The sequence below is a fragment of the Camelus bactrianus genome, chromosome 15 (genome assembly GCF_048773025.1).
Source record: "Camelus bactrianus isolate YW-2024 breed Bactrian camel chromosome 15, ASM4877302v1, whole genome shotgun sequence".
NCBI classification, from domain to species: domain Eukaryota; kingdom Metazoa; phylum Chordata; class Mammalia; order Artiodactyla; family Camelidae; genus Camelus; species Camelus bactrianus.
In genome coordinates, this window is record NC_133553.1 from 56875708 (window position 1) to 56947796 (window position 72089).

Consider the following 72089-nt stretch of genomic DNA (forward strand, 5'->3'; position numbering starts at 1 on the left):
GCTACAGCTGTTTATGAGCTTAAAATGCAAACATACCAACTCCTTTCTTCCGTAGGAAGAACTTGCATCCCCACTGACACCTACTGCTGTCTTACAGATGGGCCCAGCCCTGAGATTTCAAACATTCTGCAGGAAACACACTGACACACACCCTGCCCCACACTACCCAGACACTTTTTTAATTACTTTTCCAGTAGAATCCCAGGAAAGGTTCTGTTTAAATATCACCTGCACATGGCCAGGATATGACTGGTTTGACAATCTATAGCCTCTCTGGTCCTGCAGGGGTCCTCGTGGTAACTCTGCCCCCTGCCTACTTAATGACCCCTTATGGGCTTTAGATTGGGTGTTTGGTATCCTGAGTTTCCTGCGGCCAGCAGAGGCAGGAAGACCACACAGTATCAGACATAACATCCCACAAAATGCGGTATGGCACAACAGACCTACTCTACTGTGCTGGAAACTAGGGCTGGCCGGTGGGGGTATTGTTTAATGGCTTAGGAGTTCACCAGCCAGTGTGATTACTGCACGCCTCCCTCCTTGCCCCTGAGTAATGGAACTCCTGCAGGCAGGCCTGGCTCTTCCCCATAGCTCTCAAAGGTTTCCGAAGCCCGTTCTTCCCTTGCAAACTCTTTCGGCAATAGCCTGCCCTGCTCTCCCCATATTGTCAACAGTTCATGGCTGAAGCCTCGGCGGAATATCCCATCCAATTTCCTATTAAAGGGACATGAAAATAAACACACATATCGTATGTTGGTTTACATTTCCTGCACAGACCCAGCAGGGGCGACAGGAAAGACATTAAGGAAACTATTTCTAAAGCAATGGGCTACATTTTAGCAAGAATACTCTCACTGACCCTAAAAGGAAAGCCATTCAGATGGCTAAAATCCCATATAATTCTTTGAAAACGTTCTTGAACATTCCCATTTTAATTTCCAAAATCAATATGGCTTGCTGGTGTGCCATGCTCAATGACAACAATTCATATTGATGGGGAGGGAGGTATGAACATTTTTCTACTGAATGGAGAATTTGGTTATTTTTAAGGACATTATTCCAAGAGAGAAAAAGGTCTTAAGTCCACTGCACCTGACAGAATATTGTTTTGTTCCTAGAAGGCTGGTTTCTCTTGACATCTCTGCCCTCATTAAAAGAAAGCATATCACAGTTGTCACCTTTATGCTTTCAGTCATGCGGTTTCAAGACTCAAAACAGAATGTTGTCGTTTATTTTTCTTCCAAAGAAAAGGAAACTTGCTTGCATGCAAGCTCAATGCCAAAAATCTGAGACAACATTCCTGTCACACCTCTCCAGTTCAGAGCACCTGGCAAGTCTGAGTTAGTGAGGTGTCTGAATTAGAAAACAGTGAAGGTGATTTTATCTCTTTCAAGTGAACTCACTATTAATAATCACTGGCCATTAGCACACTGAAATCGTATGTAAGTGGTGCTACTAAAGTGCTAGAAAACAGTTTGTTCTCAGATAGATAACCAGTCCCTCCTGCAGTCTTGTTCACGCTGTTACTCTGCTCAGCAAATCCTCTCCTCGTGGATCGTGCAAACATGAGTGCCAGGTGCCCTGCCAGGAAAGCGCACACACAATCCAAAGCCACCTTGCGAGAACAATGCATCTTCAACAAGGGAGTCATTTTACCACACCTAAGAACTCAGAAAAACAAATTAAAAATAAAGGAGGCATGATTTGTAGTACCACTGCCTCTCTCAGCAGTGGTCTTCCTGTAGTGGGGGACAAAATGTTAGTTCCACACTCCAGCCATCAGGAGATACTTGACAGCTCCTTCCACTAAACTTCCCTCCACATCCTGCTCCACACTAGCCTGCCTTGCTGCCCTAATTCTTCCCCTTCTCGCACTCCCAGGCTTCTTGCTGTGATGAGAGAAGAGTGAAGAAGTGTGGAGTGACTGGGTCCGGGGCTCTTTCCGGTCTCATCTACTTATACTCCTCTCTCGTAGTACCCCTGTGCCACTGAACCTGGGCTCATTACCTTTGCGGGCATGTTTGATCAACTCTACTCTATCCTTAAAGAGAAATGTCCTCTTCTCTGGCTCTTCCTTGAAGACCTGTGTGTTTTCTCATCTCAAAAGGAAAAACTGAAAGACTGAGCTCAGAGTATGGGGCTACAGGACAAAAGAGATTACTAGACTGCTTTGGGGCCAGACCTTCAGCCACAAGGGCTAGAGGAGCGCTGTGACCCATGCTGGGCGCAGATTTCAGCAGAAACAGGCGTTCTTCATAAAAGCATGGGGCCAAAGCCCTGAGGAAATCAATAGGATGCCTTTGCGAAGCGTGCCCACTCTGAATATCTCCCTTGAGCCTGATCTAAAAGGTGATGTTTAGGATCTGGTTAAACAGCTTTCCAACTCATCATAACTAACTGAATGAGCAAATAAGTGGGAATTTGGAACATAGGAAGCTGAGATGACACACACAAATGTCAAGTCCCCAAATGACTGTGGGTCAACTATATGCACATCAAGACATTTTCATAAACCAAGAAGAGTTACAATTGACCAAAATCTTTTACCCTTTCTACACTTGCATATATCACAACTGCTAATATCTAGCACCATTATTAGGGGTGATTGAATTTGATGTTGTATGTACGATAAGATTCACGCTCCAAAGATATTAAGACCCACTGTCAGACAAATCCATCTTTCTCAGCTCTGATAAAAAGCTCAGTTGGGTGACTGGCTCAAGGGTCATGCAACTTCCCACCCCACCCCCAATACAAAAAAGAGTGAAATCACACTTCTGGGGGCCCTGAGATAGAGGATGGCATACAGAATTGCAAGCTAAAGTTTAAAGTTTTCTGATTTCATTTAAAATTAATGCAAATTTTGAATTCAAGTTTATAATGTAATAAGAATCGTTCCATGAATTACCTTTGCTTCAGAATTACTTCAGCAAAATAAAAACTACCACATTTATCCTACAGCCCCAAGGTTTGGCCAGCATACACCACCTCACCCCACAGACCCCAGCTTGAGAAGAAAAGCAACAAGGGAACTAAAGTACAATTCTGAATCTTTGAAAGAGAAGTGAAAACAATGCTTACCAAAGTAGGGGGAGACCAGAAAAAGGATACTGATTTTATTTTTTCCATAACCATTTTCCATAGCCACTGCTAGAAAATGATTAAAGTATTATGTTGGCTTGTCATGAGGTTTCACACTGAACTATGCTCATTTGGCACATGAAAAGTTTTCTTCCCTAGGGACCTTCAGGACTTGGCTTAGGAAGAGGCTCTGAGAACACCTTAAGAACTTCATATATATAAGCCAAACTCCTTAATCCCTTAATATACCTAAATTCTGATGAAGTCACTGAAGGTGTCAGAGCAAGACGTAAAATCCTCAAGAAACTATCATCAATTTAGCATTTCCAGTTCACATGGAGACATTAATTTCACTTATCAAAGAGAAGTACAGAAAGTCATTCATTATGAAAAGCAGAAACCCAAAATGAAGAATATTATGGGTTGGTCTCAGCTAGGTTTCCCTGAATTTATTACCTTATAAAGTTCAACACAGATCTAAGTCTTGCACCCAAGATGGTAGCTAGTGGGAAGTAGCATCTGGGAGCAAATCCACAAGGTCAAGGTGAATCACCAAGGACAAGGTGGCCTCTTCACTGAGTCCCAGATGTGAAAACCCCTCAACATGAAGGAAGAAAGAAGAATCATCTGGGGAAAGCATGTTAAGGAAATCATGTGTGTAGCTACAAGACCACTTTAGATTTTAATATTATTCTTAGATAATTTAATATATGATGGAATGAGACCAGGAGGGAAACAGGAAGTAAGGAGGTCAGGGAGAAGGAATCGGTACTAGTGGGAAGGATGCAAGCCCAGAAGACAGAGAACAGAAAACACAGGAAGAGGCGAGATGGTGAGGATAGAGAAGGGCAGCTACCAAAATCCTGTACTCAGGAGGCATGCTTGTGCCATTTGGAGGAATAACTTTAATTCGTTTTGTCTTTTTCTTACTGTTTCAGAACATCTGTGGCTTAAACAGACAAACTTCTCATTTGCAAGGAGGAAAAGAGATCTCACTTTCAACTCACATAACTTAAATTTGGCTCTGACTTTAAAAGTTAACCAATTTGGGGGAAAGTTAACCAATTTGGGGGAAAAAATAGCCTAAGCCTGGAGTTTCAGAAGACAGACCTTAAATTTGATCTGTAGTTCAATCTACCTTTCTTGCAATGAAACAGCAATTAATATATTTCCATCTTGTGCCATGATTAAATTTGGGGGAAGACTCTACAAAAGCAGGATTATACCTAGGGAAAGTTACTGATTACAGTCAATGGATTTACCTGATTAGAGTCAGGGACACTGTTTTCTCTCTCTCACCCCAAAGTCAGACATCAAAGGAACCTCTCTCTCTGTCTCTCTCTCCTTCTACACCTCTATTACACATACACACACACACACACACACACACACACACACACACGAGCACATATACACTCTACCTCACCCTCTCTCACTCCAAATGTATTCCCGCTGGTAGAGAATACCAAAATCTCTTTTATCCAAGCTCCACCATCTTTCTTCCTCATAATCTTAGAGCCAAGTGTGTGACACACCAATTCAATTCTCACTTGTTGGGTCAAGAACACGGCTAATACATAGATTTAATTTAAAGAGCTTCTGGGTTGTTAAAATTTCAGGATTCAAAAAACTGAACTTTACTTAGAGGGGTTTTTTTTTCCCTCCAACTTCTTGATAAAGATACAACAAAATGGCCAAAAGGTAGGTAGACAATGGAGAACAGGTACAGAAGGCTGGAAAATCCTCTGCTCTTGAATAATTGAAAACAGAGGCCCTTCTTTCTACGAACGCTCCACAATTAGAGAGTAGGTTGCCTGAAAAGATCTGAGTACTGGTCAGAGAACTCCAAATTCCAAGGGGGAGAAATCCCTTGAATAAAGAGCTCAACAAGAGATCCTCATTTACTTAAATTGTAAAGACACCAAAAACATGAAAATCTGCCTGCCAGTCCTGCTCTCATTCACTTGAGCCCACTGCATGAATGTGCTTGGATGCAGAAAATAAAAATGGCCCTGCAGTCCCTTGAAAAACTTTCCTTAATCTTGATGTTACTTTAAAGCCATCATAAATCACACAACCTGCCAATCTTGCCATGTTTTATAAACTGTGGGGAGAAGTAGAGCATTTCTGGCCCAACGATCTCCCAGTAACAAATGCCAGTTCTAAAGCTGCGGCATTTCCTCAATACTGCCTGATCTCTTAAACAAGGCTCTACAAATATATTAACTGTCATATTCTCAATTTCTTTTTTACAATGGGAAGTGATATCCTCTTAAGACTAGTACAATGGAGCCGTGGGCAGTGGCTGTCTGGGGACTGAAAAAAAAATACCCAATTGTGGTGGGCAAGGCTTTCCTGCCCACTAGTTACCACCCTTAATTAACTATGGGTTCCTATGGGTTCCCTGTTCCCTGTTCCCTAAAAGATCCCCCAAGGTCACACCCCACTAGCTCACCAGGTTCCCGCTCCATCCCAACCTGCCCCTGCAACTCGTTGCCATCCACATGGGTGCCAAAAGCAACCCCCACGGGGTAATACTCTGCATGGCCTTCAGTATCCATCGAAAAGGCTGAACCCAGGCAAGCCCAGGGCCTGGCTTGCCTTCAGGAAATTCCGGGCTGTCTGCAGCAGCTGTGGTTCGAGTAGTACAACAAATTCACTTACTGAATGACAACAGCTTTATTGGCAAGCCAATTCAATTAAAGCCCCTGCATCCAACAAAGTCTCCGGCAGCCCTCTCTGCATAAAGAACATGGAATCATGCCTGCGTTTCCCTGAGTGCCCTCAGCCCTCGCTGTCCCTCCACATTGGGGAGAGAGGGATGAATGAATTAGACACGGATGATGGTAATTAATGGCTGGCTGTCAGAGAGTCATTTTGGAGGCTCCGCCGTTGAAGGCTTCATATTAAAGACCGAATCCCAGCCCAGACTGACCTGGACGGGCTAGAAGTCTCTTTCTAAATGGTAGGAGTGTCACAGGCACCTGAGGCAGGAAGGGAGGGGGAGGCAGGGGAAGGTAAAAGAGAGTTGGAGGGAAAATAGAGAAGCAAACCATCAGGCTGCTTGCACTGATCAATGCTTCTTACACTATTGATATATAAATAATATGTTCATTTTTCATTTTTACAAAATACGTCCTTTAGGCTACCATTACGGCAAACTTACTTGGGAGCTCTGACACGAGCTTATTAGGAGGAGGAAAGGGAGGGCTGACTGCAGAGTTATAAACAAAACACATTTTCTTATAAAATATACATAGCAGATCATTTTTGCCCTCAGTAACAAAGATAAAAATCAGGTTTTCAGATCCCTAGCACAGTCTTGCCAACCAATCCTTCGACACTAGGAGAGAAGGGGGCAAGGGGAGGAAGAATATCAGAGAAGGCAGGAAGGGAAAGGAAAAAATGAACAAATCCGCTCCAACTGGCTCATTTACATGGAGATGGGCAGCTCTCACTTTGCCTGTCGCCAGTGCCACCAACAGAGCCAAGTCAGGTTAACCACCTAGCAGGAGATAACTTAGGTCAACTGGGCTTAATTATTCCTGATGGTAACAGGTTACTATATGCACTGTTTGGAGCAAAAACAAAAGACAGACATTGAGGGGCCAAACTGATTGTTCTCCAACAATGGCAGTCGGGTGAAAAACCAGGCTCCTGGTTTGTTACATCTGTCTAAATCCTAGTCTTAGAGGTCACAGGGCCTGAGTTGCCACCCACGAAATGTGGGAAATTCTGTAACTGCACCAGGATGAGTCTCTGGTCTCACTGTCAGAAAAAGAGGGGAGAGTTCCAGGTGGGAAATTTCATCTAGGGAATTTGTTTCTCTGCTCGTGGCAATCCTCCAGAATGTTTGCCTAGGACCTGACTTCAAAATTCCAAGTTCAGAGAAAATGCTGACTCCACCAGGAAGCCTCTCCAGATTCTCTCAGTAAGAATAAATTATTCTCTCTGCTACACTCCCATAGAACCCTGAATGTGCCTCCATCATGGTCTTTAATTCATTCTTCTTTATGACATAGTTTGCTGTCCCTGTGTGTGCCTTCCTCAATAGACAAGGGCTTCCTGAGGGTTAGGATCTGGGCTTTATATATAACTGGCACTCTGTAAATCTAAGTGGACTTGAATGAAAGGCCCTTAGGAAATGGATATGATTTGATAAAACCTCAGTCTTGAAGAATTATGTGGGGCCTTGTTATGACCCTACAGGCATCAAGATTTCACTGCTGTTTTCCTCACTAAGCCACCAAATTGGTTGCCCACTTTAATTAGAACAGAGGCCAGATGTCTGGCCAGCTCAGCTAGAGCCGGAAGAGCTAGCAAGCTGGTGGAGTGTCCCAGGTGGGGGCTTGAGAGGCTGGCTTCATGTGGTTGGGTCACCTTCCCTTGCATACTTCCTTCCCTCTTGCTTGACTCCCCTTACCCCCCCCCCTTCACCACCCCATCCTGAGGGCAGCTGTCCCTTTTATCAGCAAAAGCCCTTTCCTGACAACACATCTGTCCAGCACAATGTTTCACCCTGTCCAGTGATTCGGTTACCCGAGGCATATGCATCCTTGATCAGTGCAAGGGCATGAAACATTTGTGTCTGTAAAGAGCTGGCAGAGGCAGAATATCTCCTTTCAGAAGCCTACTATCCGCTATGAATGAAATCTAATATTTAAAGGGCGTGACACCCCGTTCATACTAGATTTCATTAATCAGTGTTTTCATGGAAAGGATAAATCCTTTATGCATGCCTTTTTCCTGATTTTTCCCCCATTTAAGAAATGCAATGCTTATTTTTCTTCCCAGCTATTAGCTCACAGAGACCCACTACCATGAACCCTGCTTCCCTGTCTTCCAAAACTCACCCTTTCACATTCACACTGAGGAGATGAAGTTCAGTCAAGAAAAGAGAGGTAGAAAGAGAGAAAAGTGTTCTAGTTCGTTTTAAGCATGTTTCATTAAATAAAACCACTGCAACCCTTGGGGAAAAAAAGAGAGAGAGACTGTCGCTGCAATTATAAGCCTGCACTTGGCATGTGAGTGACCAATACATTCAATGCCTCAGGAATATTAAGAAAGAGATCACAGCCTTCATTTGGACACTCACTAAGGACTATATACTGACATTGAACATGATAAGAATGGCATTGCTGTGAAAGCCAAAAAATCCACACCTTTAGGTGAAGTTCGGATAAACAGGAGTCTCTGGTATCCTCTCTGAGGGATGCTGACCAAAGAATATCCTAATTTTTTTTTTCACCCTTTCACATAGCCTCTTATGTATTTGCATATCTCATCAAAATTGCCATGCCAGCACCAACATATTTAATCACGTTGCTGAGAACAGAAGTCTAACAACAGCCCGGACCTCTGAATGAACCAGAGGTAATTTCAGGTGTCTAAACACCTATGATTGTGTTAATACCTTAATGCTGCATGTTCCTTTCAATTTATGGAGTAGTGAAGACCCAACAAATTGTTAAATAATGCCCCATTTCCCCATTAGCTTCAAATGTAATTCCCACTGTTGAGTAAATATCTTGGTTCCTGAATGACACTTTTTAAAAAATGCAACGAATCACACAAATATGGGAAAACAATATGCACAAAGATGCCCATCACATTATGCTTTATAACAGTGGGAAATTGGAAGCAGTCAAAATGGTAACAATAGGTAAATGGTTAAGTAAATTACAATGGACCATCATGCAGCCATTAGGAGGATAAAGACTATATAGTAACATGGAAAAATGCAAGTCACACATGCTAAGTGGGAAAGGGACTGGAAATTGTATTGCACTGTGGTCACAACTAGATAAAAGCACATGTATAAGAAAAGACTGGAAGGGAATAAACAAAAATAATAATTGTGTCAGGGATTATGAGTGATTATTTTCCCTTATCTTTAATTCTCAAACTATCAGTAATGCTATGCGTCTTTTATAATTTAAAAAAAAATGGAAAACCCAGCCACTTTTTAAGAACTATTATTTTTTAAAGTAGCTATAATTCTGAAACAAAGAACAGTAATAGGCAAAATATTCTAACTATATGAAACCTGAATTAAGATGCTCCATGTGGAAACAGCAGCCCTAGCAGGATAAATATCACCCTACACTGCTGCTCGCACCCCTAACACACATCTCAGGGAGCCTTCCCTTCTGTAGACTTTCCTACTGACTCAGATCGACAGGCCTCTTTATGGACATTTTCACTCCACCTGAACAGTTTATTTCAGTATAGTCATTGGCTGGGAGGAAGCAGCAGCAGCTGACACTGAGGGCTGTGATGTCAGAAGCCTGCTTAACCACAGATGCTGGCGCCCAGGTGGCTGGCTGTTGGGGTTGTCAGCTGCAATGAGGTTGCTCATGGGTGGACACTGAATGGCCACACAAGAGAGAAAAGAGTCTGGGAAGAGTGAGCCTAGCAGTTTAGAACAAACCTGAAGCTCCTCAGGTCTGTTGAATAAGATCCCAGGATACTGATACAACTTGCAGCTTTTGGCCTTGAATCTGCTGGGTGTGATCTTTGAAGAATTAAAAAGAATGAGACTAGAAGCATCAGAACGCTGGCAGGCACCAATTTTACTTCTTTGCTCTAAACAGCACCCCTTACAGTTCCAGTGGATTATGCCCACTTCTTGACCAGAATTCATTCCCAAACTACTGCCTTCCAGACCTCACGGAAAAGAGTATACCTAAAATTTATCTCATAGGCAGCTGGTAATAATCTTTAGGCATTAAGTAATAATACTAAACCTGTGCATTATACAAAGAGACCGTGGATAACCAAAAGCTCATCTAGCAAGGTGTCCTACTCACTTGGCAACACTTCTTGTACTTCACATTAGATCATACAGGTCACACGTCTCTGAATCAAAAACCTACCTTTTCCGTAGTCTTGGGTGAGTAGGACTTATGTTCCCATATGAGCTATTAATGCTAATCCTTTTTAGAGACAATGGCTTCCCTTTAGGATTTGGCCTCTTGCCACGACACTTTTGATAACGTTATCAACCCCAGTGTATTAAAATATCCAAATTCAAGCTTGTAAGCATCAACTGTCCAACACTGACTTGTCCGTAAGTCTAAACCCCAAAACTAGCTCGTTAGGCTGTTACAGCTACTTTTATATGCAATCTGAGTACAAGACGTATCACATTCAGTTTGGAAGCCAGATCTTACAAAGCATGAAATCTTTTAACACACCGTAGGAGTGCACAAAACAATTATAATAAGTATTGCACATATTTTAAAATACGATTCTTTTGCTGGCCTTCCTCCTCATCTCAGTGCTTTTGGTCTCACTTCTCTGGTCAATTTACTAAGTCATTTCAGCTGTGTTCTGCCCAAGGAAATGGAAGGAAGAATTTAGGTCTTCCTTTGGGTGCAAACCCTAGATATAGCACCTGAGTTAAGAGAGAGAGGCTGAGGCAAGCAACAGGCATCTCCCTAGAAGAGTGATGAGAGGTTTTAATGTGAGGCAAGACAGTTCCCATACATTTGCTTGGCATGAGCAGAATTTAAGCACTTACAGTAGTTTCTGAAACCAGCACAAAGGACATTTTCTCATACCACACATTGACCTGTACCACATGTTCAGTAACATTCCCCTTAGACTCTCAAGTTTTCACAAGTCTTTGCCTGAAACCTAAATCTACAGTTAAATCAAGTACCACCTTCTCCCTACAGGAACTTCACCACAAGTGAAGGGTCAAGGCAAAGGTTACTGCTGAAAGGACGCATGGAGTTGGAAGGATGCTTGGGGACTCTTTAGTCTAGTGGTGGCCATCAAATCACCAGAAGAGCCTGGAACCCAGCCAGTGGGACTGAAAGCCACCCAGACACAAACACACACACACACACACACACACACATACACACACATACACACATACACACGACTCTGTCACAAGTGGCCCAAGCATGGCACTTTAAGAAACAAGGATGTAGTTCAATATCCTCTGAGGCTCAGAGTAGTTTTCCAAGACACATAACCCATTGGCAGCCAAGTTGGGAGCAGTGTTCAGGTCTGTAGACTTTGCCACATCTTACTGCCCCAAGGAGCTAAAGGAAAAGCAATTGCAACTGAAGGCCAGGCAGGATAGGGAAGCACTACTCTCCCCAGTGGATACCAACATGTGCTGTGGAGTTTGGTACCTGGAGCAGGCTCTTTGTGCTAAGGGGTCTTAATGTCACCTTTAATGATGTCTGTGGCTAACCTTCCCCACAGAAGCCACAGCAACAAAACTTTTTTCCAGGCACCTGCATCTGAACTACTATCTAGACAGAACTGGTCATCTGGGGCTGGTTTAGCAGAATCAGAAAATCTAGTGGGCTTCACCAAGTGCCAGCCATGTATCCACGAGCAAGTCACTGCTCTCTCTCAGGGTTCCGTTTGCCTACCTAAAAATCAAGCCTAATGACTACCCTGCCTAGTTTTTGATTTGTTGTGAGAATCAAATGAGATCATGAGGTGTCCTCTGAAAATTAAAATTTTCTGGAAGCATAAGGTCCTATCTAGTATTCTCATACTCCTTATGGATCTTGTGCAAAAATAGAAGAAATAGACTCTCTTCTACAAGAATGGGATAGGACAGAGCTTCCCCCAAACCACCAGAATTGCTCATATTTTCTAGAAAGCCTGTGGGCTATAGCCATTCTACACAGTGTCAACACAGGTAGAAACGTTGAAGCCTTTAGAAGTTACTTGGGATGCATTCAGACTTGGACCCCATGGCTTTGTTGATGTCCTACAGCCAAGACCCACAGCCACAGAACTAGCATTTACCTGGTCCACTTAGCTTCAGTCAGAGCCAACAGTCCTAATGATTCTGGGGTCCTTCCATGGCTCTCCTCCCCAGTTATCTAAACACATGGTCCTGAAGGCACTTCCTGTGCCTACTACATCAGCACTCACAAACGCATTCCATGCAGGATTCCAACTAATCAATTTTCTGCCTACATTTGCATGTTTAAAATGAGGAAAATATTTTAGACCTCTGGTTTTTTAATTCCAGATGGATTCTGTTTGTAAAAACCCACAAGTCCCTTCAGGGGCCATTGAGAGGTGGAGGAAGGTGAGGGGTGGGGCTTCTGTGAAGTCTTTGGGGCCCCAACTTCCTCTTCAAGTAGAGCAGCTGCTCTTCTACCTAATTGGGCTTCCACAGAAGGCTTCCTTTTGTTCATTTTTTTAAAAAGTCATGAAAACTAGTCATCTAATCCAGTCCCCTGGTTTACAGGTGAGGAAATCACATTGGTGAAAGGTTAACTGATTTGCCAACTTCTTCCCTTTGCCACTTGCCCAGGCTGGAGAATGGTGGGAAATTCTGATTCCAGTGGAAGGGTTTCTTGCCAGGGTCTTCGAGACCTATGCAGGCTCCTACCTGTGGCAGCAGCTGGGAGTGGCTTCTCCTGTCTGTCCCCACATCTGGAAGCTTCCAGCAGCAGCCACCTCCAGTTCCATCTCATCAGTGCCTCCCTAGGGCCTCTCCTGGGGCACTCCAGTTAATACCCATGATGACATCCCCAGAGTTCATTGTCTTTTCCACCTGCTTGTCTGGCCCTCTGGTTTCTGGGTAGCACCACCTTTACAGAATCAGCTCTTCTCTAAGACCTCTGTCAAAGGACAGTTCTCAAAAAACAAAAACAAAAAAACTTATTAACGACTCTGTGAAGTGACTCCAGGAAAGCAAGTCCACATAGAGAACCCTGGTGTTACATTTAGTTGCCCTCTCAGGGACCAGGCCTGCTGGCTCTCCTTAGCGCAGGATATGTTCTCAGGTCTCCAAAGCTGTCCTCCCAAGGGTTGTAGAGGAAAACTTTCTGCTCTTTCTGGAAAATAGCCAAACTCATAGCTGAGGGCCTTGGCAAAGCTTCAAGTTGTTCTTCACGAGCTCCCACCATAATGCCCAGAGACACAGATGAAGACTGACTCCCTAGTTATCTAAATACATGGTACTGAAGCTGTAAGAGGTGACACTGGTTAGGACCTTAAACAATAGCTTGGCCATTGTGCATGGTGCTGGGGTGTTTAGATACAGGAAACTTTCAAAAACTCCTTCCTTATTTACTCCCGGCCAGCTCCCTGGTCTACTCTACCCTCACCTCACTCCGCCAGTTACAGAATGAATAGCCAAGAGAAGGTTAAGAGGTGTGCAGGCCAAGCTTTATTCCATGGAGCAAACTGCATCTAATACATGATGAAACATTCCCGGGTGTTGGCATCAGTGGCTTCCCTGGTACTCAAGTACCAAACCCAAGGACCTGACTCACAAAGGAGGGCATGGTGATCCAGATTCAACAGGATAATGTTCACCTTACAGAGTGTGATGTCTTAATACCCAGCAGGTGTTAATAGGTGTTTTCTTTTTGTAAGAGATCCCTGAACCAGGATTCTGGGGGTTGGGGGGATGACTGATTCTAGGTCTGAGGCCAAAAAGTACAGCGTGATTTTTTCCTTCTATATATGAATTTGTTCTTAGAATCTCCCTCCTTCCAAACTGTATGCATCGTTTCCCAAACATGTTGATCACACAAATACATACATACGTACATACATGAACATACAGACAAATATACGCAGCCTTTTTTTCAAAGTGACATCTTTTGGGTTTAGGGTTCCTCAGGACACATTTGGAAAACACTGCCTCAGAGCAAAGTTCCCCCTTTCTATTCACGTCTATTATGGTAGCTACACTGTAGCATTTGATTTCCAGGAAGACATTTATTTGAAAAGCTTATTTAAAGCAAATAAACCATATTTTTCATTGATCTAATATTTACATACAATCTGCTTTATACAGCCACATTCATTAACCCAGCCCATTAAGGCCCAAACAGCACTGTGAAGGAAGCAAGACAAGTAATAAAGAAGGATTTTCCCCAGGTCCCACTCTACAAACATCCACCCCCATCATTCCAGCCTCTGTCTGGCTACTTCAATGTCCACATTAGTAAACTGAGGCAAGGGGGCGCTGAGGGTAACTTTTCTTAGAACAACAAGGCATAGGATCTGGGCTTCCACTTTGTGGTTTACTGTTGAATTGGTAAATTATGTTAGCAGGCTCAATTTCTGCAGCCTGCTTGTTCTTTTACTTTCTGCATCCAGCGCAACCCAGGGGAGAGACACAGAAGACGAGGGCTCATGTAGGGGAGAAAGGGGAAGGAGCACGAGGGTTCACCCTTCTTCCCCCTCCCAAAGTGGAAACAATTCATCCTCACCCCCGTGGAAAAGGGTCAGCCTTTGACACCTCACATTATAGACAAGACCAAAGAGGTAGCCCTAAATGCTAAAAGAAACTTTCAGGAAGAAGGGCAGCTTGCAGTGGGCCCCTCCTCCTAACCATCCTGCCTCAGCAGACCACAGACCAGACACAGCTTTCTGGCCCATGAAGGAATTGAAGGGACAGAGCCCCATCTCAGTGTTCACCTTGCACTAACTTCTCCTGCTCTGACATGGAACTCCAGGGACAGGAAGGAGAGCCCCTCTGATAAGAGCTCCAGAGGTGATGCTCTGATCCAAAACCCAGTAAAAGCGACAATGACATCACCATCCTCATCAAATGGTAAAACAGCACCACTTATTAAGCATTTTCCCAGCCACACTAGACACTTTCCATGAATTATCTCACTCCTTATAGCAAACTAGCAAACATTTCCTCAAACACAGGTAGGAGGGTTCCATCAATTCATTGTGGTAAAGAATGCAGAGCATCGCTCTGCTATGACTCATGTCAATAAGTAGTAGAGGAAGTGGATCCCTACAGCTGGGAGTCATCCCCCCTGCCCCACCCTTCACCCCACCATGGTCCCTGCACTAAACACTCGAAGACCAGCAACATGAAGCCTCAACAGAACAAGAGGAAGGTGGGAGGGAAGAAGGAGGAGCAGGGCTGGGGCGGGGATGGTGAACTTGTGGGTTGTGCAATGGTCATGCCCAGATACTAAAGTTGACTAATAAGAAATAAGATAATTATACAGATGATACATTATGCATTTTCATATTAGTATTTAGACAGTATTGAAGTTTACACAGTTAAAATAGAAATTTACTCCTCACTTCCTCTCCTGCTACTGTTAGCAGCTCAGTGGGTGCCCTTCTGGATTTTCCATATATATGCATGTAAACAATATTGGCCTAGACAGGCTCAGAAGTCCTGCCTTCAAGATCGTGGTAGAAAAGAATGACTAGGGAACATTTCCAGAAAAGATAAAAAGGGTCAGAAATCAGTGTCACCACTTCATCCCTAATCATGGCTCCAAGGGATCTACCTCTGATCAGATTTCCTGGAAACAGACTCTACCAGAGATCTGGGTGCAGAGCAAACTGGGGCACACGCTTGGAAACAACACCTCGAAAAGAAAGGGAGGGAACAGAAATGGACAGGTGGGAGAGCTGAAGGGCTGAACAGTGTGATGCAGCTGTCACAAAGGCTTCAGCCAATCCCGTGGGGAGCTCGGGAGTTGAGATCCCTTCTGATCTGCCCCAAGTGAAAGCAAGGGAGCCAGGCTTTCCTGCTCTCAAGTAACTAATAACTGGATGCAGGGAGCCCCTGAGAGAGGGAGTAAGATTGGGCAAGGTAGCTTCCTTCCAACCAAGGGCTGGTGCCAGAGAGAGTACAGTTAGGAATCAGCAGTAGCCAACAGCCTCTTGGTCTTGAAGGTGGCAGGGGACTGGGGAGTCCACCACAGCATATGTTCTACGAGACCCTCAGATGTTCTAAAACATTCTCCTCTAGAAAGGATGGAGAGTAAGTAGGAAGGAAAAAAAACCTGTTGAGTGAATAGATAAGAGAATGCCACAGCCCAAATTTTGACACAGCTCCTGGATTTAAAATGCCAAGTCTCATGCCTAATGTTTCCACAATTTCCAAGAATACTGCACTATGCCATATGCTGGGCAACAACACACACCGGACCTCAACTACAGTTGCCAATAAGAAATGTCTAGGATGACATTTCCCTCCCTTTTGGCCCAGAGCACTGAATTCCACTGGACAAATTTCACCTATGTGTTTGGAAATGGGAAAAAAAAAAAAAGCCAAAAAAACCACACCTCTTTTCTTCATGAACAATAATTAAAAAAAAAAAAAACTCTAAAAGAGGAGATAGGGCAATGCAAGGCTTTCTTGGAAACCTCATTGCTGCACCAGAAGCAAATACCCTGGGACACAAATTCATAGTCATGTCCCACCCCTAGTAGCCCTTCGGCAACACATAAGCCTAGAGCTTCTGGTGATCCTGCTCATCTGGTCTGTTTTCATTCCTTCTAGGCTCAGCAAGGACACCCAAGCCCCCTGAGGGCAGGACCAGCTCCAGCACAAAGCTGGGACCCCAGGCACCTGAACAGTGTTTTGAGTCCAACTACATCAGCCTTGGTATTCTTTGGGTGATACTGTGTCAGAAGTGTCATCTTGATTACATTTTCCTGCAAACACTCATAATGAATAACAAATAGCCCTTCCTAAACCAGGTCTAGGCAGCATGCTTCCCTATGAAACCCTCCGAAGTTCCTTCAGGTGGGATTTCTACCCAGTAAGAAGTGTCCAAAACTGTCACAACTAGTGTCAAAATAACACAACTATTATCAGTATTCAAGGTAAAAATAGCAAGTAAATGTACCCCTGGGTCTCAGGCTCATGGTCTATAAAGTAGGTAAGCTGCTTGCCTGCGCTGAACTTGGAAGAACAGATCAGGGAATAGACAGCATCCCATTTGGCTCTTGGGAAGACAGACTCTACGAATAAAAGGTAGAACTAACTGATCGACTTTGTAGCATGACCTTATCCATCAGTTTTAGAACTTGAGAGATTTCAATTGTGATGACACAACCACCACTGAACAAATCATCGCATGCATTAATTCAGCTATAAAGGCTTCTTTCCCCATGAGTTCATATCAATACAAAACTGCTTTTCAGCCTTTAGGAAGAGATAGTCAAGGAAGGTTTAATATTTAGGGATTTATCTTTAAACATTTTTTATCCACTTTTTTACAAAGATTGGCAGAGCACCTGACCAACTCTCCCCTTAACCGTGATTCACAGGACAATACTAAAAAAAAAAAAAAAAATAGGGTGTCCCAGACACCCCTGACTGATTTCTCCTGCAGGAATCTTACCTTCAAAGGGGACAAGAGCAGGCTCTATTCTGTAGTAGCTAACACGTGCTAGGCACCCACTTGGGCTAGACACTGTCGGAAGCCATCTGGCATTAAATCCTCACAACAATCCCAACTTACTACTGTTACCCCAATTTTCAGATGAAAAATTGAAGCACAGAGAAGTTAAGTGACCTGGTAGTCAGTGCCAGAGCAATGATTCAGATGTCTGTGCACCTAAATTCAATGCTAGCTTGCCTCCAGAATGGAAGCATCTTCCAAGAAGTGCTTTTACCTTTCAACCCTTTGGTTGTCTTTACTTTCCAAATTCCCTTTGAGACAGGTGGAATCAAGACTACCTATTTCATGGAGACACCAGACCTACATGACTTAATTGAATCACAGAATTAATCAGTGATTGGACACAGACTGAAACTTAATCCAACACATAGCACAGATCTTTACAATTAACCAAGAAGACAAAAAACCCACAGGGTCAAGTCTGTTCCTGGTCAGTAGACACTTGGACCCACATGCTGGACAAGTGTGAGAGGTGATTGCTAAGCTCAGCCCTATCAGAGCTCCAAAGCACATTGCCTCCTCTGTCTAATTCATCTTAGGCAAAGCTTTGAACCCATCTGAGCATTGCTCCCTTCTAGGAGCAATGACATGAGTCAATATATTTCAAGGACAAAACAATAATAAACATTTTCACTATCCTTAATCATTTCCAAAACATCTCAAATGCATCATCTCCTTTAGTCTTCCTAACAACACTACGAAGGAAGGAAGTTTTGTAGTATTCATTTTAGAGATGGAGAAACTGAAGACCACAAAGTTTGTGATCTATCCAGTCCCATACATACATAGCTCAGTCTTGATGTCTCATCCTGAGCTTTCTCTGCTATGCTCTTTCAGTTGTGTTCTGCTTCAAGGTCCAGCAGTTGAAGGCCAAAGTCAAAGAGATGGCTGGGGAAATCTGGACCTGCCATCAAACCAGGGATCGTTCATCCCCAACACCTCAATGTATCACTGCCAAATAAAAAAGAATGTTGGTTTCCATTATTTAACCAAATAAGATCCATGCCATGAACATTTCAACTGTTACTCACAGTTGGTGAGTCACAAAAGGACATTGTCCACATTTTTAATCTGTTCTGCTGGACTCCCAGCCTACTGGTGAGAACTTTGAGGGACCCCAAGATGCCAGTAGTCAACTTGTGCAATTCAAATATTTTGTGATAAAAAACTGAACTACTCTAATAATGTCGTTGTCTGGTTTTTTTTTTTTTTTTTTATTAAAACACAACTGGCCGCCAAAACCTAATGGTTCTTTATATTATCAGGTCATTTATTCCTCCAGCAACCCTGTAAGGCACATACAATTGTTATCCCCATCTTACAAACAAGAAAACTGAGGCACAGAGAGACTGAGTAACCAGCTAGTCAGTGTTAGAGCTGTAATTCAGGACTCTGGTCTGGTGGACTCTGGAATGCTCAATTAGATAGAATTTCTTCAGTAGCAATTCTCTTCTAGGATTTGATTCGAGGATTTGGGGACAGAAGTGTTTTGCTTTGCTTTTTAAGTTTCACTGTTTATTGAGAGTTTATCAACATATCTTATCACTATAGTTTCACTCTTTTGGCTCATAAGGAGACCTCTCCTTATCCCAATTAAAATAGAAATCTTGGAAGGGGCAATGTCTAAAACCCTTATGAGTTGTCAAGTAGTAGAAAATAGGAGAAATAAGAAAAGATATAGCCTCTGGAGAGATTTGGCATGACAAAAGGAAGAGAAAGACTAGGTAGGAGAGTTGGAAGTTTTCCAAAAACAGACATCACCTCTATTCTCTCCCACAGCTCTTTACCACATTGCACATACCTCTATGAATGAACATTCTACTTACCAAATAGGAAAACATAGAAGCTGTAAGGATGACTGAGTCTAAAGACCCAGGACCTGACTCTTCCCCTCCAAGCCAGGCAAGTTGCTGTTCTTCTCTACTCCTGGCCTCCACAAGATTGTCCCCTACCTTTGATGTAAGGATGTGTCACCATGGCTCCAGTGGCAACTCTCCTGATCTTAGATGGCCAGGCCCAATTTTGCAGCCCATCCTTCAACCAGACCTGGTCCTCCTGGAGACCTCACAAAGAGGGCATCCCATTTTCAGATGCTGCTGCTGCTGCCAATTGCCAATTACTTCTTTTTCTACATCTTGGTAGTTTATTTTATTCGGCTATCTTACTTCCTTGTATGTGAGCCACTCGAATACTTTTTTGAACAAGGCAAAATGTTAGTAAGTATAAAAGTAAATAAGGCTCCTGAACAGCCAATAAGATGGCGGAAGTGGAGAAGACCTGCGCCAATTACTGGACATGCCTTATCAGCAGCTGATGCAGCTGCACAGTACACGACAGCATTCGAGGTGGAAATGAGACCTGCGGAGAAAGCAGCATGGCTGTGGAAACGCCTGCAAAAGCCGAAAAGGAGGCACAGCCCACAGAGACACAGCGGTGGTGAACGCATATCCGTGGGTCATATCATCCTGCCCGAGAGGGTGGGCAGCATGGTAGGCGTCTACAACTGCAAGACTTTCAACCAGGTAAACATCAAGCCTGAGACGGTGGGCCACTACCTGGGCGAGCTCTCAATCACCTACAAGCCTGTGAAACACGAGCAGCAAGCCAGGGGCAGTGGGTGGGGGAGTGGGCACTCATGCCTCCTGCTTCAAACCTCAAGTAGCCTGCTGGGCCAACAAAGCCAGACTTCTCTTTAAAAAAAAAGTTAAGTAAATAAGTAAGTCACACCACACCCCTAATAAAGGCAGAAGTAATAACAGCAATAATTACAACAACAACCATGTATGAAGTGCTTCTGCACTTTACATACCTATTGCATTTCATCTTCTCAACATGCCTTTAAGGAAAGTATATTTTACAGATGGGAAAACTGAGGCTCAAATGCATTAATTAACGTGCCCACACTAATCAAAAAGTAGCAATGCCCAGCTCCACCTGCAGGTGTGTTTTTCTTCAAAGCCCAGGCTCTTTACTAGTATCCTAGACTCGACTCTACAACCAGGCAGGCTTTGCTTAAAGGAATTGATTTATTTCTTTGTTTTTCCCAGAGTTTTTGCTAAATTGACATATTGCTGTTGTTAAAAGTTCAACCAACTACAAAGTTTGAGAGAAGAGTCTCCATAAGACTGCACTTATTTTGGATACTAGCTGCAAGTTCAGGTGTGTCCAAGATCAGCCTTGCTTCAGACAGGCTGGCTACAAATTTAGAGGTCCCTACAAACACCCTCAGATTCAATAATTTAGTAGAGTGACTCACAGAGCTCAGGAAAACGCTACACTTGCAATGACAGTTTTGTTATAGTGAAAGGATACAAATTTAAATCAGCCACAGGAAGAGATGCATAGGGCAGAGTCCAGGAGGAATTTCAAAGCTTGCAGTTTACCTCTCCCACGGAGTCATGGACAGTGTGACCTCTTCCCAGACTCAGTGTGTGACAGTACTGTCATCTAGGGAGGCTCACTCAAGGCTTTAGTGTCCACAGTTTTTATTGGGGTCCAATCACCTACTGCCCACATGGTTGACCTTTAGTCTCCAGCCCTCCCTGGCGCTTCAGGCCAATACCTTTAGTCTCTACTTCCTCTCAAGGTTAGATCGGATATGGCAAGTCCCAAAGCCCCACCGTAAATCACACTGTTAGGCCATCCAGTGGCAAAAGCCCCCAGACAAAGACATTCCTATCAGACAGGACATTCCAGGGGCCTAGAGATCACCCCCCAGCAGCTGAGGGCAAAGGCTAGGCTTCTCTTTAGGTAAGGTTAATTCTTCAGTACTCAGCTGCACATATCATACCAAAGTACCCTGACAAAGACGAAGGTAGAAAAGGATGATAGACAGATAGATAGATAGATAGATAGATAGATAGATAGATAGATAGATACATACATACCTACATACATACATACATACATACATAGATACATAGATACATAGATACATAGATACAGAGAGAGAGAGAGAGAGAGAGAGAGAGAGATAGAGAGATAAAATCTATAATTTCAATTGTGGAGTCTCAAAATAAACTTTAAAAGAGCACATGACCTAGTACCAGGGTTCAGGTAGGTAACACTCTGTTCCTATTTTATTCGTGGTGTCTAGAGATGTTCACTCCCTTGCCCAAGGTCTCCTGGTGGTGTGGACAGAAACAGCGTCTCACATCCTCTGATTTCTACTAAAATCATCATTCCCCTCCACCATGATGCCATATACTCCCCTCCCTTCCCACTGGCCTTACCTGACATTTCCCACCTAGGGTTAAGGAGTCCACATGTCTCTCAAGAGACAACATGCTCAAAGTGCCCACCTTCCCATGCCCCTCTGAAGACCTGGAAGGAACACACAGTGATCCACTCCCATCCAGATTCACAGCTGCTGAGGCCTGCGGGCTCATGTCAAGAGCTCTGGGGATCCACATTCAGCCAGAGCATCTGGAAAAGAGCCCCTGCTCCAGGATTCCAGGTGTGGTCACAGTAGGATATTTTCTGCTAAGACCCAGCCCAGCCATGCCAGCAGCACCCATGTGGGGCCATGACCACACTAAGGACAAGAAGAAGAATTAAGTTTCTCCTCTGCCCTAACAAGCACCTTTAGATCTCTGGGCCTCTCTTTTATCCCTCTTAAGGCTTAGAAGGCTGCTCTGAGTACCATCCAGCAACCAGCCCCAGAGCATTACCAGGGAGCTTTTAGAAATGCAGATTTTCCAACCCCACCCCAAGACTGCTGCATTCGGATTCTGCACATTTAACAAGATCTCAGGTGACTCACCTGAACATTAAGGTTTGAGATACACCAGCTGAGACACTCTTCAGGTCCTTCCCAAGACCTAAATTCTGAGATTCTCAAAAGGCAGCTCATGGATCAATTTCCAGACCTCAGGGTTGAGATGCCTCTTGGAACTCAGGGAATTCAAGCTTCTAATCAGGAGTGGTCAGAAACAAAGTCACAGAAGGCGTCTGTGAAACCCAAGCCCTTGGACAGGCAACATGGGGACCGAGTAGCAGGCGGAGGAGATGGCTCATTTTTTCCATAGGCATGCTGCGTGTGCCAGCTGAGGTCTTTAATGTAAACCCTCCTGTGCTCCGACCTAAACAATGAGTGTAATTATGGGCTCACTTACCCCCTTCAGATGCAGGGCTCAGGGTCGGCCCTCCACAGGGTCCTGCAGGAGGTCCTGTTTCTGAGTCAGGGGGGCCTCTGGTTAACCAGAGCAGACCCAACTCCAAGGGGCAAAGTTGACATACCAACATAATTACACGTAGGTTGACCATATTTACTGCAACTCTGTTGTTCTAGAATTTCAAACAAAGATTGAACCCTAGGAAAACACACCACTAAAGAGAAGCAGATTGTCCTGAGTGATTTATTGAAAAACAAAAGCAAGGGGAAGAAAGAGAAGAGGATTATCAGAGACTCGCACATACTTCCCTTTCCCCTGCCTGGTTTAAGGAGAACACGCAGTGACCACTGCTTTCCCACCCTCTCCAACGGAAAGGGCTCAAAACACTGACATTTTGCTCTTTCTGAGGCATGTTTTCACGTGGCCACATCAAACCCTGTAAACTCATTTAGACTCATCAGAAGAAAGCAGGCTGCAGCACAGTCAAGGCAGAGATCTCCCCTCTTCCCTTGACTCACTTCATTCTCCTCGCACAACCTCCTACAGGACATACACCTACATCTCATACAGATCTGTTTCAAATGAACAGAAAATCAACCAAGGCTGGAATCTGGCTGTAGAGAAGTCAGAACAGCAGGTCAGGCATGTGACTGGCCTTTGACTCTGGGAGGTTACTGATAGGAAGGCTTTGAATAGCTGCCAGCACTATATGGCCTCAGCTCTGTCCCGTGCAAATACATGACTGTTATGGAAAGCAGTCGTATTTCCAATGCACAGTTCAGAGCTTGCATGGACCCAGCAATGACAGGAGGGGACAGTTGGAAATCTGCATAGTTAAGAAATAACACCTCCCCTGCCCCAAATTAAAACCTCCATATATGCAATTTAGGTGACTCTGACAGATCAGGGCCAGAGGGATCTCAGGGTACTTACTTTTAGTTGCCACCCTCTTAGGGACTAAAATGGTCTTGTGTTGAAGTCCTAATCCCCAATGTGACTGTATTTGGAGACAGGGCCTTTAGGGAGGTAATTAAAGTTAAATGAGGTCATAAAGGTAGGGCACTAATCTGATAGGATTGGTGTCCTTCTAAGAAGAATAACAGACAAGAGATCTCTTTCTCTTCACATACATGCAGGGCAGAGACCATGCGAGGACACAGTAAGAAGGCATCTACAATCCAGGAAGAGAGGTCTCGTCTGAAATGAACTCTGATAACACCTTCATCTTGGACTTCCAGCCTCCAGAACTATGAGAAAACAAATTTATGTTCTTTAGGCCCCCCAGCCCTAGTGAACTAATACACACCCTCATCCCCATCCCAAAACACACACACACACAATTACAACTACAACTCCTCAGCCAAGGAAGGTTTATCAAGTGCCTACCATGTGCTTGGCAAAACGAATAGTATATAGGCTTCCTCTCCTCAGAGAGCTTACAACACCTTTTGACGAGACAAGATCAACCACGAAAAACAAATTGGAACAACACAAGAAGGGATTTGGCCAAAGCTCTAAACTACTTCTTGGGTGGAGCAGCGCAGCTAAAACACCACTGTGTAATGAGGTCACCAGGCAGGAAGCAGAGCAAGACTCATTCACTGTAAAGATAGTTACTAGAAGTTTCTTTGTTTTCTTATTTAAGTTGCTTTTAAAAAATATTTTGTTTAGAAACTTCCCAAACTTTCATCCTTGCCCATCAAGAAGAAGGAATGGGTTTCCTTGCCAAAGTTCCAGAGCAGGGTCTTGAAACTCCTAATTCCCAAGTCCCATCAAGGTGGTGGTTTGCCCTGTCTCACTGCCTGGAGTTCAGCAGGGGTGACATGCTCCCAGGCCAGGTGGTGCTATACAAAGATGAAGAAACAGCAAGTGATTGGGCTAATTACCCTATTTACACACACTCATAAAATTGTGAAAGAACCTTTTTCAAAACTACAGATGTTGCTACTGTTCAAACGTCAGAAAAAGAACACAGAATCAGGATAGAACTCAGGTCCAGATGGGCACAGAGGTTAAGTTCTGCTGCATGGAAAATTCCAAACTTGGCCAGTTAGAAACTCTATGGGCTTAATTCCCTCTCTAATCCTGCACTGTTCCTAGTGACACCACTTGAAATCTCCAACCCTGAGCAAAGAACAGGGTCTGATGTCAGAAGCCCTAAGACAGAATATGGACACCTACAACAAGTGACACCCCCAGTGGGATAGGGCACCCAGCATTGTTCTGGGCAGGGAAAGATCAAGTGGGATTGTTCACAAATTCACCAGAGATTAATGCTGCAACTTTGACTTGGGCTGGACATGTAGCTCAGACAAAGAAGGGAGGCAGGGTATGCAAGAAAAGCAATAGAAAAGGTCCTAGACATTTACCAAATTATCTGCAAAAACAGCAAATTTCTTTTTTGTGGGCTTCATCCTCCCCTACTTTGATTCTATGGATCCATCAGTCAAACACAGTTACATACCTCTTGCCAAAGAACTGGTCTTATAACCAGGGTTGAGCTAATCAGTTTCCCCATCCCTCTGACTGGCCCAAGGATTGGCACTGGACTGAGTAGGGAAATCAGGAGCCACCCCGAAGAAGAAGAATGATTTTCTGCTCTGGTCACATGAACCAATAAACATCACACATGTCCTTTCTTCTCAAGCTGGTCCCAGTGGTGCTTCTGTTACTTACAACCAGAGGACTTGTGACTAACACAGGAAGCATGTGGACTCTCACCAATTGCATTCTGGTTTGTATCAGATTCCCATTCTGGGTTAAGGTCCTAAAGGACACCCTAGTGGAAGAGGAGTCCTTGGCTGCAGGGTGATGAAACAGCAAGGAGGGGAATTCCTGCTGCTGGTTACAGTGACATTGTCCAAGGCATCATGAAGAAACAGTTGTGGGGAACAGGTCCAGTGTGCCACCCAGCAAGGTTGGTATTCCAGTTCAGGGGCACTCCATGAACAGAGCCAATGACACCAGAGAACTCCATGAACCTGTCCACTGGGAGCCACCATACCTCTCCCAGCCACCTGCCTGCCAGTAGAGCTGGTAGGAGAAGCCACAACTCCTCAGCACCTCCAGCAATCCCTAAAAAGGAGTTCAATATGGCAGTCAAGAGCATGAGATCTGCATCAGGGACACCTGTGTTTTAATTCTACTCCTTACCAGCTGTGGGACCTTGATTAAACAACAAACCACATGGAACCCTCCTACATTGTTGGTGGGAATGTAGTGAGACTTTTTTAAGTTACATTTTTTTTTTTGGTGGGGGGAGGTAATTATGCTTACTTATTTATTTATTTTTAGAGGAAGTACTGGGGAGTGTACCCAGGACCTCATGCATGCTAAGCATGCTCTACCACTTGAGCTATATTCCCTCCCCCTGGTGGGAATGTAGTTTGGTGCAGCCATTATGGAAAACAGTTTGGAGACTCCTCAAAAAAACTAAAAATAGACCTACTATATGATCCAGCAATCTCACTTCTGGGCATACATCCAGAGGGAACTCTAATTCTAAAAGATACATGCACCCTAGTTCATAGCAGCACTATATACAATAGCCAAAACACAGAAACCACCTAAATGTCCATCAACAGAGGACTGGATAAAGAAGCTGTGAGATTATACACACACACAAACACACACACACACACACACACACACACACACACACACACACACACACACAATGGAATACTACTTAGCCATAAAAAAGAATAAAACATAATGCAGCAACATGGATGGATCTGGAGATCATCATTTTAAGTGAAATAAGCCAGAAAGAAAAAGAAAAATAACATATGATATCACTCATACGTGGAATCTTAAAAAAAGAAAAAGAAGAAGAAGACACTAATGAACTTATCTACAAAATTGAAACAGACTCACAAACATGGTAAACAAACTTATGATTACGGGGTTGGGGGGAAAGGGAGTGGGAAGAGATGAATTGGGAGTTTGAGATTTGCAATATTAACTACTATAATATAATTATAATATTAACTACTATAATATAAAATAGATTTAAAAACAAATTTCTTCTGTATAGCACAGGGAGCTATATTCAATATCTTGTAGTAACCTATAATGAAGAAGAATATGAAAACCAATATATGTACGTATATGTATGACTGAAACATTATGCTGTACACCAGAAATTGAGACATTGAAATTGACTATACTTCAGTTTTTTAAAAAGCCACATGAACCTCTCTTTACTCATCTGTATGATGGGAATGACAGAATCTAGTCCATAGGATTGTTGTGAGAGTTAAATGTGGTCATGTATGTTAAGCACTTAGCATGGTACCAGGCACAGCTGGAATTATTACCATCATTATTGTGGCCGTTATTATTAGGAAATGCTCTTAAAATGGTTCCTGTGAAATAAGTCAGGATCTGACCTTATAAAATCAAAAAGTGCATTCTCACTGGGAAATAGCTAGCAGCTCCTTCCAACCTAGAGTGGCAAATTCCAGGCTTGGGTCTATTTCTTGCCTTTGTATCATTTCACATTTATTTTTTGATTTATGAAAAAACATCCATCATTTTCTAAGGAAAGCCTCCAGACACATGAACAGAAATGATAAAAATGCACAACAAAAACAAATAAAACCATTCAGCATGGCTAACAAGTCAGGCATTTGGGCCCCAGTTGGGTAGATAAATCCAGAGCTGGGCTCGGCACTGGGACCCAGAGGTCAAGAGGCTGGGACTTAGCTGAAGGAATTAAAGAAAGGAGATTCTGAAGCTTCAACTAACAGCCTACCTCAAGTCTACCAAGAGCCTAAGAGCAAATTTTATAGAGACAGCCCCCCAAAGGGTCTCCAAAAAGCCAGTCCAGTAAACCATGAGGCAGCTGCCCTGTTGATTAGCTGGGGGATGTTTTCAGGGAGCCACAGACGTCTAAATCTATGCCAAGAACCCCTTTTACCTACAATTCCCACTTCCACGAGGGATGGGCAATCTTGGGGAAGGACACTCAGTTAAGAGATTTGGGGCTCCTTAGGGAATGTGTCAGGGTCACCCCTCTGTACTCATCTCCTTAGTCCAGAGACATTGCTCTACAGGGACTCTCTCTGGAGAATTTGCTTTGGGACCCAACATTTCTAGCTTCCAATATAGATATTTAATTCTTGCTCTAGACTGAGAACGTGTAAGAGGAAAAGTGAAAACAGAAGCCCAGTAGAGGCAGGGAGGGATGCTTGTGGTGTGCGGTGGAGACAGGGCCCTTACCAGCAGAGCACTGGTGTCGTCGCATAATCTGGGAAGGGTTCCTGATGGGTAACCGGACTCCCCAGAGTGTCACACTGAACAGGCTCTGCAAGATGCCTTCCTGAGCCCAGTCTGAGGGGGTTCTCAGGTATGGGTTGTCCTGGCCATTTCTGACTAAACAAGGGGCTTATTCATAGGCTGCCAGAAGGCCAGTGAGATGGCCTAGTGTGAAAACAGTGCCCAGCAGGGCTGCTCAATCCTGGATAACATCTGGCAGAGCCATCAGCTCTCCTCTTGGAATATCTGGCTGTGAGAAGGAAGCCATTTTCAGCAAGTAATGGTAGACGCAGGAGAACAGAAAAGTGTAACTGAATCACTCCAACTACCCAGTGCTGGAGTGGACAGTACCCCTGTTGATAGAACCTGTCAATAACTACATGATTAATGGAGCCTCTGTCAACAGCAACCATGCTTGCTGAGCACGACTTTGTGCCTGTTAGGCCCTTGCACACCTGACCTCACTGAACCTTCACAAGGACCCTGTGGGGTCAGTACTATTGTTGTCATCATTTTGCAGATGGGGAAACTGAGGCTAGGGAGGCGACACAGCCGATAAACAGCAGAGCTGGAATTTGAACTGGACAGTTTGATTATGGAACGTCAGATTTCATTCACAAGATGATTCATCCTCCTGTTAAAACCCATGTGGCCGCAAGTGGTGTTCTGGTTCTCACTGAAGCATGCTCTCTGGCGGCTCTGAAGATTTTCTGTTTTCCTCACCTTCTTGTGTCCTTGCAATAATCCCCCGTCTCCTAAACTGATGGGATTATGTCATAGTTCTTTAAACTGGAGGCATCTAACTTAATAATAAAGTTTCTAAAAGGTGGCTTGTGGGAACAGCAGAGAATGGCAAGTCCTTAAAGAAGGTTAACTGGCCCCCATTTGCCCATCTGAGCCTTAAAGGAGGAAATACAACCTAAAGCATTCAGCACAGACAGCCCAGTACTGGTGACACCTTCAAAGTAACCTTGACTTATTAACCTCCTTCTTCTGGCCATCATAAAGAGCCTTCACTGAAGCCAACTAAATTCTTGGTCTAGACCAGGGGTCAGCAAACCATGCCACCTGTTTTGTAGGTAAAGTTTTACTAAAACACAGCCACGCTAATTTGTTTACATGGTGTCTATGGCTGCTTTCTCTCAACAACTGCAGAGCTGAGTGGCTGTGACAGAGGCCTCATGGCCTCAAAAGCCTAAAAGATTTGTCATCTGGCCCTTTATAGAAAAGGTTTGCCAACCTCTGGTCTAGACGGACCACCAGGCAAGGAGGACACCCCATCACAAGTAGGGACTCTGCTCAGCCCAACAGATTTGCTCCCCAAGAAACCCATGCCAGTGACTCAAGCCACAGAAAATATGTGCCATGAATTTCAACATCAATCAAGCAAATCAGCAGATATGTAGTGAGCATGGCTGTGGGCCTGTCCCTAAGACTTCCATGAGCTGATGTGGGGCTGGACTGGACAGGGGCCTGGGGAGGAGGCCAGTAATAAGGTGGGAAAAGGGTCAAGCTGGTGGGATTCCAGGCTCCTCTTTCTACCAGAACACTTCTGCTTATTCTTTTTACATGTTTTAGTTTCCACTTAAGACTTTATTTGAACAAAGAGTTCTGTTGCATTTTTTTTAAAAACTCAATCAACAAGTACTTCTTCAGCTTCTACTATCTGTCCAACACAAAGGTGAGTTCTAGTATGGGGGTAGGAAGAGGAAGGAGAAACCATGATCCCTGCCCCTCCTCCTCCACAGCTTAGCCCAGTAGTAAGAACACACAGGGGGTGCACATAAATAGAGAACAACATAGAAAAACAAGAATCAGGCAGTACAGATCAGAAATGCTTTTGAAGTTTGGATTATGAAGAAAGTCAGACTTGAAATGAAGCTGTAAAGGATGGAAGGAGGAAGGAGGGGAGGGCAGAGCCAGGGGGTGGATGGGAGGACTGGGGATGAAGACTCCTCCCTGCCACCAGGTGAGGAGCTGGGCTCTACTAACCAGCTTTCTGGAGAAGGGAAGAGCTGCATTAGTCACTACTCAGGAGACCAGGAAGATGTGGGGGCTGCCCTCTAAAAGGAAAGCTTCTAATTTACTCCAAGGGGGCTCCAGGTGGGCGTGACACAGTTAGAGGAGGAAAGTTTCCAGCCAGGCACAAAGGAAGGACACAAAAGACTTTCTGTAGCCTCAAAGCAAGATTTGCAAAGACTCGACAAGACGTTTTTCCAGAAAACGAACAGACTTGGCTGTTGATCCTGAGCCCTCCAAACTGCGGCAGCCAACAAGCCTTGAGTCACACGTGTAGACTCTACCCTGTGACAAAAGACCCCCAAAAGCCAGTTCTTGGACCCCTGTTTAGTATCTTTCATGTTCATGCAAAGGACCATCACCTGCTGAAGGAGAAAGAAGGGAAGGAGAGGATCTACCACAGGATGGTCAGAGCTCTTCCCCAGAGCAGCCCCTCCACAGTACCAAGTGAAGGTGGATTTCTCCCCAGGGCCCAGAGAGACAGTCTGTCCCCAGGGAACTCGGTTTGGAGCTCTAGGGAAAACCGTGTATTTTCAAGGTCTCTGTGGGCACAGCCCTGATGTACTGGGGCTGGGAGATCAGACTGTTTACATTCACAAGCAAAACCGAAGTTAGAACTCACCCCCTAACTCAGCCAAAAAGAGACAGCAGGGCAAGGAAGTCTCACAGAGTAACGGTGAGGTGGCTTAAGAATACGGATGAACAAGAACAGACAAGAACAGTTTCTTGTGTTAAACATTGAGTTTCCAGTGTTACAGATTCTGCCCATTTCCCCCTTTTAAAACAGCTTTAGAATGCGCACACATTTATATTTTCTAGTTTGTGTAGATGAGACTAAGGCAAAATAAAAGGGAATACACTAACCACTAAAACCATCCTCATTTTCATGGTGAGGTGGCAAAAAGGACCTGAGGCTCATTCTGCCCTGTACTGTGTAATAAATATCTCCTCTCCTAACAGGCAGGGCCAGTTTCTCATGACCAGTCAGCCAGACCCTCCTCCATAGAGAAAAACTTAATCTTCACATCTCTGCTGATAGCTCATGAGTTTGGGGCTGCCGGCCTCAGGGGAAAATGTCTGAGAGATGGAGAGTGAGACAGATCCCTGACAACCTGGTGAGGCCCCTATCCAGCCATACCTGCAACCTACGTTCCTCTGCACTCCCAGGTACATGAGCCAACAATTCCCCTTTTATGTTTATGACTAGTTTGAGCTGAGTTTCTGTCACTTGCAAACCCAAGAAGCCTGCCTGCAAATCCCAGCCAAGATGTTCACCTTAGGTGAAGCCCCTTTGAAGCACCTGAAGCTAACTGTTTTTGAACACCAAGCCCCTTGCTACATTTGAACATTGGCCACCCGAGAACACAAACTTATGGTGCACTTGAGCACAGCAAGTACTTCATCTCTCAGTGCCCACCCCTGCCTCTCTTTTCCAGCCCCCCTGGGTCTGGCCAGTCAGTCTCCGAACCATGCCAATCCCATCCCACTCCCCGGGGCCCACTTCAACCCCTCACTCCAGTGCCTCTCCCCACCCATCTTTGTTACAAGCAGCTCACCACAGAAAGAAAAGGAGCACCCCCATCCCTTCAAAAAAGAATAACTACCATGAATTGTGCACCAAAGGAAACCATGCCCACTTTGATAAATGCCCGGCAACTGCCACTTGGTAATGGTTGTCCTGCCCTGTTGGTTGGGACACTCGAGTTTCTGACATTTACAGAGGAAAGGCAGGCAGGTCCCAGTGCCCAGAACATGAGGCAATGGACCCCACACACAAAGCAGAGACACAGCAGGTTATTCTCTGAGACTTTAGTTCCCTATGGTTATGCTAGGAATCATGTAGTGTTACTGACCACCCAAGCTTTGCCAAAGACCAGTCATCCTGAACATGGCCAAGTCTTAACAATGATGAACAGCACTGTGGGGAGGAATTCCAGACTGGATTGGAGTAATAATAAAACAAAAACAGTACAATAGGCAGCATGTCGAAAGTCTCATCACATTCTAGAAACGGCACTAAGCATTTGACATGCATTATCTCATTTAAGCCCCACAACAGGCCGATGCAGTAGGAACTAATTGTTGTCCCCGTTAAATAGATGTGGCTCTTAAGGCTCGGAGAGAATGTGGGACTTGTCCAAGGTCACTTAGGTGACCACGGGGGCTTGCAGTCAGACTTCAGAATCCAAGCTCCTCAACGAGCCTCAGGGATATTAAAGAACTGAGCCCCGCTCAGAATCTTCCCTTAACTATCTCCACAATGCAGGCAAGAATGACAGCCTTGCTTCCTCCTGGGATTCCTGAGTCTGTGGGAATGACCTGAAGAAACAGAAAGTTCTCTAAAATCCTGGGTCTAATGACTATTTAGACAATCCAGTCCCAGGCGATGTTGCAGAGGGTGGCCTGTCTGCCTCACTCCTGTCATCCTCGGAAGATGCCAGTGATGTGGGTGGGAGATTTCATAAAATGGCTGTCACCTGGGGGCGAATGTTCAGCTCCACATTAAGTCCCTTCTCCCCAGCTGGCCTGCAGACCCTGGCGGGCAGCACAGTCCCCCAGGGCTTGGGGTCCTTGGAACAGACATTCTTGAGCTTACTCCCTTCACCATCTCCAAGCCTTGCTTTCTTATCTATGAACCAGGAACGGTAATGGTACCTATTATGGAGGGAGGTGCTAAGGGGAGGTTCATCTCTTTGAAAATCATGAAATACCTTAGTTATTGAAAATTAATAATAATATACAACCCATCAGCACCTTAAAAGATAAAATGTTGTAACTGTCACTGCCCTTGTTACCCCCTCCATACCATTCCTCTTCCTCCCTTACCAGAGGTAAGCATTCCTTGAATCTAATATAGAGCCAGAGTTGGCAAACTTTTTTTGAAAAGGGCCATATAAGTGAGTATTTTGAACTTTGTGGGCCATATGATCCCAGTCACAAGTATTCAACCAGGCCCATGGAGCACAAAGGCAGCAGTGAGTGTGGTGGTGTTCCAAAAAGTTTTATTTGTGAACAGTGAAATTTGAATTCCATGTGATTTTCAGGTGTCATAAAATAGTTTTTCTTTTGATTTTTAATCATCTTTTTTCTTACATATTTTACAGCTTTGAGATATAACAGAACTTTTATCAACTATTGAAAAATGCAAAAACCATTCTTAGTTCATAAGCAATACAAAAAGCAGGTGTCAGGCTGGACATGGCCAGTGTACGTAGTTTTGCCAATCCCTGGTCTATATTCCCATGCACTTTTGTAATGCAACTCCATGTGGGTATGTCTAAACAGAGAGTTGTTTGGTGTGTCTTAACATTTCATGTAAATGGTACATTTGCTTCCACAACTGGTCACTCTTTTTTTAAAGTTGTTTGCTAAGATTTATCTGAGTCGTTACATGTAACTTTACTTTATTCTTTTTCACTGTGGTATAGCATTTCACTGTATGAATTTACCACAACTTATTTATAAGATTTCACTACGTGGATTTAACACAACTTATTTGTCTTGATGGACATTCAGGCTGTTCTCTTGTTTCACTATTACAAATAATGCTGCAGAAGCACCCTAACATTCCTCGCCCACGCCTGTGCCCCAGATTTTCTCTAGGGTTGCTCCTCGAAGTAGAATTTCCTGGTCGTGGGGTGTTTGTTAATCATGATCACATAAAGTTAGGATGGTAAAGAACTCAGCACAACACTAGACACCGACAAAGTGTCCAATCACTGGTTGCCCACGTTCCTCTGGATCCCCCTGAAATACTAGGTAGAGGACTTAACAGTAATTTTTAAAGTATTTTTAAGTGTGTTTTAAAAAATACTTCTTAACTTAATTCAAAAAGACTATCATGGGCAGAATGTGTGGGACAAACAACGGGAATTGTGAGCGATCAAGGAGGGAAACAGTCAGGTGGGTCAGATTTACCAGGAATGGCTTTTTTAAAAGCAGGGTTTGAAGCTGGGAAGGACACAGGGAGATGGATGCCTATGAAGAAGGTGATGACAAAGTAGCTCAGAGTCAGGAACGGGCAGGGTGTGTGCAGGGGGAATCCAGGAGCCCAGTCTGGCTGGGGCACGGGAGCTGCATGGGAGAGGAGAGAGAGAGAAATTTTGCAAAGTCCTTTTGAGGGGCTTTGAATGCCACACAGAGGGTATGGGGCTTGACTTTCTGGGCAGTGAAGGTCCAGAAAAGCCAGTCCCTCTGAGAAGGATGAGAGCTTCCTGCTGGGGGGTTAGCTCAGCCTGTCCTGTTCAGTGGAGGCTTGAGAGCAGATGAAGCCAAGCCAGATGCAAGGTCAGGGCACTGGATCCAACAATGGCAACCTCAAGGCTCAAAGTGACTCTTTAGAACTAGCCTGTATGAGCAGGTTTGGGGTCCAGTGCTACCAACACTCAATAGCTAGACTGGACCTTTAGAGAGTCTATAAGTGAGACACTTGGGCTGAGTGAGGCCCAGTGCTGCAGGTGCTTCCATTCACCATAATACAGCAGCACACACCCTCAAGTCAGTCCTGGCTGGGGTATGCTCACTCCCCATGTGTCAATGCTCTCTCTTCCCCAGTGTCCTGGTGATGTAGACCTACTCCCACATCCAGATCCGTTAGGGTCTCAAGTATGTTGAGTCTGTGGCTTATCGCCTTGCTATCTTAGGCAGATCACTTAACCTCTCTGAGCTTATTTGATGACCGTGCCTTCACTCACTCAACTGTTGTAAACATCAAGAGACAGTCCACACTGAGTCACTGTAAGTAGGATAAGGTCCTGCAGACCAGGGCCACCATCACATCTGTTGTGCTCACAGAACAGAAGTTGCCATGTGAACACTGGGAGTATAACCAGCTATGAAATCTGAAAGGATGTGATCAAGCCATGAGCAAGAATGACACTCCATTTAGAACACAAGCTCAAGCCACAGGTACCCCGGACAGCTGGGACCCTAGGTCTCATCACCACTTCCCTCTCATTGCCATGAGGACATTTGGAGAGTTGGTGACAATTGTTAAAGTTGTTACATCCAGAATTTACCATCACACTGCTTGGTACTTGGGCAGGACACCTCTTCTCTCTAGATTTGTTGTGAATGGCTCAGAAATACAGCCTAAAAGTTATCTCTGGATCTTTTCCCAGGTAGGAGCTAGAATCCTGAATGACAGTGGTTCCAAATGGTTTTCCCCACACCCCAAGCATTCACAAGATGAACCACTGGGGTGGAGGAAGAAAATATTAGAGCTTCTATGTACAGTTTTTCTAATACATAATTGCATTACCTTTCTATTGATGCCAAAACAAGTTTCCACAAACTCAGCAGCTTGAAACAACACTAATGTATGATCTCACAGTTTCTGTAGGTCAGAAGTCCAATTGAACTTGATTGGGTCCTCTGTTTAGTTTCTCACTAGGCCAACACCAAGGTCTGGGCAAGGCCACATTCCTTACTGAAAGCCCTGGGGAAGGATCCTTTTCTAAGTTGATTCAGGTTGCTGGCAGAATTCAGTTCCTTGTGGCTGTAGGCCTGATGTCACTGTTTCCTTGCTGGCGGTCAGCTAGGAGCCAGCTGTCTCATTCCTAGAGGCTACTTGCATTGCTATTCATGCTTCCTATGGGGAATCCTCCAGCCACCGTGGACTGAGTCCTTCTCACACTTCAAATTGCTCTGACCTCCAATTTTGTCACATCTCTCTGACTGCAGTCAGAGAAAGTTCTCAGGGATTATACTGGGTACACCTGAATATTCCAGAATAATCTCTCTATTCTAAAGTCCTTAACCTTAAGGACATCTGCAAAGTCCTTTTTGGGGGGGGGGGGCATTTTTTAAAAAACAGTTTTATTGTGGTATAAATTCTATACAGTAAACTACAGATATTTCAGATGTACAATTTGATAAATTTGCAAAGTCCCTTTTGCCATGTAAGGTCACATGTTCATGCTTTCCACGGATTAGGGCATGGACACCTTTGGAGAACACACACCCTACCACAGTAATAAAGAAAATAAGCTTTACTAATATTTGACAGACAGATTGCTGCTGTGTGACAAAGGATCAGTGTCACATATGGCACTGGAGATGTCTTGATGGAAAGGTGGAAATCCCATAAAGAGGGATTGACAGTGACACCCTCACTTGTTTGTTTGCTGTAGCACTTTGGGGCAAATTAAAATTTATGCCTCCACAGAGGCTGGGATTCAGAAAGGAGAGCTCCAGTTCCCTTCTTCCACTTAGGCTTATGTATCTTCCGTATCTTTTGTAGCTGTTACAGCCCAGGTTTTGAAAAATCAAACCTAGAACCAGACTTTTGACTCACTATGTCACAAAGCATTACACTGAGATGCTCAAAAACAGTGAGCCTACCCAACCCCATTGCTCTCACTAAAAATATCATTACTGATAATATGTCTTAGAACAAAAAGATTTTTGTATTGTTAATAGATTAAAAATCACTATTTTTAAACATTTATTTCATCTGTATTAATTCTTAAGCTTTTATTTAGGGGTTTGTTTCTAAATATATGCAAACTGTGGATACAAAAGTGTGCGTATACATGAATTTAAATACATACATACATATATATACATATACATACATACATACATGTGTTCTGTGTACATTCTCAAAGATGTTTTTACTGATAAAGTTGCTAAAGCAGGGTTTGGAAGACAAAACGCCAAATCACAAGACAGAGACCACGCTGGGGTCAACACAAACCTTCTGGAATTATTTCAAAGTTCTTCAAACTCCCTAAATATGCTGCTTTTCAAAATATTTGGGGTTTGGGTTGTGGTTGATTTTTTTCAGGCAATTCGGAGAGTTTATTTTCCAAGTAGCCCCTCCCTTGGGCTCTTGTTTAGGCCCAAGTGTGGTAAGAAAAGAAAAGTTTTCTTTCAGGTACCATTTCCTAAGGTGCAAACTGAGAGATGGGGTCTGGGCCTCCTGGTTGTCTGTGTTCCGGGGTCCGGCGGGAGGCAAGAGCTCTGTATGGCCGTGCCGGGGGGCTTCCTGTACAAGACTTTACACATTTGCAGTCCCATCAATCCAACACCTATGGGACAGGAAGCCAGCAAGGTTTGTGGAGTCAGATAGCCAAATAAAAAGGGATCACTTTTTACCTTCCTGAAGTTAATTAATGCTGAACCAAGCAGGCCAAGTACAAAACCGATGAGGCTTTCTCTGAACGAAGACTCCACATTTTATCCACAAAGCCAAATAAACCTGACCCTGGGACTCCCACAAATGCAGGGCAGGCCTAGCTGGGAGGTACAGAGGAACTAACACTTTTCCCTTCACACTCCTTCTGGTGTTTCCCTTCTGGGTTTTATTTTTATTCATTTTTCCAGTTTATAAAACACACTCACCGATGGGCCCTTGGGGCACATGTGGAAAAGCTTAAAAGACACAAGTACAAAAACAGACTGACTTAGAGTCAAGAACGAAAAACATAAGAATTCTCCTCCATCTCGCCCCCACCCCTATTCCTGCCCCAGTTGCAGTCTGGGCCTTCCCCTCCCATATTTCCTGAAAGGGCCATAAACCTGGGCTTTTTCAGAAGGAAAAGGAGGTGGGTGTCAGAACTATTCTCTAATATCTCCATCCAAGTCTTGCTCTGGAGCCTGGTGTTGTAGCCCAAGGCGGTTTGGCAAAGAGGTTGCTTGAACAAGGAGTTCAGGCCTCAGCAATGGGCAGTGGGGCCTCTTCAACTGGTTCCAGGCCCTGGACAGCCTCCAGGACATCCAGGTCACTTCCAAGATCTCCAGGATCCAGACCCTGTGCGTACTGATTGGGAGCTCCAATTTCCCACACCAGGAAGGGAAAGAAAGACTATATTCTTTGAGAGCTGCCTAAAGAAGGTGCTTTCAAAGGCGCACTCATCTTTCCCTTTCAAAAAGGAGTGCTGGTGAAATTATTTTAATCTGCTCTGTTAACAGCTGACAGACAAGTTGAAGGGTGGGGAAAAAATAAAAAGGAGGCCAGATACTATTCCAACACAGACAGGCAGTGCCACTCAATCATTCTCTCTTTCATTAAACATGTATTTATTGAGCATTTACTAGATGCCAGAGGATAGATTCATCTGTAGATGGAACAGGCTTCCCCCTGCTCCTGTAGCTCTTACAGTTTAGTGGGAAAGATGGACATTAAGCAAATTATCATACCAAATACCTAAGTAACTTCAGTTGGGCCTCATGCAATGGAGAAAAAGTACCAAGCTCTATGAATGTGCATCTTGCAACACTGACTTTGTCTGTGGGTCAGGGAAGGCCCCCTCAGAGGACAGGTATTTAAGTGGAACCCAAAGGAAGGATGCGGGGGTAGCCAAGTGATACACAGGAGAAGCGCCATGGAAGCTGGAACCGCGGAGGAGACTGAGGGGCCCGCTGCCCCCTCAAAGAGCAAAGAGCATGAGATGTAGTGAGAAAGGTGGAGTCACAGAGGCCAAACTCTCAGGATGCAGTTTTGTTCAAAGTTCAGTAAGCATACTGACATGATCTGATACACATGTCTAGAAAGATCACACTGACTAAGGAACCACCGCCCATACCTGAGGATTCTCCTTGTCCCTGGAGCAGAGAAACACGGTTTGAAAAGCGCCCACCTGGGACGTTATGATCATAGTCTTCAGTCCCCTCAGTGCTTGACTTCTGTGATAAGAAGTTTGCTGAGACTCTTGGGCACATTGGACACAGAGAGGGTATAGAAAGAAGAGACAGGAATCTGGGGCAGCAGGGAGATGAAGCACACCTAACTTAGCAGCAAATCCTAGACAGGGTAGTCAGGGAAGAATTGGGAGTGACTCTGGGGAGACATTCTCTTCCTCGGGGGTCCAGCCGGCATCAACGGGATTTCCCTCCATCGGCCAACACTGCCTTCTGCCAGGCCATCCAGACTCCTCCACCACGAAAGATTAAAAGAAGATAAGGCTGTCCCATGGCATCTTAGTCAAGTAACAAAGCATGACCACTATCAGGACACTTTTTTCCCCTGAGGTCTGTGAACACATCCTTCTTGAGGCAAAGGAGAACAAGCAAAACCAAGCCATGTGCAAACCTCTGGGCGCACTCATCTGGAAATGTCATGGAGGACCAGGACCCTTGAATCCTCCTCCCGCCAGAAGAGGAATTCTCTGGAAGGACACCTTTTTCCGGTGCCTGTTGTGCTGTGGTATTTTCACAGGAAAGGGAAGTGGGGCCTCTGCATGTATTGGCTACATGGCCCAGGTCCCCCCAAAGTGAACATCCCACGTGTATCCTGCTCTGGCTTTCTTTACAAATACAGGGTTGGGGAGGCAGTCTTCTGTGATTTATTAATCCTGCTTCCACCCTTTATCCAGTGCATGAATAAATGAAAGAGAAGGTATACTCAGCTGAAAAAAGAAAAAAGAAGGGAATAAGAGACACCCCCGACCCTGGCCAAAACTTGAAAAAATAGGCCATTTTCCCAAAAAGCCATTGCATAGGTTAAAGTCACCCCAGGGAATGTTTAACTTGCTCCTTGGTCATTTATTTGAGCTTTAGGCCACTCCTGGGCTGTGGTGCTTAATGGAAAGAGTATTTACCTTAGCAACTACAGCAAACTGGGGATCCAGCAGGCATGCTGGGAGGAGATAAAATACCTTCACAAAGGAGGCCATCAGCTAAGAAAATGTCAGCCTTCCTATTTGGGGATGCCATCAAGGGATCTTTTAAAAATATTTTTCTGTTAATGATGGCTGAGGGTGGAGAAAGAGAGGGAGAAAGAAAAGGCAAACTCAAGTTTCCCTTCTATTTTTCACCACCACCCCCACTTCCCCTCCTCCTCCTCCTCCTTCTCCTCCTCTTCTTCCTCCTCTGTTGAATAGTATGCAAGCAGGTATGGCAGATGGCGTAAAAAGGGGTCATTTGGGAAAGGGACTTTAGAAAGCAATGCCTTTCTCACTGCCATCTTATTGCCAGTAGTCACTGGCACGCACATATGAAGCTCCCTATAATATCCCAGAGGTCATTTCCCCCACAAGCCAAATGGTAAAAGGTATCCACATGTATGCTCTTGAAACTCCCCATATCAAATTCTCCAATTCCCACATGTAAATAGATGACATTTTACTTGCCTGTGTCTGAGATCAGGTCCACAGCACGTGGACACACATGCAGGCACACACACACACATATACACACAAGACGCACACCAGACAGCCCTCCTGTTTTCAGGAGCACAAGAGGGCATCTACTATTTAGCTGCAGCCAATTGGACCAGATGACACAGCTGACTTGGAGTATTAGGGCCCAACCATGAAAAGAGAAGCAATGGACATTACCTTCTGGGCAGCTCCAGTGAGCTTTCTGTCTAGTGCCTTAGCTGAAAGCCAATGGCTAAGTCCTCCATCTTTTCATGGGGAGGCTCTATAACCAATGGGAAAAGGGGATGGAGAGAATAGTGGGGTATGAGGGGGAGTGGTGGGTGAGGAGGGAAAGACATAAAAGCACAGAGGGCAGCTACCATCCGGGAATCTGACTGCAAGCTCTGGGAAGGAGGAGCAAGCCAGCACCTCACTCTCCCCCCATGCATCATTTGAAACATCACCATTTCAAAAGCAGTGTTATCCAGTTCAGTGTTGGCAACAGAGTGGACATTTGTGCTCTTAGGACTAGATTAGCAAGTACAGTCTCTTGTTTGTTAGGACAGCCTAAGATGCAGTAACCCAAAATGCAGTGACTTAACTCCACAGAAATTTATCTCCTGCTCCTGTAAGACCTTGGGAGGGTGCTCTGGTCTGCGAGAAGCTCTCTCCCACACAGTCTTTCAAAGGCCTAGGCTACTTCTGTCGTGTGGTTCTGCCATGCTCTGGAGCTTCATTCCTCTAGGGCTGGTGGAAGAGGAAAAGGATATGGGACAGTCATGGCCTGGAAGTGGCACACACCACATCCACTCACGTTCCACTGGTGAGAAACTGTCACATCTCCACTGAGATGCAAGAAAGGGACAGAGAAATGCAGCATCTTCTCAGCGACAGCTCTACAGTGTGCAAGGGGAGACAGCTACCTCTTCCACAGTAACTCGGAATTCAGTATACTGCGATGCTCTCAGGAAAGATCTTGACATACACATAATGAGTTCAGTTCACTTTATTTCTAGTTTCTACTTAAGGTTAAGTAGGTGATCGAGGAAGAAGATCAGGTAACTTCCTTTGATTTGATTTGATTTTTTTCCACATGGGATAGTTTTTATTTTTAATTGAAGTATAGCTGATCTACAATGTTATGTTAGTTTCTGGTGTACGGCAAAGTGATTCAGTTATACATATTCTTTTTCACATTCTTTTCCACTATGTTTTATTACAGGATACTGAATATAGTTCCCTGTGCTATACAGTAGGGCCTTGTTGTATATCTATTTTTTATATAGTAGTTTCTATCTACTAATCCCAGACTCCTAATTTATCCATCCCCAACCCCTTTCCCCTTTGGTAACCATAAATTTGTATCATATTTTAGATTCAACATATAAGTGATATCACATGGATCTTTCTTTCTCTTTCTGGCCTCCTTCACTTAGAATGACAATCTCCAGGTCCATCCATGTTGCTGCAAATGGCATTATTCCATTCTTTTTTATGGCTGAGTAGTAGTTCATTGTCTATATATATCACATCCTCTTTATCCATTCATCTGTCAATGGACATTTAGGTTGCTTCTATGTCTTGGCTATTGTAAATAGTGCTGCTATGAACATTGGGGTGCATGTATTTTTTGAATTAGAGTTCCCTCTGGATATATGCTTAGGAGTGGGATTGCTGGATCATATGGTAACTCTATTTTTAGTTTTTTAAAGACCCTCCATGCTGTTTTCCATAGTGACTGTGCCCATTTACATTCCCACCAACAGTGTAGGAAGATTCCCTTTTCTCCACACTCTCTCCAGCACTTGTTATTTGTAGACTTTTTAATGATGGCCACTCTGACCAGTGTGAGATGGTACCTCACCAGTGTGAGATGGTACCTCATTGTAGTTTTGATTCACATTTCTCTGATAATTAGTGATGCTGAGCTTATTTTCATGTGCTTATTGGCCGTCTGTATGTCTTCTTTGGAGAAATGTCTATTTGGATCTTCTGCTCAGTTTTGATTGGATTATTAGGTTTTTTGTTATTGAGTTGTATAAGCTGTTTGTATATTTTAAAAATTAAGCCCTGGTGAGTCACATCATTTGTAAATTTGTAAATAGTCTTCCCAGCCTGTAGGTTGTTTTCCTCTAGAAATTTTAGAGTATCTGGTCTTACATTTCAGTCTTTGGTCCATTTTTAGTTTATTTTTGTGTATGGCATTAGAGAATGTTCAAATTTTGTTCGTTTGCATGTAGCTGTCCAGTTTTCCCAGCACCACTTATTGAAGAGACTATCTTTTCTCCATTGTATATTCTTATCTCCTTTGTTGTAGATTAATTGACCATAGATGCATGGGTTTATTTATGGACTTTCTATCCTGTATCACCTAGCTACATGTCTGTTTTGGGGACAGTACCATACTGTTTTGATTACTGTAGTAATTACTGTAGCTTTGTAGTACAGCCTGAAGTCAAGGAGCATGATTCCTCTAGCTCTGTTCTTCTCAAGATTGTTTTGGCTATTCAGGCTCTTTTATGTTTCCATACATATTAAAAAATTTTTGTTCCAGTTCTGTGAAAACTGACAGATATTGCACTGAATCTATATAACACCTTAGCACTATGCATGGCCCTTCTTTTAAAGTCATTTTATCTGATATTAGTATTGCTACCCAACTTTCCTGCCATTTCTGTTTACATGAAATATCTCTTTCCATCCCCTCACTGTCAATCTACATGTGTCCTTTGCCCTGAAGTGGGTCTCTTGCAGGTAACATATTGTACGCCTTTGTTATATTATCCAATCTGCTACTCTATGACTTTTGATGGGAGCATTTAGTCCATTGACATTTAAGGTAATTATTGATAGATGTGTATTTACTGTGATTTTAAACTTTGTCTTCCAGTTGATTTTGTATTTCTTCTCTGTTCCTTTCATTTTCTTTTTGTTTTTCCTTTTGTGGTTTGATGATCTTCTTTTGTATTATCCTTGAGTTCTCTTCTTTTTGGTTTTTGTGATTCTACTGAATGTTTTTGATTTTTGGTTACCCTGTTTTTCAAGGATGTTTACTCATTACTATATCTACTTGCTTTAGACTGCTAGTCATGTAGACTCAAACACATTCTAAAAAAACCTCTTTTACATCTTCATTTTTATCCTTTTGCTGTTCATTGTAGTTATCATTGCTTTCACAAATTTTTTAATTTAATCTGTGTACTGGCTTATTTAAGTGTTTTACTTTCCAATTGTAATTTTTTCCTTTCCTATAGATTCTTGCTTCTTTTCTATTCAGAGAAGATCTTTCAATATTTCTTTTAGGATAGGTTTAGTATTGCTGTATTCTTTTAGTTTTTGCCTGTCTGAGAAATTCTTTATCTCTCCTTCTATTCTAAATGATAATTGCTCAGTACAGTATCCTAGATGGCAGGTTTTTACCTTTCAGGACTTTGACTATATCTCACCACTCCCTTCTGGCCAGCAACTTTCTGTAGAGAAATCAGCTGATAGTCTTATGGGAGTTCCCTTGTAATTAACTCTTTATTTTTCTCTTGCTGCTTTAGAATCCTCTCTTTAACTTTTGCCATTTTAATTGTGATATGTCTTAATGTAGGTCTGTTTTTCATCTTGTTTGGGACCCTCTGTGCTTCCTGTACCTGGATATCTATTTCCTTATTTAGGTTTGGGAAGCTTTCAACCATAATTTTTTCAAATACATTTTCAATCCTCTTTCCTCTTTCTTCTCCTTCTGGGATCCCTATTATGCATAGATTGTGATGCTTTATATTATCCCATGGGACTCATATATTGTTTTCATTTGACTTTTTGTCTGCTGTTCTGATTGGGTGATTTCCATTATTCTATCTTCAAGATCACTTATTCATTCTTCTGCATTAACCAGTTGCTATTTATTGCTTTTAGCTCAGCTTTTGTCTCAGCAAATGTGTTTTCTAATTTTAATTGGCTCCTCTTTTATAGTTTCTAGTTCCTTTTTACAGTAGTCTGCATTTCTATCAATAGCCTTTCTTAATTCCTTCAGTATTTTCATTACCTCTTTGAACTTAGGATCTGGTAGACTGGAGATGTCTGTTTCATTGTTTGTTCTTTCAAAGGAATTCTCTTGATTCTTAATTGGGAGTGGTTCCTCTGCTTCTTCATTTTACTTATATTTCTCTGACTCTATGAATTAGGAGAAACAGTTATCTACTGTGCTCTTGAAGGGTTTATTTTTATGTGGGAATGTCCCTGTGTAACATCTATGAGTTTAATATTTTTGGTCTGAGGGCTATTCTCAGTATGGATGCCTGCCACATCTTCCCTCAGTGTTGATTGGCTGGTATCCCCTTGATAGGGGGTGTGATTGTTGTGCTGACCGCAGTCTGCACTGGATGTTGAGGAGAGCCTTCTCTTTGCTCTGTGGTTGTCACTGCCTTCTCGGGGGCAGGGTCTACTCCCCAGTACATGCCCCCAGATCTGTTTCTGAACTGTGATTCAGTTAGGCAGGACTGGAGTGCTCCTGCTGGGAGAGGAGCCACTGCATATTCCTCTGCAAAAGCTGTGCACTGGGAAGTGCACTCTGCAGTGCTGCCTGTCACCTATTGTGCTGGCTCATAAAGTACAGTTTTTGGCACTGCCCTGCCTCAACCAAAGAAATTCAAGAACTGTGTCCCTAGGGCACTGTGCTCATAAAGTCACTAGTGTAGATCCATAGGTGCAGAACTGCTGAGGTCAGGCAGCAGGATTGTCATAGTAGTACACCTGGACCTGCCCTGGGAGCTACTGAGTCAGCCCAGACCCGGCCCCACCTCCAAGTGTGCATACCTGCAGAGCCCACAGTGGGACCCACCCCAGCCACAGAAGAACCAGTAATCCACTCAAGATGTCCCACAGGCACTAAGTTTACAAAGTCATCTATGGTGCGTAAATCTGAGGATAGCCTAGCATCTGATGGGACACTCAGATTTCAGCCCCACTTAACGAAGTCATGGGGCCCCTGGTGATCGGCTTGGATTTCAGCCCCACTTCCACATGCGAGCAACCTGCTGTCTCTTGTACACTCCCTAAACTCATAGAGGCACAGCTGCGCCCATTGTAAGCACTTTGAGAACAAGTCTGCTATGGTAGTCCTCACGCCTCCTTTCACTCACTCACATTAACAATGGGGCTTCAATGGTGGACCCAAGCTCCTTTCTGCACACACTTGTGATTGCAGCCTGGAGCACACTCCAACCCCTTCAGGCTGTCTCTGCACAACCAACCCCAGTCCTCTTCCCAGGTCTGTCCTCTGAAGCCCAAGTTGCAGCACCCAGCCCCCCAGAGCACCAGCAGATGCATGTCTCAGGCTGGGGGATGTAGTGAGGTGGCCATGGGCCCTCTGTGTTGGTCTCTCTCTACTCTGCCTGCCACAGACTGGCTGCTGCGCTCTCCTTTGACCCTCTGAAACTCTCTTTCTGTCCCAGCTGATCTCCCTGCTGGTGAAGGGCCTTCCCAGGGTGAGGGAACCTTTCTTCTTTTACAGCTCCTTCCCAGGGGGTCAGGTCCCATCCGAATTCCTTTTTTTTTTTTTTTTTTTCATCCTACCCAATTACATGGTGATCTTTCTTGTAATTTTGGTTTTATGAAATCTGCCAGCATTCAGCAGGTATCCTGTGAGAATTGTTCCTCATGTAAATGTATTTTTGATGTATTTGTGGAAGCAGGTCAGCTTCACATCTGTCTATTCTACAATCTTGACCCAAAGTACCTGATTTGACTTGGCTTGGTTTGATTTGATTTGATTGGCTGATTAGTACATGAGCTGCCCACCCCACCTCAGGATGGACTAAGTATGAAGATCTTCATCGGTTCCAATGTCAGAAAAGGGTGTAGTCTGAGTGTTTCAATGACTGCAGGGTTCTCTTCCACCTTGTCCTTGACTGCTTTATTAGTCCTCTCCCCTGTCTCCTCCACCTCCACCATAATTCAGCCCACATACCAGCCACATCCAACTCTTTCTGTCCCAAGCCCACTGTGTTCTGTAATGCCTTTGCATCTTGCACACTCTTCCTTCTGTATACAATGCCCTTTCCTCTCTGCTGTGCCTGGCAAACTTCCACACACTATTCCAGGTGCAGTTCAAATGTCCCCTGTTCCCCTCTTTCTCCGTAACCCAAAGAGCATGCATCCATTAAAGCACATTGCTCTCTGTCAGGTGTGTCTGTCTTCAGTTAGACCAGCAGTTCTCAACCGGAGGTGATTTTATCCCCCAGGGGACAATGTTTGGAGACACTTTTATTGTCACAACTGAGGGTGAAGTGGGGGGAGAGGGAGCTACTGGCATCTAGTGGGTAGAGGCCAGGAATGCTGCTAAACATCCTACAATGCACAAGATGACCCCTGACAACAAAGAATTTTCTGGGCCAAAATGTCAATAGGGCAGATGTTGAGAAATCCTGAATTAGATGTGAGTTCCTCAAGGCAAGGACATTCCATACCTTTGGAATCCCCTTCACAATGTCACAGTGCCACATAATATACACAGTAAGTTCACTATAAATGTTAAATGGAAGGAGAGGCAGATACACAGATCAGCATCAGAGTAGACAGTGTAGACTGAAGAACAGCAAAACTAGGCTTATCTCCTGAACTGTCCTTGGCATGTAAAGAATCTCCAAACCCAAAGCTCCTGTGGTCTGAGAACAATTGGCCAAACTGCAGGAGCTGCCAAAAAGAGACCCCAGGAGAGCAAGGATGCTTCCTGGAGGTGACCTCTAAATTAGGCATTTGGCACAATACATGAGACAATATTTTAATACACAGTTCAAACTGATGTTTTGGGGTTTTCTGGGTTTTTTCTGCAACTCATATTCTGCTAATTGATTTGTATATCAATGTAAATAATTTGCTGGCTGAACTTGTTTGTTTTGCCTTATGCATCTTCACGCCCTTTAGTCCCTAGGAACCCTGAGGGACAAAGTGTTATATAAACTGGTTAAAAAGTGTATATTTAGCAATAACATATTTTTTTTAAACCAGACTTATTTAATTGTGGTTTGCCTGCTGCTACTCAGGAAAGAACTAAGTAGGTGATTATTGGACTCAGCCTGATGTCATTCCCAGGGTGTCCCCTCTCCCAGGCCCTGTAGAACTCTCAGACAGAAAAGCAGTAACTGCAGTGCACACCTGCAGCATGGGGGTAATCCCTCCCCTTTCCCCTTTTCGTCCCACGGACCCCAGCTGTCCCTCTTCTGTCACCAAATGGGTTTCAGAGGGCAGCCCCTGCCCACTGGCTACCCCGTGACTGTGGCCCAGGAACTCTTACAGATGCAAATTCAAGAGATCTGAAAAGCTCGCCTCCTGTGTGCACCCCAAATGACACCAGTGAAATCTTCAGGCTTTTGACAAGCATGGTCAGCTGAGTCCAGTTCAGGCCAATTCCAAAAATTTTTATTGAACAAAAGCTCTGTACCAGACACTGTTCCAGAAGCTGGAGACTTAAAGGGAAATAAAGAACAGAACTCTTGTAGGGGCGAGGGGGTGATACAGGCATGTTGACAAACAATTGCAGGGCTGTGTGTAAGTGCAGTGAGAGCAGTCAGTTTGCTGGGCTAAGTGAACAGAGCCTAGCCCTGGCCATGCCCATCAGAGGAGCATGGTGGCTAACAAAGGGAGAAGGGAAGGGGAGGGCAGTGCTGACCTACAGCCTTAACTAAGTCCCCAGGCTTAGGTTCCTGACAACTTTGATGACAGCCCTGCACATGGTCTGCCCCCTTGGACTTCAGGGGAGGAAGCTTCCTTCATACAAACCCCCATGATTTCATTTCACAGGAGGGGGTGGGGATGGATGGCTAAGTCAGGCCTATCAGGAGTTGAGCCCGCTGGGGCCTGGGGGTCTCATGCAGACTAAACATTTAAAACCCTGAACTCCCACAGATGTCAGTCTGGCTGGACGGCACAGTCGGACACCTCCGAAAGGCCGTCCACTCTCTGTCTGAGAATAAACAGGACCACGAACTGTTGGAATTTGTGCATGTGTGTGTGTGAGTGTGTGTGTGTGTGTGTGTGTGTGGTTTTTTTCTTTAAGGAAAGAAAGAAAATGGCATTTCCTTAACCCAGAGGTCAGAGGCTCAGCCCTTCCCACCTCAGCCCACACACACACATCAATTCCCTCAGCCCCACGAGTGACTGCAGAAGACAGACTTTCCCAGGACTCTGTTGCTCCTCACTCGCACCCATCCAAATGCTATCAGTGCCCCTGATCCTTCTCTTCCATGAAGACCGACCCTCACATGTCTGGCTGCCAGGACCTCATCCCTCCAGGAGTTATTATCTCAATGTTTCGGATTTGTTCAAAATCATACAGCTTGAGTTACGAGCTGCAATGACCATCACTGATTGTGCCTGGAGCCATGGTCTGTCTCTGCAACGTTACTCTGGATGGGATGGCCTTGGGAAAGTGGAGAGCTAAAAGTTTCCATGTGAGGCTAAAAAACTGGCCTCTTTAGTCCCTGCTGTGGCCTCCTTCTGTAGAGCTGCTGTCCAGAGGAGCCAGTGTGACTTTTACATGGACTTTTCCACATGACCACCCCAGTCCCAAAGAAATTACTGCATTAGTAATCCTTTGTACGCCCACATTACTCTCAGGTAAGGAGTAGAGGTCTGACAAACACGGACCCGGAGGACCCCGGATCCAGTAGCTCAAACCCCACCCTGCAAATGTCTGTCAGTCTATCCTATAGTTTCTTCCTCTTATTGCCACACAGCCACATCCACCTTGGCCCCAACCCAGTGCTCTCTCCTTCTCCACCTCCCCTTCCCCCAAAGGAGATGCTAGCCTGTGACAGCTTGGGAAGTTCAGGGGGGGCTCCTGTGATGCCTCCTTCTACTCAGTACCACCAGAATATCCTCAGTGAAGGTCTTAATTATAATGAAGGTTGAGTTCATTTTCAAACTTCCTGGAATTCAGAGGAGCCAGTGTGCACATCTTTAATTTAATTACTATTTATTATTTATCATCCCTTCATAGCCTAGGAGCTTTGAGCCTTTAAAGAATTAGACATGTGTACCACTCAGATCTGCAACCCAAAGTATAACAGATTAATCATTGGCCTTCTCCCTTTAAAAAAAAAATTTTTTTAATGTCTTTATCATTCCTGATTCTCCCGAAAATGTATTTACCCTGAATTAACCTTACAGAAAAAAATCCCTCCCCCAGGGAGCAAGACGAGGGCAGGTATATTAACAGTCAACTCAGAGCCAACCTTTAACCCCCAGCTCTTTCATCAGAAGATTGACCATATATTAAGCAAAAGGGCCAGACCGAGGGCAGCTGCAGCCGCCTTTGGCCTCTCGTCCTTATCACAGATCAGATGCCTCTTCTCCCAGGCTGGCTTCAGTCCAGAAGCTCAGCTTAGCCAGCGCAGACAGTTCCCCGTGTCCAGGGTGACTGCAGAATCTCCCGTTGCCTTCAAAAGCGGGACCATCACCAACACCCCAGACAGTAAAGCCAGCAAGGGCACTTGCTTTGTGTTAGGGAGAGAGGCTATGGGGAGGACAGACAAACATTTATGGGATGAGGTTGGAGCTGTTGGATCCTGGATCCTCCAGGTCAGTATTTATCAGATCTCTACCCTTTAACTGAGAGAAACGTGGGTATGTAAAGGATTGCTAATGTAGTGGAAGTGTGTAATTCATTTAAGGTTGGAGGAATTACATAGACAAATACATATAAATTAGCAACAGTCCTAAACTGCTCTTCACATAGGTGATGAAGCAGTCACACCCTCAAGGAGATATTAGGGCTCAGGGAAGATTGCCACACTTTCCTAATCCTCTCTCCCCAAAACATCTTTCTCGTCTTTCAATCTGATGCCTAACACCTCTTCTGTACGTTGGAAAGTATTTTATTCCATGATTGGAACCAAGGCTATAAAATGCCCCCAAGGTAACCCACGGCCTTTAGTTCATGCCTTTTCGGCCCAGATGATGTCTAGATCTGATCCCTGAAGAACTTCCAGGGGGAGGGTCAGAGGGCATGGAGGCAGTAACCTCTGATGGGGAGAGTCTGGTGCTTGACAGGCCTAGATTGAAATCCTGGCTTCACCCTGTACTAGCTGTGTGATCTTGGCTCAGTTAACGTCTCTGAAGGCCAGTTTCTCCATGTGTAAAATATGTAACTCACCAGTTTATCATAAAAAGTAAAGGTGATGGCCTAAGTAAAGTGCCTGGCACAGAGATGGTCAATTTTCTTCTGTCTCTTACAGACAGGAAACTTCCCAAAATGGGGGGGGGGGGACAAATAAAATGATACTTTACTTGTTTCCCCACTGAGCCCAGAACAAATATTAACTCCCCTGAGACATAAATAGGAATTCATTAGTAAAATAAGCTAATTAACCAGGGGAAGCCACACATTCGTAGAAGGCATGTGTGACATCACACTTTGATCTATACCTTATACTAGAGGTTAACAGATTTTTCCTGTGAAGGTAGTAAATATTTCTGGTTTTGAGGGTCACTCTCTGTCACAACTACTCAACTCTGCCATTGAAAGCAGCCACTGACATACGCAGTCATCGATCCTTTAAAGAACCAGCGTGGCTGAGTTCCAGTAAAACAAAAGCAGGCGGTGCTCTGGGTTTGGCCCCCAGGTTGTAGTTTGCCAACTCCTGTTCTATACCATCGAGTCCCTCATTCTGTGACTTCTTTTGAATATCACAGGGCCACCTCTGAAGAGCCTGTCATCTTCCAAACTAGAGTTTCAAAGAGGACCAAAGTCCTGGGCACGTTCACCAGTTTGTCAAGCCCTCCAGACTGCCACTGGGCAGCCTATGGGTGAGTGAGTCAAACCTCGTTAGGGTTTTTGGTGACTACTACTAATAGTCGGGAAAATATGGTTAAGTCCCAACCCCAGCCATGGAAAGCTGGGTTTAGCTTCTCCAAGGAAGAATCATAGGTTAGGGAGGCAAACAATATGCAGAGTGTTTTGTTTTGTTCCCTTCTCCTCCACTACCTCAGTGCATATTAAAACTAAGCCAGGAGACGGAGCAGGTACCATCGCTTCATTTTACAGATCAAAAAACTGGGCAGGAATAAGATTTACCGGCCCAAGATTTTATGACTAATTGTGGCTAACTAGTGTCAGAACCAGAGATGAAATCCAGTTCTTGGTTCTCTCTACCATATCACAATATCTCCCCCTGACCAATTTTTCCTGCTTTGTCCTTGATTTTTTAGGACATTCAAAATTGGCAGTGAACAGATATTTCCCACACTAAAAGGGACTGAATTTTCTAACAAATAAGGAAGTTCATATATATAGGAACTAATGGCTTGCTATGTGTGATTTGTGATGTCTTGGGCATAATTGCAAAGATTATATCTCATTTTGAAGCACAACCTCTGCAGCCTGGAAGCAGGGCTTGGGAGATAAGGGCAGGGGACAGGATGGGGTGGAGAGAGGGAAGGGACAAGTCTGGGACTTTTCTACATGGTGTCACTGTTCCCCCAAATGGTTCCTGGCATCTCGTTTCCTTATCCAAGCAGATCCTGAAGCAGGTGAAACTGACCTTGATCCATTTAAGAACAGCTCTTAAAACATCAGCTGGTCTAAACAGGGCATTGAGCCTTCATGCCCATCCTGGGGGTACCCACTTGGCTTCTGCATGGATTCTTCCCACCACAATGCACTGAGGAGAGGAGAATCCTTCAGTTCCCCCCAAAAAAGGAAATAGTGATTTGATCAGCAGTATTGATTGATCAAAGAATTTAAGCCTCATTCTTGTTCCCTTTCCCTCTCCAAATGCCCATCTCAAAACTCTGCCTTTGCCCCCACGGATTTATGTATAAACTGCCTCTAACTCTTTGAAATAAGGGCTAGATTTAAATCTTAGGAAATGAATAATGACTAACACAGATTGAGAGCCAAAGCCATGCCAGGCACTTTGCGTGAAATAACTCATCAATGCTCACAGTCACTTCACAGCTGAGTGATTATTATCCCCATTTTCAAGATGAGGAAGGAAGGACCTCAGGGGAGGTACAGCTTCAAGTGACACTTGGGATTTGAACCCAGGTCTTTGTGCCTCTGAAGTCTTCCTGCCTTGCTGATCTGTGCTTATTAATGGAGTTGTCTCTCATTCATAAAGCTCCTACAACATTTCACTGGGAAACTGCTATTTCTGGTGGCTCTTCTTCCCTCTGTCTGATCTTCAAACCTCTCTCTGGTCTGAAAGGTGAAGGGAGAAAGCAACTATAATATCTGCCCACATTGCCTCTTTTTATAAAGCATCCGGGGGGAAACCCAGAGACTCTGGACACAGAGAGGTATGTTACTGCACCATCCCAGCTAGGGCCTCATCTAGAGCAGGAGTGCTTATGCAGGGACCATAGTGATAGGGACAGAAGTCCACGGGGGCTTAGGTGAAGATCAAAGCCAGAGGTGAACTCTGGTCCACAAGGTGAATGGTAGGCCATTAGCCCACACTCCCCTGTTCCCCCCAGTTCCCCGCCGCCGCCCCCCCCCCCATTACCAGAGCAGGGCAGAAGACAGCCCCAGAACCCAGAGCCGTAATCATCGCTCTCTGGGGCTGTTTTGAATGCATCTGACTGCCCAGGTTTCATTCATCTCCTTTGAGGTTTCGGGAGATGACCTGACCCCAGGGCTGCAGACCCGAGGCACACCTTCAAGGTCGTGGGTACGAAATATAACACCACTCCCTCCCCTTGGCCTCCAGTCAATCCCAAGGCCTCAGACAGCCCACAGGAGCCCAGAAGGGGGATGCAGACAAGCCTGGCCAGTGAGAGAAGGGAGCACATGACCCTCCAGGGCTTCTCATGCCACCACATAAAAAAGCCCACGTGACAGGTCAAATTTCATTCATTTCATCTGGTTTACAGAAAGCAAGTCTGAGGGTTTGGGCAGGAAGACAACACAGAGGAAGGTCCCTTAGGTACAGAAACCCAGACAGCCTGTGTGTACAGAGGGGAGGGGGTGACACACTGTTTGACAAAGGTGTCATGTGATATTAAACATGGTCTCAGACCTGCGAACACTGACCTTCGCCCCATTCATCCCCACCCCCTTCTCCCCCCAGATCCCCCCCATTTCAAATCTGAAATGTAGATTTGGCTTGAATACAAAATACCTTCCACAGACCAGAACTGAACGTTTGCACACCCGACTGCATTGAAATGATACAATGCTGGGGTCAGAGTAACACAAAATACTAGGACCACTAGACATAACACAGACTCTTTATTTCTAAACACCATTCTAGCAGTTGGCAGCCCCCAACCCCCACCCTCAACCCCAGGCTCAAATGTAAGAGAATTTTCACTTTATCTCCCTGGGCTTGTTTTGCCTTCACTTTCATTATTCATTCAATGTCTTGGTGCTTTCTTTTTGCTTTTATTAAAAAAAAATCGGGACCTGATCTGGAGCTTTGGCCAGCCTTTTGAAAACAGCCCCAGTGCATGGAGGGGAAGGCATCTTCAGAAAGGGTGTGGAAATCTGTTTGCAACTTTCTAGAGTGTAACTCTAAACCACAGGGAAGAATATCCTTCCGCCCTGTGCAGCTCAAAAATTTAACAAACCACAACTGCCTTTCCCACTCAGTGGCAAGATATCCTCTCCAGCTGAAAAACTGGATTCTAAAGAGAAGGACTTATAGGAAGATTAATCACAAAGCGAGTATTTTCTCTTATTTTCTCCAAAACACTCACCTTGGAGTTCTGAGTGTCTGTGTGTGTGTGTGTGTGTGTGTGTGTGTGTGTGTGTGTGTGTGTGTAGACGTGTATGCATGAGTACATATTTGTGCAAGTATATATAAGTGAGTAAGTACACAGAGTGAATTTTGTGTGTGCAAGTGTGTATACATGTGGATACGTGTGTGTGTGAATGTGTATGTGTGGGAGTGTATGTAAGTGTATGTGTATACGTGTTGTGTGTTCACATATGTGAGATTACAAGTGAGTGTGGGAATGTACAAGAGTTCATGTTTGTGCCAGTGAGTATGTGAGTGAGAGTGCAAGCGTGTGTTTCAGTATGTGTGTTAGTGTATGTGTGTGTCTGGGTTTATAATGGAGTTTTAGCCCAACATCTGACTAGTCAGCTGGACTAGGGGTCTACTGGCTCCCCCTGGAATCTGGCCTCTTCCCCTTGCTCCTTCGGCGAGGTTGGGGTTGAAGTATCTGGAGATGTGTCATGGCCACAGGCCAAAGAAACACAAAGCAGTGAGCACTCTAGGGAGCCAGCTGTGTTGTTGAAGACATGCTGACATTTGTGGACTTGACCTGGAGTCCCCGGAAAAGCCTACCTCAGAAGGGAAAGCCTATCACAAGATGGGGCCACGCCCCAGGAGGAAGCAGTGGAGCGGGCGGGACTCAGCACAACTGTTGGCTTGCCAGTTCCTCGTTGGTCTATCTGCCAACTAAGTGTACGGGAACTCCTTCAGGAAAAGACCGCCCCTGAATCAGGGGAAGGATGTAGGCATAAAGCCTCCTGCATTTCTACATTTGTAGGGCAAGAGACTGATACATCCAGACTGATTCAGCCTCCTAAAACCCTCCTTATTCCACCTCTACCCAAGTATTTCCTCTATCCCTCCCTGGTCCCCAGCACTCTACCAACCAAGTGACAAAGGACTCTGGAATTAAATTTTCCCTTTTCCCCATAAATTTATGCTCTTCACTACCCCCTTATATTTCTAATCTCCTAAATTCATTTAATTATGTCCAGAGTAATTAAACTTGTTATCAGGGGGCATCTGGAAGGAAAGTTAATACATTTTAATTTGACTTATACAATGAATATTTGATCCCACATACAGTGTGGCGGGAGGTGCTTGTACACACACATTCTTGCATAATATGCTCCTGGGGCTCACGGGTTGCAGGAGGTTTTCAGGGTGGGAGCTGGGAGGATTCACCCAGACATGCTAGGAGACCGTAAACACCACAGTGTGGACAAGGCTTCAGGTGAGAAGGGATTAGTGGGGAGCATTAAAACTGGGTGGGGTGGGGCTTTTTGCATTTCAAACACTCTCTGGACAAAACAAAGTCCCTGAGATTTAAATGAGACAAAGATCTTCCTTACTAAGAACTGAGGATTTGTATTTCCGTTTAAAAGCAGAAGGGGGTGGGGCTAAAAAATAAAAAAATAAAAAGAGTTGGTTTATATTGAGCCTCCCTCCCAAATTGAATTTTTCATGGGGCTCTTTTCCTGAACCAGCCTGGCAGGGGTAGGTGGGCCAAAGCAGAGATCCCCACATTCCCCTCCTGAAAAGAGGGTGAGATGAAGTACCTGCTCACCATAAGTATACACCGTGTCTGTCTACACACGTGCCAGGCCAGCCCACACCCCTTGTAAACCAAGAGGAATGAGTCCGCATGACTTAGGATGAACCGTGAGGCTGGAGGCACCAGGTCTTGCTGACACTTAACAGGCTGTGTGACATTGAGCAAATCCCTTCTTTACCAGCTCCCTGTGACCAGCTAGCCTCGGTTTTGTTACCTGTGACATGCAGAGCTGAACAAGAAGGTTGCCCAAGTCCCCTCTAGCCAGGACATTAGCTGATTCCATACCTTCTTGCTTCAGACCTCCCCCGGAGAACGTGCCTCCTGGTGAGAAAGGGTTGTTGGCCAAGATCTGCTGGCAGTAGAGTTCCCCAGCAAGGGACATTAATCCACATGAGGACAGTTAGCATAACTGAAATTTAATCAAATAAATGGCTAAAACTTAATTGTTAAGTGGGAGCCTGCCTCTGCCATCTGACAGATGGCACACTCCCTAATCCTACACTTAACTGCACTGCTGCACTGAGGGACAGGGTGGGGCCCAAGCAGTTCCTGCTCACCTCCCAGTCGGCCCCAGACCACTCATGCTCACACACTGGTGAGGCCGCTCATTCCCAGAAGGCCCCATGATGCTAACATGCCAGACAAAGTGTGTTAACTATCTGAGGGGGCAAGAGATAGACTCATGGTAAGAGAACACACCTCCCTGGAAACAGATGTCCCGATTCCATAACACAAACTGCGGTATCACATCCCCAAAATACAAGCCCTCCCATAAATCATTCAGGGGAGCCTGTTTCGTTTTCCTGTTCTGATGAAAGTGACCCGTTTGTGGGGCTCAAGGCCAAAAGTGCTGCCACACTTGAGCACCTCCACACTTCCCCACAGCTTACTGTAAAGGGGCTGACCAAAACCACGGCGGCTGGAACCACCTCCCCACCTGCCCTTTAGAAGCTGGCATTCCCCAGGGTTCTGTCCCTCCTCTTCTCCTGTGCCAGCCCAACCGAGCCCTCAAGGCCCATCCGTGCAAGCCTCCTTTCTCCCCACCTTCCCGGGATGATCCCCCAAATAGCTGGGAGCTAGGTCTCCTCTTTAAACATATTTTCACTGTATTTTCATTCATCAACTTTATTGAGGTGTGATTTTACATAAATAAAACTTTCACCAATTTTCAGTGTACAGTTCAATGAGTTCTGACAAACATACACAGTCATGTACCCACCATCACCATCATGCGTGGAACATGTATTGAACGTGTACATTGTCGCTCACCCCTCTGCAGTCAACCTCCTCTCCAGGCCCCCTGACTCTTGGCATCCTGTGATCTGTTTTCTATCACAATTGTTTTGTCTTTTCTAGAACTTCATTTATATGGAATCAGTCTGCATTCACTCTTTTCGTGTCTGGCCTCTTTCACTTAGCATAATGTTGTTGAGAGTCATCCCTATTGTTGCAGCCATCAAGGCTTCCACATTTTATTACTGAATAACATTCCACTGTGCAGCTACATCACAATTTGCCTATTCATTAGTTGATGGATATCCCAGTTGCTTCCAGTTTTTCACTATTATAAATAATGCTGCCATGAATACTGGACTACAAGTCTTGGTGTGAATGTGGGCTCTCATTTCTCTCGTTAGCAGAATAATTGCTGGGCCATAGGGTCAGTGTATCTTTAGCTTTATAAGAAAATGCCAAACTCTTTTCCAAAGTGACTGTACCATCTTGCATCCCTATGAATGAGAGTTCCGGTTGCTCCACATCTTTGCCAAATCTTGATATTTTCTGTCTTTTTAATTTTAGTCCTTTGAGAATGTGTGTAGTGGTATCTCCTTAATGGTTTTAATTTGCATTTCCCTAATGACTAATGATGTTAAGCATATTTCCATGTGTTTATTTACCACTTGCATGCCTCCTTTGGTGAAATGTCTGTTGTTCAAATCTTTTGCCCATTTTATTGGATTGTTTGTTTTCTCATTAAGTTGTAAGACTTCTTTATTTATTCCAGATGCAAGTTCTTAATCAGATACAAAGTATGCAATATTTTTTGCAAATATTTTCTCCCAGTCTCTGTCTTGTCTTTTCATTAAGTTAACAATGTCTTTCGAAGAGCAAAAGTTTTCAATTTTCTTTATGCTAAGTTTATCAATATTTTATTTTATAGTCTGGTCTGTGTGTATGTGGGGGTGTGTGTGTCCTATTTAAAAAGTATTTGTCTAACCCAAGGTCACATGGATTTTCTCCTGTTTTCTTTTATAGTTTTAGTTCCTACATTTAGATCTATGATCCATTTTGAGTTAATTTTTGTGTATGGTGTGAGACAGAAACTGAAGTTTTTTTTTTCTGCATATGGATTCTAATTACTCCAGTTCATTTGATAGAAAGATTATCTTTTCCTCATAACTGCCTTTGCATCTTTGTAAAAATTCAGCTGATCATATGTGTGTGGATCTATTTCTGGATTCTATTATTTTCTACTGATCCACATGTCTTATCTGTACACCAACACTACAATGTCTTGATTATTCTAACTTTACATTGAGTTTTAAAATCAGGTAGTATAAATTCTCCGACCTTGTATCTCTCTCTCAAAATTGTTTTGATTATCCGAGGTATTTGCATTTTTATATGAATTTTAGAATCAGTTTGTCAATTTTAACAAAAAACCTTGCTGGGATTTTGATTGAATGTGCACTGAATCTATTGATCCATTTATCTCCCCATTATGTTTTAAGCTCCTGGAGGACAAGGAACCTGTCTTAATTTCCCCATGTTTCCTGAGTGATGGTCATTTATCTGCCTCTCTATGAAAATGTGGCTATGACTGGGGGCAGAAAGGGCTGAAGGCAGAATGGAAGAAGGTAGACCTGAAGGAACACAGGCAAGGAAGGGTGTGGAGTCAAACACAGACATGGGGACAATGAATGGGAACTCTTGGGTGGTGTCAGGAGTGACTTTTGTCACTCCAGTGTGTCACTCTAGGATTGGTACAAGAAAGTGGTGAGTAGAAAGAAGGGAAGGTTTCTTTCATAACCTAGGTCTCACTGTGTTTCACAGTCAGGGAAAGTTCCAAGATGCTTACAACTTGGAAATTCTAGAGGGAGTAACTGGGGTTCCAGGAGGCTGGGATCTGGTGATCAATCACTGAGAAATAGAATAGAAGTTGATAGCATTTTTGTATGACTTCCCCTAGAAAGAGTTGGAAAGGTCCTAGAGATCATCTAATTCATGTTTTACAAGTGAGCAAAACAAGAAGTGGAGAGACTGACGTCATAGAGTTAAATAGTGAATTAGTAGCACAACTAGGACTAGAAAACAATGTAGGTCTTCTGTCCCCCAGGTCAGTGACCTTTCCACTATATCCCAGTCTCTCTCTTTTTTTGTCATTTGGGGGGGGGGGGGGCGGAGAACAATATATATCCTCTCCTGCCAACTAACAGAGCCAGAACTGGAGCTTTAAGAAGTTAATCAGTTAATCATCTCTAAGATGTTTTAGAAATTCAGAGGCTGGTCTACAGGTCTCCCCCTGATGCTTCCTCCCTTTCTGTCCACTCATCAGCAGGAGCCACTTTCAAGAAACCTTAGGGCCTTCTCCCCAGAATCCCTCCTGGGACCAAGCTCCCCTTCTCTGCCATTCACTTCAAATCAGCTTTGGCTTTCCCAGGTACTTTGGTGAAATAAGAAGGGCTCTGAACCAGAAGTCAGATCTGGTCTCTGGACCATCCGCTCCAAACTCACCAGACAATCACCAAACTTCTCCAAGCCACTGTTTTTCTCCTCTGTCAAATGAGGATGATAGCACCCACCCTATTTGCTTGAAGGCATTGGGGGAAAGAGTGAAAATAGAGTAAAAGTACCCTCAAATGTCTATAAAGTAGCATAAGTCTATGAGTGGAAGGTTTAAGGATGGAGATCATATGCCTTTTCAAAACCAAAAGATATGCTTTTTTCTGAAAACTCATTGCCAGAAGCTGGAATTACAAAGGAGGTTTAGGGGCATGCACACTCTCTTCTCTCATTTAAACTCCCTCTCCCCTGTAGGAGAACCTGATTCAGTCCTTTCATTCCAAATGTGTGTAGAGATTTGGGGGTTGTGGGGGGAGTGGACATCCCAACCCTCTGCTAATCGCTCCATCTCCCTCTCTCCTGGAAACAGGCCTTTCCCAGAGGTATTTGAGCTCACCTCAGTTACCATTTCCAAGTAACAGTGCTGCTCAAGCCTCAACTTGCAGCACCACCACTCCATCTCCCAAGTCAGTCAGGACACTTCCTGGCCCATCTCTTGAGAGGCCTCCAATTGTACCTCCGATTTGCCTCCTGAACAGCTGTCTCAGACAACCCAGGGATAAATCCCCCATAAGCCTGCTGTGCCTAAACTGAGGTTGTTCATTCACTGAGCAGAGTTTTAAGCACCCCTCCCCCAAGTATTATGGCATGGGGAAGAGCCATAATACCATCAGTGATATCTCCTTGATACCAAACAATGACGACTCTAAAAAATCCAAGACAAAACTCCATCTGGCTCCCAAAGACATGCTCCTGTTGCTTGCCTTTCTCTCCCCAGAAAGGAGGCCCCCATCTCTGCTGAGACTGAGCACTGGTCTTGTGGAACAGCCTTCTTCCCGGCGATGCAGGATTTGATTCCCATTCCTGGAAGGCCCTAAATTCAGTACGCCTGAAAGTGACCCTAGGCTTTGCTTATCTCTCTGGCTTGGAGCAATTTAATTACTAAATTTGGGTAATATCATTGTTTTTCTAACCACAAATGGCGTTAAAATGATCTATGTCACTAATGGATAGCTGGATCTCCCTCCAGCCACCTTCTCTCCCCAACCTCCTAACCACCCCTTCCCCACCAAGGAGAACCAAACTGTCTCATCTTCTAGTGAGAGTGCCACATTTCCATGCAAATTGAGTGTCCAGAGTGAATGGGGTGGGGGCGGTGCCCAGACTTCTCTTCAGTTGAGTTGCTGGAGTATTTGCATAATAAAATCCGTTAACTGCTTGGAATTAATCATTGCTGCTACCCTGGATGGCCTAAAGAACTATTTTCCAGGCCCTAGTCTGTGAAAACTCTGGGTGGCATTTGTAGGTAATGGAGCCTCTGTATATTTTTCTAATTATCATCACATTTTTCTATCTGTCTCCAAAAATGTGCCCCCAACCTAGAATATCATAAAATGTTGTAAGTTTCTTAGGATATTTTTATTATATGACAATCCTTAAGCACTCAGTAAATTACACCATGCATGCCTTTATGCATGAGGATTACCCTGGGATGAGTCTAGAGGTTTGCATGATAGTGGACAGAGTATAGGCTTGGTTTGGGTTTTCCTTCATGAATGATTTAGGGAAAGTCACACATCCTTCCTAAGCCTTGGTTTCCTCTGCTGTAAAAAGGGGATGTGGTAGGTTGCCTATTAAAATGGTCCCAATGCTCTGGCCTCCTGGTATCCACACCCTTTTGTAATACCCGCCCCCTTGAGTGTGGGCCAGACCTCGTGGGTTGCTTCTAACAAAAAGAATATGGCAAAGGTAATAGGATGTCAATTCTAAGATTAGATCACAAAAGACTGGGACTTTTCTCTTCCTCCTTTCCAACTTGCTTACTCTGGTGGAGCTGGCTGTCATGTTGTAAGCTGCCCTATAGAGGCCCACGTAGCAAGGAACTTCAGATGGTCTCCAGCCAACAGCCAGTGAGGAACCGAGGCCCCCAGTCCAACAAACCACAAGGAACCGAATCCTGCCAACAGGCACTGAGTGAGCTTGTCCAGCTGAACCTCAAGAAGACTGCAGGTCTGGCCTTACCTTGATTGCAGCCTGTGACAGACCCTCAGCCCAGCTAAGCTGCACCTGGATTCCTGACTCCTTGAAACTATGAGATAAAATGTGTGTAAGACATGCAAAGTGTTGGGGTGATCTGTTATGTAGCAATAGATAACTAATCCAGGGGCTCAAACCATGTAAGCTACTTCACAGAAATCCTTCCTCCTATGAGATAATAGGATTTTAAATAGTGAAACACCATACAGACTGTATATTATCATCTCTTTCCAACCCAATAAGTAAGTCATTTTTCTAAATGCTTTATTTGCTTTGTTTGAACAGCCAGAGGAAGTCCTGCTCTCCTCCAAATGTCCCCATTTGTGTATTTTCCAAGAGGTTTTATCCCTGTAACAATTTCCATGTCAGGGCTTGGGATTTGTTTTGTCTAGATTGTGGGCAGTCCCACCTCACAGAAGACAGTGGGTAGACAACGGTGAATTGAGAGTAACAGGAAGGCTGTCCCCACCAAACTATTCTTACCTGATCTTTGTCATGGACAAACTACTACCACTAACAAATAATATTGATAAGAATCATAACCATAACAACTACTACCATTTATTGAGCAACCACTATGTGTAAGGAACTCTGCAAACATTCTTTCAGATCCTCACCACAACCCTGAAAAAAAATTTAGAGGGTTTAAATCACTTGTTAGCAGTTAGAACATGTCAAAGTAGAGGTCAGAAGCACTCTTGTTGTTTGTATTTATTCCTTGTCTTTATATATGTGTACCTAAATAAACTATTTTTTAATAAAGTGAGAATTTGTATTGTAGCCTTTTTTCCCCACTTAACACTTTATCTTGAACATTCTTCTATGTCCTAAAATTGGGGGGGGGCAAACACTATTTTTAAAGGCAGTATAGTATTCCATTATCAAGCAGACTCATTCTCTCCTTATTATTCAGCATTTAGGCTGTTTCCAGGGGTTTTGCTATCATAAGCTATGCTGTGACAAGCATTCTTGTACATACATCTGTGATCACATCTCTGATTATTTCCTTAGGATAAAGCCCGAGAAGTGGGACTACAGGGTCAAATAAGCAGACGTTTTTAAGGCTCCTGATGCGTGTTGCCAAATTGCTTTCCCGAAAGGTTGTACCAATTCATATTCCCTCGGAGATAAACACTTGACTTTGAAAGCAAAGGGAGTTTCAAAATGTGAGATAAGCCGGCACCTTGTTTAAAGGAACAAGTCCTTAGGTTCCCTGCAAAGGCCCTCTGAAAACCCCTGTAAACCACTGGCTGAGGAAACACTGTTCCACCCTCCTGACCGGCTGGTTAAATTCCCAATGTCCCAGATGTCATTTTATTCACTGTTATAAGAGGGGATTGGGTGGGGTAAGAGGGGAAATGGAAGCATTTGCATGATAATAAACCTGAAACTTAATAATCATGCTTTTACAAAACGTGTATATGGTCCTTTCTTGAGGCAGCTTTTCCAGAATTGGATGACCTTCTCCAAGGGGATAAGGATATTTTTCTCTGCCAGATCTTAAGCTAGGGCATTGAAATTATTTCTATACACATACACAAAAAGGAGGGAGCCCAGGTGCAAATATTTAGTCACCCAAAGAGAGGAGAAAAGATACCTCAGTGGCATTAATTATCTAGATAGTACTTAAAGCCAAAAGAAGATTCAGAAAGAATTTTTTTGTTAAAATTCTCCACCCCAAATTGTAATGCGCTGACATAACTAAAGAATCATTGGCCTATTTTAACCTTTGAACATTCCCATTTGCTTCTGTAAACTGGGAGAGCAAAAGGAAAAGACTATTCACCAAGACAATGGGAAAGACGGTTATGGAAAAAAGACAGAAACAGAGAAGGGGGAAAGGCTATTTCAATTCTCTGCAGTTACTTGGGTTTTCAAACCATAGGCTAGGTCTTAAGAAATGGAAGACAGCTTCACATATAGGCTATGTAGGGCAGGGCCTGGCTGGTGTGGTTTTAAGAGGCCAAGATTTTGGTACTCTGCCATTCTTTGAAATGCCTTGCACTGGTCAGGGCAAGCCAACTGCTGTAGCAAACAACCCCAATATCAGTGACCTAACACAATAAAACAGTATTTCTCACCTATATCACAGTCTGATGCAGGTTATCCAGGCGGTAGCAGGTGAAGGAGGGTCTACCCCACACTGTCATTCAGGGACCCAAGGAAACGTTGAGTTAAACCAAGACCATATCATTCTCACCCATTTGACCAAAAAAATTTGAACTTTTTTTTACAATAACAACAAAAAATAACTGTATATGAATTGTGTGACTCAAATAGATTTTAAAAATTATAAAATGATTGCTCAGAGTTCTGTGCCCCTAGAGCATATAGAGAAGGAAGGCCCTAGTGAGAAAAGCCAGGAGTAGAAATAGAATTAAATAAAAGGGAAGAGACTTGAGGGAACCACTTACGGTGCTCTCCAACTCAAAAGGTTTAGGAGAAGGGAAAATGAGTCCAAGCCCCAAAAAGAAGTTGTCACATCCTACAAAGAGGACCTATTTGCCACAGGGAATGGGCTCTTTCAGACTCTTACACCAGTGTCAGAACACCCCCTCCAAGAATAAATCACCTAAATCAGGACATCTTGGATCCTGAGCATGAAACATCCATCCTCACCTCTTACAGCTTCTGCTTTCTTATGGTCACATGTTTCTTACTTAGCAGCCCAGTCACAGCATCAGTTTTGGAAGGGAGGTTACTCATCCCCAGGCCCAGGGTAAGGATTGGAGGGTATGTGAGAACCGGGGCAGAGACCTGGCCACAGTCCTATTGGACTCTACAGATCATGCCTCCTGCACTGAGCAAGTGAATGCTGGACGAGTAGGCTGTGCTGAGCAACAGGTGGTTTCAGGGACATTTGGTATAAGACCAATTAGACCAGGGCCAAACTAGGCTCTAGGATAGGAAGTGTCTTAGTCAAAAGGCCTGGGGACTGGGGGAAGAAGACATTTCATCACTTAAATTTGTCTAACAGAGCCCTGAAGAGACTTCCAGGGAATACAGTAATTGCCAAGAGAAGTTGGAGCTTTCTAGAATGTTTCTACATCTCTCAATGACACCCTCACTGGCCTTGGTTGAGCAGCACTTCACACTAGGTGGGTGGATGCTGTCCTCATCTGGACAGTCATCCTAGTTTTCCCAGGACTTTGCCAGTTTTAAAACTGTCTCAGTCTCAGGCAAACCAGCCTAGATGGTCACCCTAGTTCTTCTACACAACTTTGCTGACAACATCAACCAGGAGCTGTTTTACCTAAAAAGACAAGAGATTTGGGCTGAACCACTCACATCCTCACCTAGAGGAGTCCAGATAAGGGCAGATGAGGGCCAATGACTCCTGCACAAAGCAGCATTATCTATCCCCTGAGGAGGGGAGACTAGATTTAAACTTTGGCCTCCAGGCACAGACTTGGCAGGGAGCTTAGAGATTACCTAGTGCAACTGTCTTAGATGGCAAATAAGGAAATGGACATGGAGAAAGCTTAAGGAACTCACTGAAGCCTAGACAGTAGAACTGTCCAGGTCCAAAGCTTCTTTTGCAATCTGGCACTCTTTCCACCACACCACATAGTCCGTCACTAGAACACCCAAGCAACCGAATTAATGGGCCCCAAGAGATGAACATGGACATCACTCCCAAATCCTATGAGAAGTGTTCCCAATAGTCACCACCAGTGGCAAAGGAGAGGGTGGTGGCAGCAGACTTCCCTCGGGGGAAAATGTGGTGGCTAAGAGGCGACACCACACCACCTTGAGCCTCCTTGTCCATCTGGGGCTCCACTGCCAGCCTCCAACCTCTCTTGCCCATATTCAGAGCCCCACACCACCCTGTACTCTCCTCCCATCCTAACTCCTCCAGTTATACAGGGCTGATAAAGAGGCAGAAAGAAGGGGACAGGATGGTCATGGGAAGCAATAAGTCAGTCACTAGAACCGCCTCCCTGAGAATCTCTTTTAATGTGTATTGGCAAATTTTGAGAAGCCAAATGAAATACGTTGCTCAGGTTGACTCCACAGAAACATCATTTCTGTTTTCAGAAATCAAGCCAGCATCCAAGCAACTACTTCTTCAACCAAAGAAGCACCTTCTCACAAGTGTCTTATTTTTAAAGGGAACAGGAAATGTTTTGATCACACACAGAAAGGAGTCTGTGTAGCTGGTAATATACGCCCCTTGGGAACACAGGGCTTTTAAAATCATTCCTTTTATGGCTTTTCCCATTATTATCTCAGATTGATTAAACCTCAGCCATGTAGAAGTACCTGTAGAAAGGTAATTCAGATTGGATATCATTTTAGGAAGAATGTGGAAATCATCATCAAAGAGTAATTAGTTTATGTTCTCACTCCTCCAAGCTCTCTTACTGGACTTAGAGACAGCACTATTAAGGCAGGTGGGAGTAACACAGTGCAGGTTACTTCCACCCTCTCCAATAGTGGGGGATTAAAAGGCCTCTTCAAGTAGATACATTTCAAACCAAAAGGCTATGACATTGGGAAGGTAAACCATCTATTCTGGTTTACCTTTGCATCTCACTGTCCCCCAAGACACACCCTGTTCTAACTCTCATCTCTGTTCTTTGTCTCTCCAAATCTTTTCTATGCTCTGAGATCCAGCCTAGGATCTTCCCAAGACATCTTGCCAAGCCTCTCCAACCCACATCATTCTCCCTTCTCTGAATTCATATAGCTCCTAAAGTTGTACTTAATTACAAAATGTGTTGTACTGTGTTTTGTTTCATGAGTTTAGTACATAGAATGTCCAATGTGAAGGCAGCATTTTAATGGGAAATTTTCAGTTAATACGTGTTGAATGAAAACTACAATGAGGTATCACTTCATACCAGTCAGAATGGCCACCATCAAAAAGTTCACAAACAATAAATGCTGGAGAGGGTGTGGAGAAAAGGAAAACTTCTCACACTGAATACGAGATTGGTGCAGCCATTATGGAAAACAGTATGGAGATTCCTTTAAAAAACTGAAAATAGGCTTACCCTATGATCCAGCAATCCCACTCCTGGGCATACATCTGGAGGAAACTCTAATTCAAAAAGATATACACATCCCAATGTTCACAGCAGCACTATTTACAATAGCCAAGGCATGAAAGCAACCTAAATGTCCACTGACAGATGACTGGATAAAGAAGATGTGGTGTATTTATACAATGGAATACTACTCAGCCATAAAAACGAATAAAATAAAGCCATTTGCAGCAACATGGATGGACCTGGAGGTTATCATGCTAAGTAAGCCAGACAGAGAAAGACAAGTATCATATGATATCACTTACATGTGGAATCTAAAAAAAATGACAAATGAACTTATTTACAAAACTGAAACAGACTCACAGACATAGAAAACAAACTTACGGTTACCAGAGGGGAAAGGGGAGGGTGGAGAGATAAACTAGGAGTTTGGGATTTTCAGATACTATTATATGTAAAATAGACAAAACAACAAGGTCCTACTGTATAGCACAAGGAACCATATTCAATATCTTGTAATAGCCTATAATGAAAAAGAATATGAAAAGAAATATATATGTATGTTTAAATGAATTTCTATGAAGTACACCAGAAATTAACACAACATTGTAAACCAACTTCAATTTAAAAAAAATAAAAATTTGTTGAATGAATGAGTGAATAAGAGCAAGACTTTTAGAATCAGAAAGATCTGATCTTACCTCTTACTAGCTAGATGACGTTTATCAAGTCACTTTACAGGTTCAAGCCTCAGTTTCTTTATCTAGAAAATGGCAATAATACTACACAGCTCAGAGAAACAAATGAAACGTACAGAAGAGGTGCCCAAGAACAAGAGCATGCTCTTTACCTTCACCAAGTGCCCAGGGACTCGCCATTCATTTATTGATTGTCTAAGCCAGTTTGTATTCCAGAGTCTTCTTTTTCAAACAGTGTTCATGCTGAGACACGTCTACCATATTTTGATTAGGACAGCCTATCAATTGTGCAAAAGTTTCAAAAAACCAAGACTAAGTCTTGTAGCCAAAAGACATATGGAAGTTTTGGTGCAGGTGTGCTGATGTGCCTTCTTAGTTGAGAAGGAAAACTCCCAAAACTTATTGTTACAATTTGGAAAATGTTTGAGTCACCCGCCATGGCCCTAGTGTAGTTCACTATTGTTTCCCTCAAAACACCTCCTACTGTATCCTGCTCGTTCGTAACAGGTGCTCCGTTTGTGTTTGTAAACTGAATTACAGCCGTGGTTGCAAAGTGTTGGAAATTTAACTAGTTGGGGTGGGAAATGTTTTCAAAAGCCATTTAAATTCTTTGTGTTCTAAACTATATTTCAGCAAAGCAGAACTCCAAAAGATCACCCAAAGCTGCAGCCAAAACAGCCCTGGGCCAAGAATTGTTGAATGGCGTCCTTTAAACCCTGTCTCATAAATACTCCCAACCTAATGAACCCATGCCCCCAAACAGCCCCAGAACTGGTCTACTAACCCCAATACATGTTAAATTTATGATTTCTAAACAAGATAAAAGACCCGATTGGATTTATTTCCTTTAAAAAAAAAAAAAAGGCATTCCATTCCTGACCAAGCTGAGACCCTGAGCTGGTTTATTTGCTACTAGCACCTACTTGCCCGTCACTGAGACAAAACCTCCTTCTATTATTTCCCTGGCATTTTTAAGAGTCACCTTCCTTCCCCAACTGGCCTGGGAATTGCTCACCACGAATTGCTCACAGCAGTGACTCCTCAGCCATTTGCTGATTCTTCCTATGGCTATGCCAGGTGACTTCCTGCCTTGCCACCAAGTAGTGTTACCCGCAACGTTCTCCCTCCCAGGGAGAGTCACATCGAATCTTAAGAGTCAGAAGAACTTTGGAATTCAGCTACTCATTTTACAGATGAGAAAACTAAGGCCCAAGGAAGAAAAATGAACTGAAAAAGCAGGGACTAGAGCAAAGATGTCTTGGCCCCGAATCCAGTGTGGTGCCACCAGGCACCTGGCCTGAAGACGTCCTCAGCAGCCCCTCCCCCAGCACACATTCCAGTCAGATCACTGGTGAGGTCCAGGGAGGTCGCCTTCAGTGCTGTCAACTTAGCCTCCAAGCCGTCTGTCCAGAGAGGCTCCCCATGGCTGCCACCTTCCCACCCATCGCCCCTCAGACTCCAGTCCTGCCTCAGCCGACTTCCCCACATCTTGCCTTCTCAAGGTCAGACTCCCTGCTTCTGGAATAGTTAAAGTGAGATGGACACAACATGACAAATTAATCCCGCTGAGCAAAGGAGACTAACGACTCCTCCCGGATGATCTGCAAATATTAAAACAAAAGCCTTCTGAAGGAATGGCTTTGCCGTCCTGACCAGCACAGTAACAGTAAAAGAAGGCACTGGAACTCCGGGGGTGAGGGAGCGAGCTGACCTTTTAGGGGCAAGGAGTGGGAGAAGAAGTGGCCCAGAGGATGCAGGTGGTACGCAAATCCACCTGCTCTCTCAGCCGGAATCCATCACGGCAAAGCCCATTAACAATTCCTGGGAAATAAAAATAGTATCTGGCTAATAAAATAAAGTCTAACCTTTTTTCCCTCTGTGTCACTTGCTAGTGTCACTTGCTCATAGGTATCGCGAGTAGAGGCCCCACACCCGGCACTTCAGACCAGAGTTCCGGGCGCAAGCGGCTGCATCTGTCACCTCTGTTGGATGGCGCACACAATATCGCAACCCAAGATGGCGGCGGCGGACGGCGCGCAGAGACGCTGCGCCCGGAACCTCGCTCTGGGGCCGTGAGCAGCACAGCACGCCAGCCCCGCGAGAACTCCGCCCCTCCCGGCTGAGGAGCAGCCCCGCCCACGGCCTTCCCAAGACAGCATGTGCTCTAGAGCATCAGCTCACCTCTCCATTCTCTGATCAAAGAATAAAACTTTCCTTTGCTTTTGGTCCGAACTCGGTCTCATTCTGTTGACACCAGGCGGGAGGACACTTACGGGGACCCAACTCAGAAGGATCGGCAACAAATGGAATCACTGAGAACCCACACATCGGTATCATGAGCCCGATGCTCACACGTCTCCCTTTCAGGGAAGTGTCGTCCTCAGTTCCCATTACCTCACATGGCAAGGTTAGGACCAGCTCCAGCCTGAGCACATTAGCACTTTGAAGAGACACTCCCTGCCCTGCACTTACCCCATTGCATCCAACAGCCTCCTACCAAGCACCTAGCATGAGTCTAAACCCAGACTGGGCATGTCCAGAAAGGACAAGATTGAAAACCCCAAGAAAAGTCTGCAGGGTGGGTCCTCAGCCCTGCTTGTTGGCCTAACCAGTTTGTTCTGTGGCTCCAGCAAACCACTGGACTCCTCTGTGCGTCAGTTTAATCACTGGAGAAATGAGGCTGATGACAAAACCTGGGTAGCATGGGGACAAATGAGAAATTCCTCAACAAAGGTAAAAATATTTTTCAAAGGTAGGATCATCTCATTACTAGTAATAATACAATTACTTCCTTGCCCTCCTCCCAGACAAATACATTTATTTGGAATCCTTTCAGGAAACTCTCAGATTTATCAGGTAGTTTATATGAATTAGCCTCTCCTCCTGCTTAAATTATCTTGCAGTTAAGCCCAGCCTGTATTAATTGACTTTTTTATAAATAAGATAAAAAGGGAAGATTTGACCATGACTCAGGACTCAGAAAACTAAATCACTTGGCAAAAAAACTAATTCCAGTCATCTGCCTCCATTGCCAAGCAAATTCATGCTGAATAACCACCTGAGAGCAGGTCACAGCAAGACCCCAAGGTGTGGGGTCCTTTGCCCTGGTCTCAGAATGTAACTTCAAGTCCCTTAAGTTCCTTTGCTTTGTGTGTGCGTGTGTGCCTCTAAGAATGTGAAAAGGAATTGTTATATATATAATATATACACACATTGTATATAATGTATATATTTTTAAAGCATACATTGACTTTGCCTCATCTTTTTTCTTTTTTCCAAGTGCAAAACATAGTGATTCAATATTTTTATACATTACAAAATGATCACCACTCCTTTGCCTTTGAGGCCAGTTCTTAGGCTTCAAGTTCTTAAACCCCAGTGAAGACCAGAGGAAACTCTTGCCTGTACTCTGTTTTAGCTCAGTACTCACACCTCTTCTGCCCACAGACTTGAACCTTCAGGGTCTGACAGGTGGGGAGTTCAGCAGACAAGGGCTGTGATCATACCATCTGTGGCTTAAAAGCAAAAAAAAAAAAAAAATAGGGAATTCTAAACAATCAAGGAATAATCATACAAATTAACAGGCCAGGCACAATTTAGAATCTGATTTCCCTGGCCAGGCTGAGCGCATGTTTGAAAGCCAGATATTCCACTTTTCCTAATGAGCAGTATCAGCAATACAAAACTTTCAGAATGATAAACTAACAGTACAAACTAACAGTAAAGAGCCCAGCCCCAGTAGGGCACAGTTTACCTGTCTTTGGTTTGTCCCCATAACTTGAAGCAGCCCCACTTCTTGCTCTTCCTTAATTCTCAGAAATTATTCAGAGGTGAGAATATAATTAGACGGAGCAGCAAGCACAAAACTGGATGATTTTCCCCAGTCTCCCCTCCAGCAGAATTCTTCCACCAAAGCAAATGGCTCTGAGGGCGCAGTTCATCTGGAAACCACTCATATCAGCCACCAGCTTTAAAATGGACATAAATATCAGGTCCATTTCACAGCCGCTTATCCCACTCTCAGGATAAAACACATAAATAACCTGGAAGTGGACACGTCTCCCACCCCAGAGAGGTGATCCCAGCACGGGGTCCAGGCACATCGTCTTGTATAAGTAAAAGAAAGTCAGTCCTTTTCTGGCTGAAACTGGCTGGGACATTTCCCTGAGGTAGCCTCAGCTGCCCCCACCGGCTGCAGTTCCCTGAGCAGAGCACTTACTTCCGGGCCCTTCCCCTTCCCTCTGCCTTCTTCCATTTCCATGCCCTTGTCTCTCCCACACTGTGCTTTCTCTGCTTGCCTTGTCTCCTCAGGTATTGCCTCTTATTTTGTTGTTTGTCCTTTTTGTATTATATCTGGGTTTTGTTTGCTTGATTTTATTTTAACATTTTTTATTATGGTAAAATACATGTAACAGAATATTTAATATTTATCATTTTAACCATATGTAAGTGTACAATTCAGCGGCATTAAGTGCATTCATAATGCTGTGTACCCATCACCACCATCCATCTCCAGAATTTGTTCATCCTCTCCAGTCTAAACTCTGCGCTCATGAGGGGAGGGTACAGCTCGGTGGCAGAGCACATGCTCAGCATGCATGAGGTCCTGGGTTCAATCCCCAGTACCTCCATTAAAAACTAAATAAATAAACAAACCTCATTACCCACCCCCCAAATAGAAAAAAAAAACTCTGCACTCATAAAACAACTCCCCTCTCCCCTCCCTCTAGCCCCTGGTAACTTGTATTCTGCTTTCTGTCTCTATGATTTTGCCTGTTTTGGTACCTTATATAAGGGGAATCACACAACATTTGTCCCTCTGTGACTGCCTTATTTCACTAAGGATAATATTTTCAAGTTCCATCCACATAGTCGTATGTGTCAAAATTTCATTTCTTTCTATGGCCTGAATAGTATTCCATTGTGTGTACATACCACATTTTGTTTATCAACTCATCTGGTAGTGAACACTTGGGTTGTTTCCACTTTTTAGCTATTGTAATGCTATGAACATGGGTGTACAGAAATCTGTTGTGAGTCCCTGCTTTCAATTCTTTTGGATATATGCATAGGAGTAGAATTGCTGGACCAAAGGGTAGCAGCCTAGCACTGATACTTCTCAAGTTTGCCCCGGGAGAGGCCACTGAACCAACTTACTGTCTTGGAGGGAGGAAGAAGCAGGGAACTTGAACTTGCCAGAGAAACAGTGGTCTATAGATCACATTTTATGCCATCTTCACACAGTACTAAAACGTCTACCCTGGCTTGATTTCTAACTAGCTGTGTGATCTCAAGAGAGCCTCCAAAACTGCTCCGAGCCTCAGTTTCCCAGTCAGTGAAATGGAAGTAACAGCACCTGTCCAGCTTGTATCATACCACAGTGCTGCTGTGGGAATCAAATGAGAGAACGCTTGTAAACTGTTTTGCGGGCCAATAATTACACAAATATATACAGTAGCAGTAATAAGAAAATGACTGGGAATTTAAACAGAATTAAAGCCCTCCATGAACTACTCATGCCTCCTCCAAAAACCTGAGGCTGCTTCCCGAACAATTCAGCACTATCATTTAAGCATCTCTCTCGAGTGCACAGGAATCA